General features: G+C 45.5%; 6 protein-coding genes across 15 annotated transcripts; 1 reads left to right on the top strand and 5 right to left on the bottom strand.

Moving 5' to 3' along the window:
- Positions 1 to 11,605: 11,605 nt before the first annotated feature.
- serpina10a (serpin peptidase inhibitor, clade A (alpha-1 antiproteinase, antitrypsin), member 10a) lies at positions 11,606 to 19,798 on the bottom strand. Of its 6 annotated transcripts, none has more exons than XM_070548839.1 (7): positions 19,305 to 19,798; positions 14,305 to 14,468; positions 13,906 to 14,209; positions 13,562 to 13,837; positions 13,198 to 13,471; positions 12,887 to 13,034; positions 11,606 to 12,239 (listed from the first exon to the last, which is right to left on the bottom strand). In XM_070548839.1, the coding sequence occupies exons 3-7, from the start codon at positions 14,198 to 14,200 to the stop codon at positions 12,048 to 12,050; spliced, it is 1,185 nt and encodes a 394-aa protein (XP_070404940.1). In that variant the 5' UTR covers positions 14,201 to 14,209; positions 14,305 to 14,468; positions 19,305 to 19,798; the 3' UTR covers positions 11,606 to 12,047. The 6 variants fall into 6 exon arrangements, with proteins under 6 accessions (XP_070404940.1, XP_070404941.1, XP_070404943.1 ...); XM_070548840.1 differs by having other exon boundaries at positions 14,305 to 14,447; XM_070548842.1 differs by having other exon boundaries at positions 13,906 to 14,206; positions 14,305 to 14,357.
- A 1,045-nt stretch (positions 19,799 to 20,843) lies between these two features.
- xrcc3 (X-ray repair complementing defective repair in Chinese hamster cells 3) lies at positions 20,844 to 34,532 on the bottom strand. Of its 3 annotated transcripts, XM_070548846.1 has the most exons (9): positions 34,394 to 34,524; positions 25,060 to 26,151; positions 23,823 to 23,973; positions 23,269 to 23,406; positions 22,980 to 23,192; positions 22,733 to 22,887; positions 22,445 to 22,657; positions 21,755 to 21,792; positions 20,844 to 21,683 (listed from the first exon to the last, which is right to left on the bottom strand). In XM_070548846.1, exons 3-9 carry the CDS (start codon positions 23,860 to 23,862, stop codon positions 21,464 to 21,466), a joined length of 1,017 nt encoding a protein of 338 aa, XP_070404947.1. In that variant the 5' UTR covers positions 23,863 to 23,973; positions 25,060 to 26,151; positions 34,394 to 34,524; the 3' UTR covers positions 20,844 to 21,463. The 3 variants fall into 3 exon arrangements, with proteins under 3 accessions (XP_070404947.1, XP_070404948.1, XP_070404946.1); XM_070548847.1 differs by lacking the exon at positions 25,060 to 26,151 and having other exon boundaries at positions 34,394 to 34,409; XM_070548845.1 differs by lacking the exons at positions 23,823 to 23,973; positions 25,060 to 26,151 and having other exon boundaries at positions 34,394 to 34,532.
- Positions 34,533 to 34,722: 190 nt separating this feature from the next.
- On the top strand, positions 34,723 to 59,449 carry brf1b (BRF1 general transcription factor IIIB subunit b). The gene is made up of 19 exons (XM_070548835.1): positions 34,723 to 34,861; positions 35,227 to 35,432; positions 44,073 to 44,153; positions 44,226 to 44,399; positions 44,723 to 44,754; positions 44,821 to 44,893; positions 53,690 to 53,839; positions 53,981 to 54,074; positions 54,308 to 54,434; positions 54,702 to 54,741; positions 54,821 to 54,931; positions 56,434 to 56,736; positions 57,650 to 57,711; positions 57,859 to 57,940; positions 58,021 to 58,073; positions 58,149 to 58,411; positions 58,486 to 58,534; positions 58,901 to 59,069; positions 59,159 to 59,449. Exons 2-19 carry the CDS (start codon positions 35,249 to 35,251, stop codon positions 59,188 to 59,190), a joined length of 2,079 nt encoding a protein of 692 aa, XP_070404936.1. The 5' UTR covers positions 34,723 to 34,861; positions 35,227 to 35,248; the 3' UTR covers positions 59,191 to 59,449.
- LOC139066347 (uncharacterized) lies at positions 35,516 to 44,013 on the bottom strand. Of its 2 annotated transcripts, none has more exons than XM_070548833.1 (21): positions 43,752 to 44,013; positions 43,606 to 43,664; positions 42,708 to 42,791; positions 42,505 to 42,632; positions 42,281 to 42,418; positions 41,948 to 42,025; positions 41,581 to 41,751; positions 40,876 to 40,972; positions 40,574 to 40,797; positions 40,321 to 40,486; positions 40,036 to 40,244; positions 39,416 to 39,533; positions 39,141 to 39,343; positions 38,497 to 38,614; positions 38,239 to 38,408; positions 38,059 to 38,156; positions 37,719 to 37,834; positions 37,488 to 37,638; positions 36,598 to 37,274; positions 36,308 to 36,532; positions 35,516 to 35,575 (listed from the first exon to the last, which is right to left on the bottom strand). In XM_070548833.1, the coding sequence occupies exons 1-21, from the start codon at positions 43,775 to 43,777 to the stop codon at positions 35,559 to 35,561; spliced, it is 3,273 nt and encodes a 1,090-aa protein (XP_070404934.1). In that variant the 5' UTR covers positions 43,778 to 44,013; the 3' UTR covers positions 35,516 to 35,558. The 2 variants fall into 2 exon arrangements, with proteins under 2 accessions (XP_070404934.1, XP_070404935.1); XM_070548834.1 differs by having other exon boundaries at positions 42,708 to 42,788.
- LOC139066349 (BTB/POZ domain-containing protein 6-B-like) lies at positions 45,915 to 53,510 on the bottom strand. 2 transcript variants are annotated; one of them, XM_070548836.1, is made up of 5 exons: positions 52,957 to 53,510; positions 52,071 to 52,329; positions 47,720 to 47,810; positions 47,484 to 47,602; positions 45,915 to 47,316 (listed from the first exon to the last, which is right to left on the bottom strand). In XM_070548836.1, the coding sequence occupies exons 2-5, from the start codon at positions 52,274 to 52,276 to the stop codon at positions 46,284 to 46,286; spliced, it is 1,449 nt and encodes a 482-aa protein (XP_070404937.1). In that variant the 5' UTR covers positions 52,277 to 52,329; positions 52,957 to 53,510; the 3' UTR covers positions 45,915 to 46,283. The 2 variants fall into 2 exon arrangements, with proteins under 2 accessions (XP_070404937.1, XP_070404938.1); XM_070548837.1 differs by having other exon boundaries at positions 52,071 to 52,344; positions 52,958 to 53,510.
- Positions 59,450 to 59,883: 434 nt separating the features above from the next.
- LOC139066350 (transcription factor E2F3-like) lies at positions 59,884 to 64,192 on the bottom strand. Its single transcript, XM_070548844.1, has 9 exons — positions 64,006 to 64,192; positions 63,068 to 63,445; positions 62,943 to 62,983; positions 62,822 to 62,868; positions 62,403 to 62,589; positions 62,035 to 62,184; positions 61,777 to 61,891; positions 61,550 to 61,685; positions 59,884 to 60,125 (listed from the first exon to the last, which is right to left on the bottom strand). Exons 1-9 carry the CDS (start codon positions 64,117 to 64,119, stop codon positions 60,109 to 60,111), a joined length of 1,185 nt encoding a protein of 394 aa, XP_070404945.1. The 5' UTR covers positions 64,120 to 64,192; the 3' UTR covers positions 59,884 to 60,108.
- Between the last annotated feature and the right edge of the window lie 3,659 nt (positions 64,193 to 67,851).

The following is a 67,851-nucleotide window of genomic DNA, read 5'->3' as shown; positions in this document are numbered from 1 at the left end:
CTTCCCTGTGCTCTTTTTGTTCTCTTTTATAATAAAGACTTTAATTCAACCGGTTCTACGAGTCAGATTTCTGCATGTCTTGGGCTAAACACATACCTCGAGCCGTGACACACTGAGGGTCTCCGCCCACCCGGCCAATCATCATCGAGTTTGTAAGTGCGTTACCGACACCTCTCTCTCCCTGGCTGCAGTTGAAGTGTGGCGGTCAGAAAGCCTCACACTGTTGCTCCACGTTCGACAAGTACATAGTAACGCACAACCTTCCGTCCCCAGTAACGGTAACGGTGTTGCAACAGTGGGAAAAGTAATTAATTAGATTATTCTGTTAGCCAAAAAAAGAACGCTGTTAGTAACGCGTTATTCCCATCACTGGTAGAGAGGTCATGTTATCCAGTCAGTGTGTGTGTTTGCTAGATCTGGATTGTGTTCATTTTGATAAACTATAGTTTGTGAAGGCTGTACCAACTCCAGCCTGTCTGGACATCAAGTCCACGGGTTTCCAGATAAGAGAAACAACGCCTCTATATCCGTGCCTGAGGGCGTTTTGCGCAGCTGAAAAGACGGACTTCTGTAGCTCACATCGGTCGGTACCGGGAAGGTTAGGGTAACCCTAACCTTAACCCACCTTCAGAACCAGGTTAGAACCGACCACCAGAAGAGACGCGCAGGTCAGCAGGTCAACTGGTTTCTGGGCCGAAACCACATCAGAACCCCCCCCCCCCCCCCCCCCCCCCCCTGGACCGCCAGGAGAGGAGGCGCGGCTTTTAAAAATACCAAGATGAATGGCTCGCTGGTGGCTGGGTCAGATCCAACTAACAGAAGCCCGCATGATCCCCAGAACCGGATCACAGGCGTCTCTCTCTAAGCACTAAACTACGTTACGTGACCGGATATTAACGAGTATGGGACAGCTAGCAGACGCTCATTATTATTAATATTATAACTGAACAATGCTATTTTTAATTGTCTGGTACACAATAGTAATCTGTACACTATTGTGATGTTAGCACACGAGTTTAAGCTAGCATTATTAACTCACAAGACACCTGCTGATTGAAATCAGGTGTGATGATGCAGGGTTGAAACTAAAATATGCTGGATAGCGGCCCTCGATGGACCAGGGTTCCCCACCCCTGATTTAAAGTTTCCTCTGTGTCAGAGCCGGCATTAGTCCATTATTTTCTCTGGATTAAGCTAACAGGACTCCCTCAGCTGACGTCACTTTGTTTGGCCCAAAATAAAAAAAAAACTTGCTCACAAAAATGACTCTAAAAGCCTAAATAATTGATGTATGTGTTCAAAAAATGTTTAAAACCAGTTTCTATTACGTTTCTCTAAACATAGGTTCATGGGAGTCTCTATGTCATGTCTCGTGGAATGTGTTTAACCCAAGACATGCAGTAATCTGACTTGACGAGCAGGTAGGAAGAAATTAAAGTCTTTATTTATATAACTGGAACAAAAGGTGCACAGGGAAGTCCTGTGGAGAAGGTGAGCAGTAGCTCGAGTCCATAAACGTTCGGGGAGAACGAGGTGAGGAAGCCGAGGTGAGCTCAAGTCAGTCCAGGGGTGTTGAGGAAACAGGTTAGACAGCGGAAGGAATCCAACCAGGCACAGCGGAGGAGGATGGGACGTGGTGAGAATGTCCAGTCAGTAAAACAGCAAGTTGAGGCAGGTTGAATGAGATTCTGGAGAGAACAAACAACATCCAGGTTTCAGGGTAATCCAAAGAGTAATCAGAGCGGTCCAAGTTCAATAATCCAAAATATCCTATATTCGAGTAACGAGTTCACAAAACAAGGGCGAGTGGCTGGTACTACCTCTACAGGAGCAATCATCCGGCGTAATGAGGTGTCACCATCCTCCTTTTATACCCGCGTCCCTGATTGGAGATGTTCTGCAGCTGCGGCCCCCCTCCGCTGTAACCTGTGGAAAATCAGTCAGAGTGAGATGAGGGTGATGTCACTCACCTCGGCTCAGGAACATCACACTCTAACCTGCAAGTGGCTCTTTAAAGAGCCAAAACAATTATCATTTGCACAGTTTCTCTGCTTTAAATCATGAATTAGTAATGGCTTTGTTCTTTTATTATTTCATTAATAAATATTTTACCTATCAATTTAACACGGATATTCAATTCAATGCCAGTCCTGGAAGGCCGGTACACATTCCGTTCTTGTGGTTTCTCTGCTCCAACACACTTCAGCGGTTGAATCACCTGTGCAGACGCTCATCAGGCTCTGCAGAAACGCTTGGTCACCTTGGTGAGAATGTGTTGTGAAATCAGGTGTGCTGAGGCAGGGTTAAAACTAAACGTGCTGGATACCGGCCCTCCAGACCTGGAATTGAATACCCCTGAATCTATAATCTAAAAGTTTAATCTTACTCAAGAGTTCATATCAAAACTGAATCTACATTCACACACTCCTGCTTCTCGTCTCCACAGCTGTCACCTCTGTATTCAGAGTTAAGACTTTCTGTCTGGTTAGAGATCTCTTGCAGCATAGAGCCTGAACGCCCTGAGAGAGAGGTGGAGAGTTTGGCGTCACCTCTCAGCGGTTTGGAGAAACAAATTCCTGAAAATGATACAAACACTTATCCTGTAGCGAGCGTGTCCTATTTGTTGGTTCTTTCAGAACCCGGTTTTCCGTTAGAACCTCAGAATACGCTGCTTTCTCAGGGAAGTTGGGGTCGCAGGTGAGTATCATTGTACTAGACCCTGGTTTGGACCACGCACCTTTAATTAGGACTCGCTTTCTAGTTTAAGGTGAAATGAAATTTGCGCTACTTGTTCTTCCGTAGTAACACCACTTTCCTTTTAGTTTCTCCCGTTATTTAGTGGTTTTAAATACTAAGGCAAAAGTTCACAAAGAGGCCATCTTTGTGATTATTATTTGGGTCCTATCAGGATTAATTTGCGCCTCTGTCAGCATTTGTGGGCGGTGGTAACTAGAAAACGATTCTTGTTAGTTGATCAGGCTAACATAGATTTATCAATTAATCTAATTAATCCACCCTTCTCACGCTAAACATATACTTTTTTAGTGCAAAAAAAGCCTGTTTGAACCAACGAACCATCATGAACTATGACCCTTAGGATGTCCCGCTACCAAGAAAGGGGGGGGGGGGGGGGGATTTCTCCCTCACCCAAGCTTTCTTTTCTTAATCTGTCACAACCTGTAAACAAGTCCTGCAGTACAGGAACAAGCTATTCAAGGCAGCTTACCTCCTTTCAGGCGATCTGGTCAGGGCCCCCACTCAAACCTTTAAAAAGGACCTTTAAGAATCAAGAATGAGGTTTCTTTTTCCAAAAATTTATTTCAAAATTGCAAAATACAAAAAATAGGTAAATATGAAACTAACCTATCCCCTGTGGAGGATGCTAATGCTAAAATCTTCCTGAGAATAACTGGTTGACTTGTGTCAACCCTAACCTGTCACACTCTAACTCTAGGTACGATTCTCTCCAGCTGTCCCCAACTACTGACCTCTTCTATCCCACCTCTGCTCTGTCTCTCCACTGTCGACTCTCTGTCACCGTGTCAGCCCTACTTCTAGCTGCTCTTTTTATACTATTCTAAACAACTGCCAAGCAATATCTCAAACAGTCATGAGACAGCCTAAACAATGTGATCATTTGTCAGTTTCTTTTTCTTTAGTTTAGTTTATTTCAAACAAAGAAAACATACATAATTTTTTTTAAATACCACAAACAGAAAAAATACATATCATCATCCCTTCTTCTCTGTTTGAAAAGGAGTAGGCTGAAGTGGAAACTTTTATGTCCCTACCCCTTTATACAAGTAATTTTTACTTGTTTACTGAATCTAACACAAAACCTACATTAAAACAAACAAAATGGTACAAGTCACCAAAAAACCAAAAACCACCAAACCACATGGAAAAAAACAAAAAAAAAGGAAAAAAAACACATCTTTTTACAATTGATACAATTTACTTTTCCTTAGAATAAAGGACATCCACATAAATAATCTATTTTCCACTATATACTTGTTCAAAATGTTTTTTTATAAATCATTTTAAACACAATAATATTTGTACTTACTTTGATTTCTTCTTCTAAATTGTTCCATAATTTAACCCCTATTATTGTGATTCACATCTGTTTTAATGTTGTTCTAAACTTATGTATCTTTAAGTTTAGTGTCCCTCTCAGGTTATATCCTCCTTCTCTCTCTGTGAACAGTTTCTGTATTTTATCAGGCATTAATTTATTTCTTACTTTATACATTATTTGTGCTGTTTTGTATTTAACCAAGTCCTGGAACTTCATTGTCCGCGTTTTAATAAAAAGTTCATTTGTGTTATCCAAATATCCTGTATTTGTTATTAATCTGATACCTCTTTTCTGCATTGTTGTTATTGTCTGTAAATTACTTTTGTACGTGTTTCCCCAGACCTCTACACAATAGCTCAAATATGGCAGTAGTATGGCGTTTAAAGCGTGCCACAACCCGTGCACGCGCATTGGGTCCACAGCGCGCGTGTGAACGGGACTCGCGAGCGAAAATATACATGGCAGCGCGCGTGTGAACGGGACTCGCGAGCAAAAATATACATGGCGAGAGGTCATTTGTGCACTGAGAGGGAGCAAACTGTGTCTGTGAGCGCACAAGGATGTGCACAAGTGACAAACCTGCGTGCGCGCGTTGCCAACGAGCACACGGCAGAGGAAAACGTGCGCGCGCGGCAGCCTCTCTGCGCGCTCGGCAGCCTCTGCGCGCTCGGTTTCTAATTCCGCTCGCTCGGCTGTGAGGAGTTTTGGCACTCTGGAGGCGTGGCCTGTGGCAGATCTTCCCTGTCCTCTGATTGGTTAGTTTACCCCGCACTTTACTCTCTACCTATCTATATAAAAAAATCTGAGATTCAGCAGTTGCTGTCATAGCTCAGCTGGGAGAGCGAGTGACTCTCACTCTGGTGGATCCAGGTTCGAGTCCAGCCAAGGAACATAGAGTTGATGTCATTATATTCTTTCCCAATTCCTGTGATATTATTTTACAGTTGTGACCGTTCAACTGTCATTAAACGTCCGAATGTTTGCTGGGCAGTGTTTTAAAAAGTGCACATAAGCTAGATGGTTTTAACCAGGTAAAAATAGACATGTGGGTGTAGGTATGTTCAAGTTTAAAAAGTTCTTCCCTCATTAATGTATTGTTTATTTTTTTCAGCATTTAATTGACAAATTATCCTTTCAAATAATTAATTGATGAGTTACATAATTGTCCATTTAGAATTGTTGAATGGACTGAGTCAAGTTTGGTGCACTTTATATATTTCAAAACATGTTTTTTTAAATTATGCATATAAATAATTTTAATGTTAATTTATTGAAATATTTCTATTTTTTCATTACCTCACCCTTGTTTTGACAAAAACAAGACCTTGCTGGATAATATCACGGAGAAACTATTTGTTCACAATACTTGGCTCAGTGAGGATCTGTGTACCAAATGAGGAGATACTCAGAAATCTGTCTGCAGATTGTTACAACCCAGACTGGAAGTGGTGGGCTGTAATAAGAAAGGAGACCAAACAGAGGAGTGGGGGGTTCAACAACTGATTTATTTAACCAAAGTAAGGATTTACTAAACTTTGGTTAAATAAATCAGATGTTGAACCCCCCACTCCTCTGTTTGGTCTCCTTTCTTATTACAGCCCACCACTTCCAGTCTGGGTTGTAACAATCTGCAGACAGATTTCTGAGTATCTCCTCATTTGGTACACAGATCCTCACTGAGCCAAGTATTGTGAACAAATAGTTTCTCCGTGATATTATCCAGCAAGGTCTTACTTTTGTCAAAACAAGGGTGAGGTAATGAAAAAATAGAAATATTTCAATAAATTAACATTAAAAATTTTTATATGCATAATTTAAAAAAACATGTTTTGAAATATATAAAGTGCACCAAACTTGACTCAGTCCAATCAACAATTCTAAATGGACAATTATGTAACTCATCAATTAATTATTTGAAAGGATAATTTGTCAATTAAATGCTGAAAAAAATAAACAATACATTAATGAGGCAAGAACTTTTTAAACTTGAACATACCTACACCCACAAGTCTATTTTTACCTGGTTAAAACCATCTAGCTTATGTGCACTTTTTAAAACACTGCCCAGCAAACATTCGGACATTTAATGACAGTTGAACGGTCACAACTGTAAAATAATATCACAGAAATTGGGAAAGAATATTATGACATCAACTCTATGTTCCTTGGCTGGACTCGAACCTGGATCCTCCAGAGTGAGAGTCACTCGCTCTCCCAGCTGAGCTATGACAGCAACTGCTGAATCTCAGATTTTTTTATATAGATAGGTAGAGAGTAAAGTGCGGGGTGAACTAACCAATCAGAGGACAGGGAAGATCTGCCACAGGCCACGCCTTCAGAGTGCCAAAACTCCTCACAGCCGAGCGAGCGGAATTAGAAACCGAGCGCGCAGAGGCTGCCAAGCGCGCAGAGAGGCTGCCGCGCGCGCACGTTTTCCTCTGTATGCCGTGTGCTCGTTGGCAACGCGCGCACGCAGGTTTGTCACTTGTGCACATCCTTGTGCGCTCACAGACACAGTTTGCTCCCTCTCAGTGCACAAATGACCTCTCGCCATGTATATTTTCGCTCGCGAGTCCCGTTCACACGCGCGCTGTGGACCCAATGCGCGTGCACGGGTTGTGTCACGGGTCTGACGCGATACGGACCCGACTTTAATACGTCATCCCAAAATAGAAGCTAATATCTTAATTTGACCTGGAATGAAAAATGTTATAAAACCTCCTAAAAGTTTTTATCACAGAGGAGGCAGCACTCATTTCTGGGGTGGTGGAGTTTGCGCAGCGTGCGCTCTTATTGAATCTGCGTGTGTGTGTGTGTGTGTGTGTGTGTGTGTGTGTGTGTGTGTGTGTGTGTGTGTGTGTGTGTGCGCGCGCGCGCGCGCGCGGCACAGCTCCATGAGCCGCTCCAGTCACCGCGCCTCGTTATTGGCGCTATTTAAACCAATGTTGTAAAATGACTTCTGCCCAGCCCAGATGTGCTCACTTGTGCACCCGTGAGCCGTGGTTCCGCTGGCACGCGTCCGACCTCTGACAGACGCACTCTGAACTTCAGATCTTCAGCGCGCTGTTAATAGCCTGAATGGGAATCATTTCTTGATTAATTTTGTTACATCCACAATGTTCTGTGTGTGAGGTTTACAATGTCAGAACACCTGCATGAGACAGGGTGTTAATTACAATCTGCCAGAATGACTCACCTTCAGATTTCTCCAACATCGTTAAAAATGATCAAATACGGAACATATCGGCGTGCGCAGGCCAGAGTGCTGAAGCTCGGCGCATTGTTATTATGAAACTATGGCACATGTGGAGGACACACACGTGCGTGCAAAAATATACTTGTTTTCAATTATATTTATTGTGCCCACTTACGTTTTCTTTGGCCCACCCACAAACGAGTTTCTGGCTACGCTAATGGTGACATATGACAGACTTCTCTGAGCTCCGCAGCCATTACACTTTTCACCTCGCGGCAGCTCGCGCACCCCCGGGGATGCGCGCACCACACTTTGGGAATCCCTGCTCTAGTCCATCCACTCGTTTTTGCAAAATATAGAACACAAGACAGCCAAACCCATATGATGTCACATTTGTAAACTGGTCTTCAGCTCCCCCCAAAGTCCAAAACTCTCCATGGAGGGTTTGTCCTCTCCTGAGAAGCTTTCCTTCAGTTGGTCTTCTTTTGTTCCAGCTCCGGTGCTTGTTGTTCAGTTGGACCCCTCCTTCTTATCTTCTGGCTGATTTTACTCGCATGAGCAAGTTCAGTGTACTTCAGTGTGGGTCCAATCTTATCTCTGTGGCCTACCTGTTGACTCCGTTTCTTGCCACTATTTTTGGCATGTAGGAACTTGCAACAATCCTACAAAGGTGTTTTACTGCTCTTTGACCTGCCGTTTCTCCAAAAATCTACAGTAAAATGATGAAATTTGTTTTCTGGTTATAGTTTACCTGAACCTCAACTAAAATCTGAAGATAACCGCTTTAGGATGTGGGATTTTAGACGGGGCTAAACTGGAGCTCCCAGAGAAAACCCCCAGGCACCTGTCTGTAGCCTTACAGTTTAACAGCTAAATGAAATTTAAAGTTTTATTTATTCAAAGTAAAATGTCATTAAAAGCACGACTATCAGTCACTTCACACGTTTGTTTATATGAGCATAGCAGTCGTGTGGTCACGTCATTATAGTTTTTCTGTCATACTTCACCTGTGACCCTTACCAGATCCTGTTTGACCTCTTCACTTTTGACTGTTATGGTAAAAAGTACCACCAGGTGGAGCTACTGTTTATTTACAGCACAAGGTGATTAACACAATCACAGCTACTGAATATTCTTCCTACGTTAGGATTATGTCTATTTGGATTTCCAGAGCCATCCAAACCAACATATTGGCTGTGTCTGATTTACACTGGAAACACTGTTTATTCACTTCATTTCTAATTAATGATGAACTATTATAATACATTTCTTCTCTAACATCTGTAGTGAAAATTATTTGACTACGGGCTGCATGGTGACGCAGTGGTTAGCACTGTTGCCTCGCAGCACGAAGGTTGCAGGTTCCAAACTCGGCTGCGGCCTTTCTGCGTGGAGTTGCGTGTTCTCCCCATGCATGCGTGGGTTTCCTCCGGGTACTCCGGTTTCCCCCACAGATCACAACATGCCCTATAGGTTATAAATTGTAAGTCGCTTTGGATAAAAGCGTCTGCTAAATGAATAAACATAAACATTATTAATAATGAACAATAAGATGTGATATTCCGTATAAATATGAAATATCAAACTGATTCACCTATGAATGTGTAATCAGAAGATTTGAGTGTTCATTTACTTGTTCAGGGACCATAAACACGCTTCGTATTAATTCAGACAGTCATGTAGTTTATAAAAATGAATGGATTTCTTTTCCCTAAACTAATGCTTATACATTACAAGATATGAATGGAATGATGTGTAATGTAATGGAGATTAAGTGATTTAATGTGATGTGTGGAACGTTGTAATGGAAGCTAGATGTTGTAAAACCTTCTAGGTATCTGAGAGAATTTGTAGTCTGGGTTGTAAAATAAATTTGGCTGTTTGTTTACCTAGAGATTTATTTATAAAAAACTTCCGACGCAATCTGTGTCGAGTCTACGCACCCTTTTGTGTGCAGATTCTTGTGCAATTCAGGGGGTCAAGAGGTCGTGCTGGTCACTTCCGGTGGAGTGGACCTCTGACATCATGAACCTGTAGATTAGCTCCGATAGGACCCGTCTAGTCTGATGTCTCCACAGGTGACAGCAGGAAGCTGGAATGTTTGTTTGCATCTAAGTCTGTTTGTTTGGCTCTTAGAAGAGCCGTTTGTCTGATATCAGCTGCAGCGTTGCAGACGGGCACCTCCAGAAAATTTTGATAGCGGTGGCCAGATGGGGCCAAAGAAATTTTTGGGGTGGCACACCAAATTGGTCTTTGTGGTAACTCTGGTTGAATTTAGTCTGTGGCAGTTTTGTGCTGCACTGCGCCTTTATTCATTTTTATTAAAATAACAGTACGTATCCAAAACATTTCACTTAAACTTTACAAACACAAACATTTGATTTAAACATCTTGTTCATTCAACACATATGATTATTCCAACTTATGAGCTGTAAAGTTATTTATAATTCAGGATGACTTCCTCAGAGTGAAAATGCAGGAGTCTGCATGAGGCCTTGGGTGAGAATGTTTTGTCTTCTTGTACAAAAACAAGAGGCAAACACCACCAGGTCAAATTTGAAGCTAAATGCAAACCGATCAGCTCTTTGATAATCAGATGTCTTTTTCCACTGAAGGAATTAGCATTAGCAGGTGTTATGGCCACCAGCCTGGCGTCTTCAGGTGTTTTATCCCAGGTGTGGGTCGTCAGAGGGATTCAGGTCAGCTGTTCTCCTCAGCAGCCTGGAAGAGAGGAGGAGGGGCGGTGTCGGGCTGGTGCCCAGGGCACCAGATGGCTTCGACCGCTTCTTTTCCATTATGTTTGTGAGTGGTGATATGTCAAACAGTACCTGTATCCCTCCATCATCATTCTCTGAGATCCCTCCACCCCCACCTGATGAAGGGTGCTATTGAGCGCACTATCCCACCCTGCATCCACAGAGACGCGGCGGACACAAGGAGGCGCAATAAAATCACTATATAAACGCAAACAATGACTTTGTTGTGCTTTTATTACAGAAATATTATCATCACTCATCACTTTTATTATTATGAAGAACATGCAATTTCTATGTTTTGTTTATGTATTGGTTGATGCTAAAAAAATTTAAAAAATAAAAAAAGGAAATTAAATGCCGCCCCCTCCAGACTGCCGCCCTGTTCGGCCGCACATGTTGCACATATCAACCTCCGCCCCTGGCAAGATTTCAACATCTGGCCTGCAGAGAAGACATTTCACTGAAACATGACCTGGATGGCACCATTTGTTGTTGACAAGCACTGCCACTCCACCTCCTTTTCTTTTCCCGCTCCTCTTCAGATCTCTGTCTGCTCGTACAGTCAGGAATCCTGGCAGAGAGACGCTGGAGTCGGGGATATGGTCCTGCAGCCACGTCTCAGTGAAACACATAACACTGCACTGCCGAAACTCTGGCTGTGTCACATTGGGTGGAGCTAACCTCTCCATGAGTTTTCCTGTTTGCAGGTGGGCGCACCCGGAGAGCAGCTGCTGCAAATTCTCTCATCAGCTCGCAGGGGATTTAAGGAGCGGTGTGATAACTCACCAGTGCTTATGATTATCTGTAATATTGCAGATTATAATGAATAGTTCAGATTAAAACTACTAATATATAAAATAATTTTAACAACTGTAATAATCTAGATTATAATAACTGTAATAATTTACATTATAACTGTAATAATCTAGATTATAACTGTAATATTCCACATTATAATAGCTGCAATAATTTACATTATAATTGTAATAATCTAGGTTATAATAACTATAACAATCTACATTATAATAACTGTAATAATGCTGATTATAACTATAATAATCTACATTATAACAACTAATAATCTAGATTATAATAACTGTAATAATTTACATTATAATAACTGTAATAATGAGGATTATAATAACTTATAACCTACATTAAAATAACAGTAATAATCTACATTATAATAACTGCAATAATGCAGATTATAACTAAAAATTACATTATAACTGCAATAATGCAGATTATAAGAACTGTAAAAATTACATTATAATAACTAATAATTTACATTATAATAACTGTAATAATTTACATTATAATAACTAATAATGCAGACTATAATTATAACTGTAAAAATGTAATAAAGGCAACAGCAGACCGAAGGAAGTCATTCACCAGCTACGTCTGGGTTTGTTCTTAGTTTAAACAAAAGTTTAAAGGTGTCATTAATTGTTATTAGAGTTTGTTATCGTTAAATAACATGTAAATAAAGCTTCATCAAGGCTTACATAAACAGTCTCGTTGAACACGAGTAGAAAACAAAACAAGAGATAAGACTATAATAAAACTTTCAGAGACAGCATGAATTAAACCTTTACTTTGTTGGACGTGTAGCTAAAGGCTAACATGATACAAGCATGACGCTAATGATGTGAATACTAATGACTAACATGAACATGCTCAGCTTTGTGAATACAGTCACAAGATGCTAACATAAACAGTGCTAGTGTACTGGAGCAGGACCTCTGAGCTAACAACATGCTAACAATAATGTTAAATGGTAAATGAGCTAAACTTGACCCAGAGCACTTGGTACTACAGTGAATCTGGTGGTATCCTGAATGCACAAAGATATTAGCATGATGCTTATTAGAAAATAAATGTGGACATCAAATAGAACTTAAGAGTCATCTGCATCTCTCTGGTCTCGGGTCAACTCAAAAACACGAAGCAACACCTGATCCTGTTCAGGTGTGTGACCGTAACGGTGCTCGAGGGCAGCTCCAACATCTGGAGCTTATTTCTCTGTGGGGTTTGTGACTCTGCCCATGAAGAGCAGGCTTCCAGTGCTCTCCTGGTAGATGATGAAGATGAAGGGCCTGTTGAAGGTCAGACGTGGTGGAGGTGTGGAGAAAGCAGTGGACTCACTTCCTGCACCACTCGGGTCACTTCTGCTGTCATCCACAGAAATGACAGATTTGTGACAAACCTGAAGACCAGAAAAATGTTGCATCAGCAAAACTGTTATTAAACTACAACTCTAGAAGACCAACGTTCTGGTCCTGGTGACTCAAAGAACTCGAAACACAGCTGAACACAAATCAACAAGCAAGAAAGACACAGAAAGGAATAAAGGAGGGGAGCTGTGCTGTTGCCTAAGAAAGACCTAAACCAGAAACTGGAGGACGCCAAACCAGGATCTGAGGGTGAGGACGTCTGGGACAGTCCAGACTGGATTAAAACCTCCATGTCGTGTCCCTCTTTCCTTCACCGTGAAGAATCCATGAGGATCTGTAGTCTCTGCCTGTCTGTAGACAGACAGCCACCCCCACGTGTTCTAAATAAAGACCTGTTCAAACCAGAAAAGCAAGGTTCTGTGATAGGAACCTGGAGATTTACACTTTAGAGCTTTAAAACCTTTCACCATTTCACTTCTGCTGAGCAGCAGGTGACCTTCCAGTGCCACTTTTATTCTAATAAAATGAGTTTCATTGATCCAGGACCTGTGTTTGTTAGGGAAACCAGGCTGCTTAACCCTACAACTACTTGCAAGAGGACTGGTCTGGTTTTCTCATACTACCTGTGAAGGTAAAGCATGGATGCTCCTGATGAGCACCTCCACCTTTCTTCACTAACCTCTGTGAGCTTGACTCCATTAGCTCCGCCCATGTTGCTGAAGTCAGCATCATCCTGGAACACCTGAGTTATGTCCAGGGTCTGAAAGATGTTCTTCAGAGAATATGAACGCTCTAACAGGAAGCGAGGAAGCTGCACCTCCAATTTCCTGTTTACAAAATAAAAGTTAACATTAGCATTAAGAGTGATGACAGGAGGATGAGGAGCTGGAACCTTCATCTGCCAACTTCCTGATTGGTAGACGAACATTCCTCCTCCTCTAGAGTTGGAAAACGAAGACAAAAGAGAAACATGAAGTGATGTGTCCTCACGTCTTCTTCAGTTTCTGGACCCAGGCCTGGATCTTCTCTGATGTCACTCCCTCCTCCACAGAGGTGATATCTGTGATTTCATCAGGCAGCACCGCCAACATGGCCACTCCATCTGCCATAGGCAGCTTGAGCACGCCGGCCTTCAGCGAGCGGTCGTACGCCAGTAAGAACTTACCGGCCCGAAACATCATGGGAACCATGACGACTCGATATTTGTTGACGTAGAAGCGCTCATCTTGAGTGAACGTTTGGTTGAAGATGGGGTTGAAGCGAGCTGAAACACCACAGACCTTCAGTTAGAAGAGGAGGAGGTCTAGCTGAAACCTGGACCCAGCTTCAGTGGCACGGACTGTGTCCTTCTCACCTTGGTAGGAAGCAGCGGAGACGACCAGCAGCTGGGTTTGGGGGTCCAGGGTGGACAGAACCTGCTGGATCTGGGTCCCGGTCTGCTCCTGGGCCCAGGCGTTGATGGCATCAAGAGCTTCAGGAACGGCGGCGTAGAACAAACTCTGAACCTTCCCCCCAAACTTAGTCTGAACCAGATCCTGGTAGGAGGGAGACACGGACAGTCCCTGTGCAGGGAAGATGGCCACACCCTGCTGAATACTCGTGGAAGCATCCATCAGAGTCCTAAACTGATCTGGAGACAGAAGGAAAGCCACAGTCACACAACCCGAACACTGCTTCATCTTCTGATCTCTGACCCACCTGGAAGAACCTCAGGGTCCAGTCCGACCAGCGTGAGTCCCTGTAGCAGCTGACTCCGCGTTGAGCTACCGGTTCCACTCAGCAGTGCCACCAGAGCAGCGGACAGCACGAGCGGACACAGGAAGACGTTGTCATCGGTGCGGCTGGAAACGGCTCGATACAGTCGGACTCCGAAGTCTGCATTTCTGTTGACCAAGTCCTCCACAGCTGGGTCGAGGCGTTCTGGAACAACTGGACCCAGACGCAGGAGGAGGAGGAGGAAGAGGCGACAGACCGCATGGACAGAAGGAGTCATGGTCTCCTGCTGAAGGGCAGCCAAGAGGACACACATCAGAACCAGTTCTCTTGAACCTGGGACAACTGGATAAGAGAGAAGGTTCTGGAGGAGCACTACCACACCTCAAACAGACGTTCTGGTCCTGAGGTTGGTTCTGGTTCTGTTTGAATTTAACCTGATCACAAACGTCAAGAGATGCATCAGAACATCAGCTGATGACCAGAATCAAACGCTAATGCCAAAGGCGGCTCGTCCATAGGGGGCGCTAGGGCGCCGTCCAGCCAGTCTCACCAGAAGAGGAAGAAAATAAATCACAAAACATAAAAACATGAAAATCAAACTAAAGGATCTCTACATCATACGGAGTACAAGTGCTGTGTATAATCTGCATTAAAGTGTAGTTTAAAAACGTTATTTACACGTTTAGCACTACAGAATCGTCTTGTGACGTATTTCCTGTTATCTCTACCAATGGCTCAATCTCAATACTCACCCTGCGTCCTTCAGCAAAAACCTACAGAGCATCAACTAATCGTCCTAAAAAACTAGTTTCATTAGAAAATACATATTTTCAGAAAAGGAACTTGAGTCTTTTCTCCTGCAGCGACTCCACATTGATGCAGACTTGGCTGAAGTGTGGATCAAGGATGCAAAAGGGGCGCACTATGCACTCATATCTCTGCAGATGGCAAGAGTACAGACGGTCTTTTCTTAAGTAAAAGTACAGATACCTGTGTAAAAAACTACTCTGGTAAAAGTGAAAGTACTGAGCGAATTTATTTACTTAAGTAAAAGTAAAAGATACAGGCTCTAAAAAGTACTTAAGTACGAAAAGTAAAAAAATTAAACCTTAAATAACAGAAAAAAAGCATCTGGTTTGGATTGAGAAGTTTATTTCAGCAACACGACAATAATTCCTGGAGATATGATGCTATTAATGTTATTGCTATCACCACATACGGGAGCATTTAACTGAAATAGTTTTTTCGGCAACTTGACTTAAAACATTGTGATCATGGAATCAAGGTATTGTGGGCAGTCTAAGGTACACCTGTGCACTACTCATGATGTCAGATCAGCATCTTGATGTAGCACACCTGTGAGGTGGGATGGATCATCTCAACAAAGCACAGGTGCTCACTATCACACATTTAGACTGATTTATGAACAATGGTTGAGAGAAATGTGATATTGTGTATCTGGAATGAATTTTTGATCTTTACGCCCATCTCATGAAAAATGGGAGCAAAAACAAAAGTGTTGCATTTATATTTTTGTTCAGTGTATCTAGACCATTTTGAAAATGTAAGGAGTAGAAAGTACAGATATTTGGGCTCAAATGTAGGGAGTAAAAGTAAAAAGTTGTCAGAAAAAAGTACTTAAGTACGGATACCTAAAAAAACTACTTAAGTACAGTAACAAAGTATTTGTACTTCGTTACTTCCCACCTCTGTACCTCTGGTCGGGATCGCGCATTTGAAGGGTGTAAGTGCGAGTAGTGGGATCGGGCTATAGACCTACGCTAACTGGTAGGAGACCAGCAGGGCAGAGTCTCAGCTCAGGTGTGGACAGAAGCAGAAACTGCACAGTTCACCGTCCTTGTAGAGCAACTGAGTACACCTCATGGAGCTTTGTTGTTATGAAGAACCAGAAAATGATGGAATGTCGCGTCAGAGGCTTCTGAACACACTCCTGCAGGAAATAAGTTTTACTATAACACAGATTATTACAACCTTAATCCAGCAAAGTAAGACTGAGTGAATGCTTTTACCTTCCTGAACTCAGCTTTGTTTGTTTTATGCTGAATTTGCACATATTGGTGAGTTTTAAGCACGTTTTTGGAACAATGTTGCTGTTACCGTCTGTTGGTGTGACATAATAATGGTGATTTGGCGTTCCCTAGTGGTGATATGTGGATAATGCATCCGAAGTCAGCCCAGTCATGCAAATTTCACTTAATTATTAGAATAATGAGCGAAGAGGATATTTTAATACGTTCATAATGTCAACACTTTTCTAATCGGCCTTTCTCCTGAAAAACTTTTGTTTTTGACTAGAAATACGATGAAATAATGATTACATATTAACGTTTTAGACAACTTTTATTTAAACGCGTTAGAAACTCGTGTTTAGTGAGTATTTTTAGATTATTTTGTTCAGTTTGCTTGAATTTTGCTGTTGGTTTAAAAAACCAGGAATGTGACTCGAAATTACAAATATTTTAAAGATTTATTATTTTTGTTCAAATAAACTGTCGTTTTCATTTATCTGCCCATAAACCTATGAGGTGCCATTTGTAAAGTCAAACAGTCATATTCTAACAGCAATATTTTTGGTTATTTAGCATATCATAAGAGAAAAAATTGGGAGTTCACTTTTTTGAAGTCATAATTTTCACCATGTGATTCATTCATTTATAAATGTTAAAGTTTCCAAATAAATACTTAGTTAGAAAGCTAAATATTTAATTTATAGTTAAATATTTATTTTGCAAACTAAATATTTAGGTCTGATCTAAATATTTAGTTTGTAAAATAAATACTTAATTCACTAACTAAATATGTAATTTACTAATTAAATATTTATTTGGGAACTAAATATTTAATTTGTAAATTAAATATTTATTTACCGAAAAAAATATTTAGATCCCAGCAAAATATTTATTTTGGAGCTAAACATTTAGTTTGCAAAATCAGTATTTGGGAAATAAATATTTAAGTCTGACCCAAAAATATAAAATATAGTGTGGAGCTAAATAACATCGTGGAAAATAAATATTTAGCTGGTACTTAAACATTTAGCTAATATGCAAATTCACTTGCCAAAAAGCGGAAGTTGGTTACCAAAATAAAAGCTGGATCTCGCTAACCTCTTTATAAACTCTTGCTCCGAACCCGAACTTGTTTTATCTCCGGTCCTATTCTTCTTCAGCCAACACGTCGGACATGTTCAGAAGAATAGAACTGGAGATAAAACAAGTTCTGGTTCGGAGCAAGAGTTTATAAAGAAGTTAGCGAGATCCAGCTTTTATTTTGGTAACCAACTTCCGCTTATTGGCAAGTGAATCTGCATATTAGCTAAATGTTTAAGTACCAGCTAAATATTTATTTTCCACGATGTTATTTAGCTCCACAATATATTTTATATTTTTGGGTCAGACTTAAATATTTATTTCCCAAATGCTGATTTTGCAAACTAAATGTTTAGCTCCAAAATAAATATTTAGCTGGGATCTAAATATTTATTTCAGAAAATAAATATTTAATTTACAAATTAAATATTTTGTTCCAAAATAAATATTTAATTAGTAAATTAAATATTTTGTTAGTGAATAAAATATTTATTTTACAAACTAAATATTTAGATCAGACCTAAATATTTAGTTTGCAAAAGAAATATTTAACTACAAATGAAATATTTAGCTTGCTAACTAAATATTTATTTGGAAACTTTAACATTTATAAATGTATGAATAACATGATGAAAATATGACTTCGAAAAAGTGAACTCCCATTTTTTTCTCTTATGATATATAAATAACCAAAAATACTGCTGTTAGATTATGACTGACTTTACAATGGCACCCCATATAAACCATCGTTTTGTAGGGAAGCTAATGGATAGGAAATATGTTAATAGTACATATTTAGTAAAATAACTTTAAATAACTCGTTATTCATTCGCAACTTCCCATAACAGGTCATGCAAATCCCACCTGGCATGATCTTTTTGGCACAACACCTGTTAAAGGGATAGTGTGTATTTTTCCTGGCGATAGGGGGCAGTAGATACCTAAAGGATTTCAACCAAGCTGTATTTTTGTGTTGGAGTAAGACAAACTTCAGCTAAATAACAAGCACATCAGATTCCCTTTCATCACTGGCAACTAGTGAGGGGGTAAATGTGTAAAACATCAATGTTTATTAATGGTGAAAGTTTTGTAACCCTCCCGCAGAAGGAAACGTGACATCTAATATGGCGTCGCCCAGAGACTTAGGGTGTTTTTCAATGCCAAGGAACCTTGCCTTGATGTCTTGGCCCCACCCCGGTTGCCTAGGAAATACGTCATCAGGAACCTCTGAGACGTGTTATAATGTTCATGTTCTTCCGAGGCATGTGTTCTCTGGCGATAGGGGGCAGTAGATACTTAAAGGATTAGGTATATGCCGTTTAGCGAGCTAAGCAAGGATACACAGGAGGCCTCTTGTAGCCTAGCCTTGGTCAAAAATTACCCAGAACACACCGCGGTATTTTCAAAAGGATGGTGGATCAGAAGGCGGCAACTACTTCAGGGAAAATTTCAAGTTTGAAAGTCAACTAATTTAAAATGGGAGGGGAGGGGGGGGGGGGTTTAGATCCAAAGCAGTGGTCGCTTAGTAGTTGCAGCTTCGGTGGCTAGCAGGTAGAAACTCACATATTTAACAGATATAAACACAATTAAAAAGTAAAAGGTTCGTTATATATCTATATTGAAACTTATGCGTATAAAATATAACGTTATCTCAAGTCTGTTGCATCTAACCATTTTCTTTGACCAAGGAAGGACAGTGTTCTTGTAGGCAAGGCACCTGGCCTCGAACACCCTTAGACCCGCTCTCATGTAATTTAGAACATTTTATGGTTGTATGTTACGAAGCCGCCAATATTTTTGGACATCATTCATTTTCAACAATATTTTGATGGATATTTCCAGAGATTAATAATAAAAACTACAGTGTCTCTTTAAATTGTGCCCTACCAAAAAAAAAAAAAAAAAAAAAAAAAAAACACCGTCACCAGCCGCGACTGGCCAATGCTAACGAACCCCAGAAAAACAAAAATCGGCTCTCAGATCTGGTATCGGTGCATCTCCAATATGTTTACTCTCATCAGCTGATGAACAACGACGTTCAGCTGAGCGGACCCACATCCGGTCAGCTGAACCACGCCCACGGTCCATCCCCGCTGCTTTAGATGGTTCTGGATGTTTGGACCAGCTGGTTCTGATTGGGTTTTGTTGCCACCATGATGTACTGATACGCAGCAATAAACCGACGAGGCCACCATGACGTAACTGATCCTTCTGACTGATGTGGCTGAACAGTAAACAAACAAACAACAAATGGACAGCAGCGTGACCCACCCGCTGTTTCTTCCGTAGGTCCTTTGATCTTCAGTCTGGAGCTTCACGCGCTGAGCATCACTGACAAGCTCGCGATCAGACGACAGCCGGAATCAACGCAAGCGCGTGGAACGTGAAGCGAACGTTTCAAAACAAAACTCCCAAGCAGCAAACAGATTGTGGGCTTCGGGTTAGCCTGACAGAACCGGAATGATCCAGCCAGTCCTAACATGTCCTCGGCTCTGAGACGTGCTGTCCCGAGGAGAGGAGCACGCAGCAGCACGCATCCTCAGGCTTTTATTTTGTTGAACAAGATCTCTGGTTGCATTAGCGACACCTGGTGGATTCCGGGTGTATAACACTCAGGTTGGCCTTTTTCAAGGTAGCAGCAGGTGTTTAATCAGATGTGTGGTCCAAGCGCTGTCACATCTGGGCCAGCACGGACCGGACCGGTGGTGTCGGCCCGGTCCGCTACCGGAAGGGTTAGTTCACACACTCCTCATGCCTGAGTGTGTGGGGCACAAGTCAGTGTGTGTGTGTACTTGTGTCTTGGTTTAAGTGGGCACATTCTTACTTGAGCCTGGACTGGGGACATTTTGCTGGTCCACAGTGTGAAACACCCTAAAACCTGGTTTTGGTGTGAATTAGCTTTTAGTTTAGGTTAGGGTTGGGAATACAACCCTATTGATTAGGGTTAGTTATGGGTTAGGCATAGAGGAGTCACTAAAATGAATGGAAGTAAATGGAGGTCCACACAAACATATAAATACAAGTGCGTGTGTGTGTGTGTGAGCAGTGAGGAGAGACACAGCTTCTGTCAGAAGTGACCGTTACTTCTCAGTAACCAGAATGGTGCATGCAGGAAGCTCCTGCTGGTTGATTCTATCCGCTCTCTAATGGTAGGCGTGTGGTTGAGCCGGCCAATCACTTGGTAGTGTGTATTGGACCTGTTCATCCCAAGTAGACTGTCCTGGTATGAGGGCTGAAAAACCAACTAGTTGAGCACGAGAGTGCATGGCCAGTGGCGCCTACAAATTAGGGGTCTGGTGGGGCTGGAACGGGTGGTGTAGAGTTCACATATAAATCTGAAAGACTTATCAGGAATGTGGAAATACGGGCGGGGTTTAATTCGCGCGGGAAAGTCAGCGGCGTCCTCCACTTTAGGGTAAACAAAGGCGGGCACGAGCTGTGCTGCTTCTGGACACTGAACCACATTATTGTATTAATATGCTGTGTGTCCTCATAATCTTGTGACATACACACAGTCAGTCCCACTGAGCAGCAGCTCGGTTCTACAGACAGATCTTTACTCAATAGCCTCCAACATGCGCCCCCCCCCCCCCCCCGGCTGTCTACCCACCAATCGGAGGCGGTAGGCGTAATTTCAGTCGGCCAATCAGTCCGTAGTGTCTCCTCAGTCCGACTGCTGGGGAGGTGGTCTGAAAAAAAGGGTCGCCTCGGAAACGGGAACACAAATCTGAGCCATGTGTGAAACCAAAATGCGGTCCCGTACCATAACGCTAACCCTGTTACCACATGCAGCTGTGAAGATATGTGGAGTTGTTGTGCAACAGCATTTTTATAGAACAAGCATTTTTCAAAAGTAGATCTTTGGATCCTATACAGATGTTAAGCGTCTAGATGCTCTTAGCCTTAGTACTCGTGTTCATTTTATTCTGTTGATGGTCCTTTATTCATCCTTTGGCAACAGTCTGCATCCTCCGTAGTTGGGCTGTTTGTTAGAAACCTGCTGAAGGTTTCAGAAAACAGGCCTGTTTACTGCAGGTGAGTTCACTGGGCTTGACGCTTCAAGCTGAGGACATTCTGGAGGGTTCTACAGTGAGCTTAAACCACACTAGACTAAACGTTACATCAATCCAGGGTCACCATGGTAACCACCTACCTCTTCCAGAAGGGGTGTGGCTGAGAAGTCTACCTGAGCTCCAGAGGTATAACTACCAGAATAACCAACTCCCAACAGAAGCACAAACAGCTCATTTGTTACTCGCGGATTTGTTCTTGTAACAAATCCTCAACGAGGAGTCCCTTCTGAAGCATCAGACTCATGATGTAACCACACGTAGCTGCTTGTCTGCAGGAACCAATCCAATGTGCACAGATATTAGAACCGATGAGAACGCCACACACACGTTCCTGTGATGATAGGTGACATCTGACAGTCACTCAGGCAACACGACTCCACGGACCCCCTCCCTCCAAACCGCTACGTGTCGACCATCACGAGCTAGATGAGGAGCAAACACCACCTCCAACCTGCGCAGGGTGCTGCTCTCGTCACCGCGGGAGACCGTTTCCTGGAGGCGTAGCATCATCAGCCGAACCATGACCTGATTGGCCCAGGCCAATCCCAGGGCCGGACACACCGAGGACGATGAAGGACTGAGACACAGAGACACGAGTCAGTCCCCTCCAAACATCAGAACTAAATCAAATGACCATAAGCCATTTACCCCAGACTGTTAGCTGATTGGCTGAAAACATCTGTGACCTGAAAAAACAAACAACATACCATCAGCAAAGAAAATGTACAGATGAGTAAACAACAGTGTTCATGGCTCTAATGTCAGAGACACAAACAGGAAGTAAATATTTTCCTCCATGTTTCTGCTGATGACTGAAAGACGGCGGTCATCCTCTTCATCAGGTTTGGCTGGATCAAGCTCATAAGCTCTGAGAGCCCATCCGACGTTGGGTTTTTAGGACACTCAGTGTTTTTTCGTAGAGATGTCGGTTTTATAATAACTTTGTGATTTTTAAAAACGCCTTCTAGTTTGGTAAAACTGTTAAAGTTTGAACCAGCTGACGATAACTGGTCCTTCAAACCTTTTAGTCTTGTTTTTGTTTGGTATTATTTTAATAATGCCCTCCATCGGTTTGCTCGCTTGTTTTTAGAACCTTTTATGACAAATCAACACATTTTTAATTCCACTGTCATATTTCTTACGTTACCCCCTCCTTCACATTTTAACATCTCCAGTTGGGGTCATAACACTCGCCAAACGTGGGTTAAAATGGATGCAGGTCATTTATGGTATCAGCTAACAGAGCTCAATGTCTCCAACAGGCTTGAGGCCACAGAAATAAAGACCCTGCCCCCCCCCCCCCCCCCCCCCCCCCAGCTGAGGACAGATGTGCATTACCTGGTTAATGCAGAGAACAGATGCGTCAAACTCCTGGCTCAAGTAGTGCAACATGGAAGATAAGATGAGCAGCTGTTTATTCCTCTCCAACCAATCATCCGCCTGAAACTCACACCTGAACAGAGATGCCACCGAGTCAACCACGATGAGGCGGACCAGACCCTGACCCAGCAGCAGGGGGGCACGGCGAGACAGGCACACCTTTAGAGATTCCTGTAAGCAAAAACACCTGGAAGCAATCAGCCATTCAGCAGCTGCAATCTGATCTCAGGTCAGAATAAAACTCACCAGGTCAGCTGTGTGCTCAATGTAGATGTGGTCACTGAAGCAGAGACAGCTGTTCAGAGACGAAGGGACATCAGAGCGCAGGACGGACTGTCCTGCAATCAGCTGCTGCAGGCGCCTGATGGGAAACTGGTCCTCTGTGCAGATGTACAAAGCTCCTAGGAAAAACAGTCCAACGCCTCGTTAATGTTCTTTCAAAAGAGACGATGCGTTCACTGACACTGTACCAACTGGTGATGCATTCACTGACCTGAGCTCAGGCCACCATGCTCGGGTGGATACTGGACTGACAGGCACAGCTGCAGTCCCAACTGGGTCTTCCCCGCTCCGCTCTCTCCGGACAGCTCTGTGATGGCCCCCACAGGGAGACCCCCCCTCAGCAGCAGGTCCAGGACAGGACAAGCAGCACTGAGCCTCAGGGAGGACTTAGACCTCTGACGCTCACTGTGGTGGAGCTGCAGGGCTGAAGCCACAAACACTCAGCTTCACAACATGGCACCACATGACAGGGGTTCCGTGACATCATCAAATTGTCTGACCTGTGGTTGGACGATGTCTCCTGCACGCAGCAGCAGCAGCAGTGAGCAGCTCCTGGACCTCAGAGCAGGACAGAGCCGTGCGCCTCTGGAGGTCTGGACCAGAGAGATACAGGACATCTCTGACAGACTTGAGCTGGGCTGCAGAAATGCAGTGAGACGTCACAAACAGCTGTTTCCCGTACAGCGCTACCCAACAACAACACGACTAACACCAAGCTGCAGTTGGCTTCCGGTTCGAGAAATGGCTAAAGGACCATTACACTCAACTTTTCTCTACTCTTACCATTTTTTATCTACTCAAGCTCAAATACTACAACATCTGCACCCTTCACACTAGATTTGGGTGATTTATTCGAGTCTTTTCTAAAAAGGCAATAAAAAAATAAATGAGAAAACTTCAAAAAGCCAGATTTTAGCATGTTTTCTGCATCTAGATCACACTAATGAAACAGCTAGACTGTTCAAACCTGGACTAGATCATTCTGCACTACTAGCAAAACAATTCAAAATAACTCGGAGATTTGTGAAAGCTTTACACAAAGGTAACTTATTACCTTTAATGTGTGTCGACCATTGTGACCTGTTTTTGCACATTTAAACTTTTTTGTTTTCGTCAGTTGTTCTCTCTCCATAGAAGATACCAAACATCTGACCCAGCATTCTGTATGGCTGTGATAGAGCGGACATCTACTGAGAACAGGGTTTCTGCAGAAATCAGCAAAACAAATTTAATGCTTTTTAATGCCATTTTAATGCCATTTTTAACCTTTTTAATGCCATAAACAAACACACGTGAGAATCCACGGATATATATGTACATAAAAAAATCCTCTGAGAACTCAATGTATTATAATGTACCCTGAGATAAACAACAAAAAAATGTATGCCTGGAACATAGCAAATACATAGTTGCATGGAATGTTACATGTTATTGAACATGCTACAGCATTTTTTTCACACACAACAGGATTAATGCATGTGCCTTAGCTCACTAGTTTTTGATTCCAGCTCTGACTCAACATCTGTCAGTTCGCTGCATTTGTCCCTGTATCTCTTCCTTAGAGTATTAGATTTTGTTATCATTTGAGCCATGAGCGTGCTCGGTTTGTTTTCTACCTGTTCAGCTAGTTGATCAGCATCTTTCTGAAGGCTGACACACACCACCCTTAATATCTCCTTTTTCTTTTTCAGCTGTTCTAGCTCATCTTCCAATGCTTTTCTCTTAGGTCCACGCCTGGCACCCTCTCTCTTTAACATACTCTCTTTAAGTTTTGGCCATACTTCAATAGCTCTCTCTCCAACAGGAAGATTTTCCACCCATTTGTGTCCACAGAATGGGAGTGGAAAAAGAGATGAGCCTGTAAGTTTTGTAAAATCTTCTCTTCTTGCAGGGACATTGTGAAAAAGAAAGTGCATTGCTCTTAACAGTTTCTCAATATTCCATTTACAGTGGGGCAAAAAGTATTTAGTCAGCCACCGATTGTGCAAGTTCTCCCACTTAAAATGATGACAGAGGTCAGTAATTTTCATCATAGGTACACTTCAACTGTGAGAGACAGAATGTGAAAAAAAAATCCATGAATTCACATGGCAGGATTTTTAAAGAATTTATTTGTAAATCTATATATGTAATTATGTAATATAAATATGTAATTTAATGTAAATATAGTAATTTCAAAATAAGCTTATTAAAACTATCTAAAAGCAAAAAACCTCAACAAAATGAACACATCTTGTCTCTTTAATTCATTGGAATACCACTTCATAAACAAAAAGGACAAATATACTCACTTTGAAATGGTGCAGCAAATCTTTAGCCTTTGAATGTCCCATAAACTGAGATCCAAGATAACGTGACTGGACAGCACCAGCCTCCCAAAATCGAATATGGACGTCTAGTTGTTTATTTTTTGTGGACTGGATGAAGCTTTCATCAAACATCAGCACAAATGGTCCAGCGTTGGTAGCTGCAGAAATCAGTTCTTTTTTTATATGTGGGGTGAGTCCAAACTTTAAAACGTAGCTTGTCTTGTCCTTTCCACAGGTGAAAGATTTAGCCATTTCAGAATCCGAAAACATTGCCTGGAACAACTCCGAAACACCTTCATTGGATGCATAGGAGTGGTGCTGCACGGCAGTGTACAGACACCAGAGCACCTCTGCCTGAAGCACCGCAGGCGATCCAAACAATTTTTGAAGCGTGCTTGATGTTCCGACGGCAGGGTTCGCTGCTGCAGTTGTGCTGCTTGTTGTGGTCGTGGTAGTTGCAGAAGATGTCGCGTTGCTAGTTACAGAAAAGTAACTAGTCACGGTTAGCTGCTGTCTGCCTTTTACGGCTGCTTTGTGGTTGTCCGACTGCATGTGCGATTTCACAGCGTTCACACCCATTGTACCAAGTTTAATACAACCAGCTCAGTGACCTAGTGGTAGAGTGTTCGTCCTGAGACTGGGAGATTAGGGTTCGATTCCTGGTCGGGTCATACCAAAGACTTTGAAAAAATGGGACCCAATGCCTCCCTGCTTGACACTCAGCATTAAGGGGTTGGATTGGGGGGTTAAACTACCAAATGGTTCCAGAGTGCGGCTGTGTCTGCAGCTCACCGCTCCCCCAGGGGATGGGTCAAATGCAGAGAACAAATTTCGCACACACATCAGTGTGTGTGACAACTTATGGAACTTTAACTTTAATTTTTTTTTTTTTTTTTTACAAACAGTACAAAATCCTTCTCCATCTTGACCATTAACGGGCTGCAGCCATACCTTGAATTTATCGTTTTCCAACCACTTTTGCTGGAATTTGCATTTCCCCATTTTCCAAACGTTTACTCCTCATGATCCAGCTTCTTGTCGAACATCCGGTTTTACGACAATTCAACAAGAAACCTGTCAGAACAGAAGTAATAATCGAAATGGTTCTGCCAGCGTGTTGACTCAAACATACGTTTCATACAATTTCACAACAAATCACAATAAAGACAAAAAAATTAAAATTATTTAAGAATATTTCTCGAAAAAATTTAATGCCACTGACAATCTAATTTAATGCTTTTTAATGCCATTTAAGGCCTTAATTTTAGAAAATTTCATTTAATGACTTTTAATGCTTTTTAATGCCCCGCAGAAACCCTGTGAGAAACTACGACCAACGCCATGATGTTCTCATTCTCCTCCTTTCAACTTTTTAGTTGTTTCTAACGCAGAAAGTTATCCAGTTATTGAACTTATCCTTAAAAAACAAGTTTGGACTAAAAACTACAGACCCATTTCTAAATGATCCTTTATCTCTAAAATATTGGAAAAGGTTGTGGCAGATCAGCTGATTACTTCTCTGGAACTACACACCAGGTTTGATAAATTCCAGTCTGGTTTTGGTAAAAAGCATTCAACAGAAACAGCTTTGCTTTAAGTTTCCAGTGACATCATGATGGCTGCAGACAACGGGACGTTTACAGTGTTAGTATTATTAGATCTTTCTGCAGCTTCTGATGCTGTTGATCACAGCACCTTCATTAACAGACTTGGTGACTCGGTGGGGATCTCTGGAACTGTTCTAGACTGGTTTAGATCGTACCTTTCTAACAGAAGTTAGTGTCTGTAGAAACCAGATCATGTCAGATTCTACTGATCTGTTCTGTGGGGTACCCCAAGGCTCCGTTTTGGGTCCACTGTTGTTTCTACTGTACATACACCCTCTCGGACAGATAACTGATTATTTTCATAATGTCTCTTATCACCTATATGCAGATGGCATCCAGCTGTACTGCTCCTTTAAAGATTCTGAGTTCTATAAACTGTCTGAATTACTAGAGTCTATCAGCTATCACCAGCTGGCTAGAAGATCCTTCAGTTAAACTCTGAAAAGACTGAATGTCTGACCATTGCCCCTGAGAGCATGGTTCTCCTGATAAGTCTAAAACTTGGTCATTTATCCTCTGCTGTCAAGACAAACTTAAGAAATTTAGGTGTTTTTGACCAATCAATGTCTCTTGAAGGTCACTCAAAAACATTGGTCCTAAACTGTTATCATTTAAGAAATACCTCCAAACTGCGAAGGTTGGTGTTCAAACGTGAACCTGAAACGGTTCTCCATGCCTTTATCTCCTCCCGTCTAGATTACTGTAACACACTCCTCACATGTTTTAACAAAAAAGCCCTTGACCGCTGTAACGTCACGTAATGGCCTGGTTTTAAGACACACAGGTCAGATACACAGCCTGGGTCACCTTGCCCTGGCTGCGACTCCAATCTGCGTCAAGTCAGTTCACACAGGTCACAGTAACTAAGTTAAAGGTAACTGCTCTCACATGATCTTTTCCCATAACACCAGAACTTTCTATCTTAAGGGAGGCGTGTTTCTGAGGATTTGTTAAATCTTCCTTCTACATCAAAACCTGATTCATTAGAAATGATAATAGCCATCTTTTAAAACAGAACTCTCGTCAGATGCGAGGGAGTTCTAGAGAAGTTGGGACGGCCGCTCAACACTCTTTAACCAAACAAACGATTTCTGTCACGCTGGCAGAATTGCTCCGACACAACAAAACGACACCTGCAGAACAAGCCGATGATACGAGATTTCTTAAGAATCTGCAGACGCAAACCAATTCCACCTGTGTGCCTGCGGCATCTCTAGGACCAGAGAAGTCGGTACCATCAGTCTTCCCTACCGGACCCAGTACCCCGAGACTGTTCAACATCCTCCTCTGACCTTCGGATCCACGGTGAGGGTCGCCTGACGGTGAGGTAGAACACAGATTGGGTCTGAATGCTCTTTAATAAGAACAACTTAGCTTATTGACAAAACCAAATTCTTTCTCCACCCAGAACGCGTCCTCTCTTTAAGATACACGTTCTGAGACATTGCTTCAACCGCAAACAAAACGCACTTCACCTTAGATTCATCCAAACACAGGGTTGTTTTAGTACCAAAGCTTTTATAAATTGTCTTTTAAATTGTCATGTTTAAATTGTTTAGTAATAAATTTCTTAACCCTTTTAAACTTGACTCTTTCTTGAAATAAACACAGAGTGGGTGTATATTGATCACTGAACAAGCAAAGGTCTTTAGATCTTCTGAATTAACAAATAACTTTTGCTATTAAATTAAATCTTTAAAAATAAATATTATAATCTTTTGATTAACATAGACCAAGCAAGTTGATGTATGAATTTATATCATCCATATATATATATATATATATATATATATATATATATATATATATAATGGCCGGTTTTTTATTGTGGCCGGAAGGAATGTGGATACAAGCAAGTACCACGGGGGGCGGTTGTGTCATCCGTCTCACTTTTGATTTGCCAGTGATAGAACGCGAGGGTAACTTTAACCGTGCAGAGACGAAGAGGAGGCGAAAATTTGATATCAAGTTCAAAGAGAACATGCTGATTATGCTGCAGAACACTGGGAAGCAATAGGGGTTGCATGAACTAGTCGACTTCACTATAGTGACTTTTTATGCCTGTCATCGACTAGTCGCTGTCACGTGATAATGACCGGCAAGATGCAGTCCTCGGAAAAGACAGCAGCCTGCTGTCAGCAGGTGACAAGCTCCTGAGTGTCGGGAGGCAACGCGCTGTGCCAGAGCGTCGGTACCAACACCCGCCGTAAAACGGACATTTAACCAAATTGTGACGTTTACCCTCTTGCAATTTAACATTCCCCTCACCCCCATCCTAACCTTAACCAGCTTGCGCATGCAAAGTTCTGATTGTTGACGCGCTCCAGACATCTGCGTCCTGAGCACGGCCACAGTAACATTATCAAATCAGGTGTCGCCACCTCAAAAACTAATTTAACACGCGATCGTTCATGTCGGTTCATTTCCTTTTGTTTTCTGTCTTTTATTTGTGCCTGATGCTTTTCGCTGCTGTGGAGCGGGGCGCATCACCTTGTCCTCCGGTGATGCACGAGCAGCGCACACTCCGCTGTTTTTGCAGTCGGTAGATCTTTTAGAACTGCAGTTCAAAGGTGACTCATAAGGTGAATATATATGAACCCAGGTAGCAGTTTTTCTTTAGGATGGAGAGGAGATGCAGGAAGATAATAAACAGGCAGGACAGAAAAATAGTCAAATAAAAACAAGTTAGTTTTTGTAGCTGCTGGTTGCAACAAACAGACACCATTGAAGGTAATCAGAAGTGAGGAACAGAAAATGAAATAATTATTTTCATGTTTAGAGCAGCAGAAACTCGAGAGGCTGCAGGCGCATCAGTGAGTTTGCAGCCACTGCGCAGGGGGAGGGGGAGAGGGCTGAAGCAGAAACTACCGTTGTTAAAAGAAATGTGTTTAACTTTGAAAATGTGGGCGCAATTTTAATTGTCATAAACTCCAGCGAACCATTAGTTCATTTTGCTCAAATAGAAATTGAGGCCTGCCTCTAATTCTGGCCCTTCTTCCAATAAAGGCCTGGAGCTTGATGAGCTTGAGTCAAATACAGGCCCAGGCCTGTATTAGAGGATTTACAGTATCTGTATATAAATATATGCAAGTAAATTTCATTCGTCAATATGTTTGATCTTCTTAGGAATTAAAACATAAGCTGATAGCAACAGCCTTTAATTCCTAGATATGTAGTTCATTAACCCTACACCGCCTTCAGTTGGACCAGAACTCTGCAGCGAGGCTCCTAACTGGAGCAAACAGAAGAGCACACATCACTCCTATTCTGAGGTCTCTGCACTGGTTACCCGTTAACTTTAGAGTTCATTTTAGAGTCCTGACTAGAACTTTCAGGGCTCTACATGGTCAAGCTCCTCCCTATATTACTGACCTGTTAAAGCCTTGTGCTCCAACCCAGCCCTCAGGTCCACCCACCAGAACCTTCTAGAAGTTCCAAAGACAGAAACAAAAGTCGAGGTGATTGCTCCTTCCAGACTGTTGCACCCTGACTCTGGAATGATCTTCCTTTATCCATACGTATCGTTGACAGTCTGGACACTTTTAAAAAAAGCTGAAGACCCTTTTATTTAAAGCTACTTTCTGGAGTTTTCCTCTTTCAGTGATTGTGTATGATTTGTCAGAAATCCGTTAAAGTGATTATCTCATCATGTACTGTGATATAATATAAGCAATACGTCTTTTTTTTTTTGCTAAGCACGCCCCTTGCCCGACAGAGCTCCGTGCAATAGGAAACTGAGCGCCGACCAGAACTAACCAATAGCGTTAGACTGCCGCTTAGACGCTTCAAATTTAAGGAATACCTTGTCTGACGCAGAGTTGATGAACTTTTCATGGACAAGAAAGTCTCTAAAATGTAAATATATGAAAACACAATATGACATGACAATAATACTCATAAAACAGCGTGTTTTAGCTCTGTTTGTCAGCTACAGAAGCACATTTCTAAAACAGAAACGTGAAGTCGCCATCTTAAAAAACAGAGGAACAGCGTTTTTGTGTGATACGCTTGTCAGCCACTAGATGGTGCCATCGGATAAGAGACATACTCCGGAAGGAAGCTTCAACTAAACCTTTTATTTTCTTATTTTAACTCAAATTTGTATCTTTCATTTGTTTTATGGTATTTTATGACTTTATTTTTTCTAATTTTAATCTATTGCTGTTTGGAGATCATTATGTTTTGTTTTGATCTAAGTGAAGCACTTAGTGACTATGTCTGTGATAAGTGCTGTATAAATAACATTTACTTACTTCCTTACTACTTGTAGTTCTTCCATGTCTTGTGGCAACCTGGCAGCAGCCAGCCCTGCCCCGTGTCGAGTCTACACAATTCGATGTGGAATTTCTGCAGCAGAAACCATCTGAAAGAGGGGAGGCTACATCGATGCAGACTAGGGTGAATTGCAGATCATGGGCAGAAAAGGGGCGTGATCAACTTCCAGAACTTCCTAACTTCCAGACCAATGAGGACGGCTCATGAGCATGCAACCCCTGAATTTGGACACAGCCCTTGTTAATCCAAAGGTTTCAGATGAAGGCAACTGGACTTCTTTGGTTTCTTGAAGATGTTTCTCTTCTCATCTGAGGAGCTTTGTCAATCCTAACTGGAATATGGGAGAGTCAAGATTATAAACTGTAGCTGTCTGTTGTTGTTTAACAAGCAGAAACTACTCTGGGTACCCCTCCTCTCCATCCCCTGATGAGTCGTTGGCCTCTATTGAGAGGGAGTGGTTGTGTTGACTTGTTGTGCTCTTTCTACCAATTCCGCCTTAACAGGTGTTATGTCGATATGTGTTCCCCCCTTGAGATGGGTTTCTTTTGCACCCAGATGCGAGTGGAAACGACCCACTCACAAAAAGTAACCCTCACCCTAACCACAGCCACCCTGTCACCAAAAATGTATGTTTTGCATAATCTAAATTTTTGAAATTATTACGTGTAGCACAATATTTATGTTTTTTTTCAGGGTCATGTTCAGGGTTAGGACACACATTTTTTGCGAGTGGATGGTATAAACGCAGCTGGGTGCAAAAGAAACAGATCTTGAGGGGGGAACAGTTATCGATGTAACATCTGGATCCTCAGGTTTTCCTCTTTCCTATTTGTTTTCTCATATTAATTTTTTTCCTTCTATTTTTAACCATATATTTAAACTTTCTCCCAGGGCTGCCACCTCACCGTGGTGGTGGTGGTGGTGGTGGGGGGGGTGAGTCTAGTTTGATCCTAGGAGCTAAGTTGTCTGAGGCTTTATGCCTCTGGTAGGGTCACCCATGGCAAACCCTCCAATAGAGCCAGGCCTGTAGTTGGGACACGATGGCGAGCGCCTGGTGGCCGGGCTTTTACTCATGGAGCCTGGCCGGGCACAGCCCGAAGTTGGTCCCCCTTTTATGAGCTCACCACTCGTGGGAGGGGCCAAAGGGGTCGTTATGTGGATGTCACCTCTCTGGTGGGGAAAGAGCCGGAGTTAGTGGTTGAGAGGTTCTGGCTAGATTTAGTGGACCCACCTCAATGCACGGCCCTGGCTCCAGAACCAGTTTCCCTCCTCGAAAAAGGTTGGACTTTCTACCAGTCTGGAGTTGCCCCCACAGAGAGGCGCCGAGCAGGGGCGGGCATAGTAGTTGCCCCCCATCTGAGTGCCTGTACATTGGGGTTTACCCCGGTGAACGAGAGGGTAGTCTATCAATCAATCAATCAATCAATCAATCAATCAATCAAAGCTTTATTCATAAAGCGCCTTCCGCAACCCTGTCAGGAAGCCCAAAGCGCTGAAAATGGTATAGTTGTAGGTAAATATATTGAATAAATCAACAATAAAAGCAATTCAAATTACAAAATACAAATTAAAAGATAGATGAAACATTCTGGTACAGGACAAATGTGTGAAACACATTTGGATTGAGTGGATGGAATGAGTGAACCAATGAAAACTGTGAAATAAATTCAACATAAAAGAGGGCCAAAATCAAACATGTTCTGGAAACACCAAGCGGAGGAGGTGTGTTTTTAGGTGATTCTTAAAGACTGGCAGAGATGGGGACAGCCTAACTGAGGGTGGCAACTGGTTCCAGAGTAACGGTGCTAGGACTGAGAAAGCCCGGTCCCCACGGGTACGACACCTAGAACGAGGGACAGCGAGCAGGCCTTGGTCAGATGAGCGCAGAGCGCGTGATGGGGAATGTTTGTTCAGGAGAGTGGCCAGATAGGGGGGACCACCACCATGGAAGAAATGATAAACAAAGACGAGGATTTTGAATTGTGAGCGATAGCAAATCGGAAGCCAGTGCAGGGAGGCCAGAACCGGACTGATGTGGTCCCGTTTCCTGGTCCCAGTCAGGAACCTGGCGGTGCTGTTCTGCACAACCTGTAGGCAACGCAGTGATGACTGACACAACCCTGCATAGAGTGAGTTGCAGTAGTCAAGCCTAGAAATTACAAAGGCATGCAGTACCCGCTCCAGGTGGGCTCTCGACAGCATGGGCTTGATTTTTGCAAGGCGTCTAAGGTGAAAGAAACTGGACCGGATCACAGAATTGATGTGAGCATCAAATTTAAGTCCTGCATCAAGTTTCACCCCCAAACTGGTAACAACTGGTTTTGAGTATGGAGAAAGAGGGCCAAGATCAGCATAACGATCCACATTCCTGCTGTTGGGGTGAAAAACAATGAGCTCTGTCTTTCCCTCATTCAGATGCAGATAGTTGGCCATTAGCCAAGACTTCACCTCATTAACGCAGGAGACAAAGAACTGGATAGAGTGACCTTTCTCCTGACACAATGGAGAGTAAATCTGGCAATCGTCAGCATAGAGATGGAATGATAGGCCATGTTTACGAAAGATTGACCCCAGAGGTAGCAGATGAATGGCAAACAAAAGAGGACCAAGGATCGACCCCTGCGGGACCCCCCCAGCGGAGCCCCTCCCAAGAAGAAAAAACATCACCCAGTTTAACACAGAATGTCCTATTGTGGAGATACGATCTAAACCAATCCAGAGCTGACCCTTTAATCCCAACCCATCGTTCCAAGCGATCGAGTAGAATCCCGTGGTCAACTGTGTCGAAGGCTGCGGTCAGGTCTAACAGTCCCTCCACCTACGTGTGGGTGGATGAGTCCTGCCTGTGATTTATGCTCATGCACCAAACTACAGCTCAGAATACCCACCCTCTCTGGAGACCTTGGAGAGACCAGCTGGAGAGCTCTCCTTTTGGTGACCCCCTTTGAAGCGCCTCATGATTTCTAATCTTGAGAGGCGCTATAGAATATCTTCTTCCCTCATTCTGCTGGGGAACTTTAACACTCATGTGGGCAACAACAGTGAGACCTGGAGAGGTGTGGTGTTTAGTTACTGGACTTCTGTGCTCATCATGGGTTGTCCATAAAAAACACAATGTTCAAGCATAAAAGTGTCCAGCTGTTTTAGTGTGGTCCAGACGTACAAAACAGGCTCAAACCTGGCTTTCTTTAAGTTTCACGAATTACAAACTATGTTTTACATAATCTGCTATTAGTCTAGAATAATCTAGTACCGGTTTGAAGGGTGTAGGTGATGTAGTTTTCGTGCTTGAGCAGATAAAAGATGGTTGAGTACAGAAATTGGGTGTAATTGCCCTTTAGCCATTTGCAGAACCGGAAGCCAACTTCAGCCACTACCGAAACCTGATAGACTCTCCTGAGCTTCACCGTTAATCACGGTGGACGGGCTCTTACCTCTCCGAACCGCAGCGCTGATGTTCGGCTTAAGTTGCAGCTGATCCCAGATCATCTCTCTCCCGGTACCCGGTTCGAGCTAACAGGGGTCTGGTTTAGCTTTCCACTACGATAAACACCCGCCTGAACACAAGGCGTCATCACCGGGCGGGGCGACAGCGTGCGTACATAGTACGTAACAAGTGCGCGACGCCAGTGGAAAACAATAATCAGTTAGAATGATCGATTCGTTGTTACTCGGAGAACTCCAGATGCCCAACAGATAAGAGAAACAGAACCGCATTTAGTGGTAATGAAGACTTTGGGCCAGCACTTAGCAGCCGTTCTGGTAGTCAAGTGGTTATAATGGCGTCTGCGGAGTGAAAGGATTGCGGTTCGAGTACAGGTTGAGTCAAATTTGCTCTTTGTTTTCCTTTCGTAAAGGGACTGACAGAAGGGTTGGTTCCGTGAAACTGGACCTTTACTCAGGTTGGTGTTTATGATTGGGTCTTCAGTAGCGTAGGCTTGTGCATGTGTGTTGATGTTGTGCATGGATGTTATGACCGGGTAACACTGGTAACAGCAGGGCAACCAGACAGCAGCCATATCAGATAGCATCGTCCATGATAGTCACCATGGCCACGCTCTTTTCTTTAGGATAAGTTTCTTAACAGTAGCAATTAATAATGTTTAGAGTTTTATTGCCAAGAGTCACAGGTGGGTCAAACCGAATCTGGCCCGGTTCTGGTTGTGTCTCAAGATGTGATTCCAGCTCTGGATCAACATCCAAGTAAAGAATAGAGCACTGAGATTCCAGTGGTTTCTGTTCCTGTTAAACTCCTTCTATTCTTCAGGTGCTGAACTCTAACCTTCACCATGAGCTCCCGGGTGTGTCAGACCTGTGGGGGGTCTGACATCGATGTGGACCAGGCTCGGGGCAGCGCCGTGTGCACGGGCTGTGGTTCGGTTCTGGAGGACAACATCATAGTGTCTGAGGTCCAGTTTGTGGAGGGAAGCGGGGGCGTGTCCTCGACAGTGGGCCAGTTCGTCTCTGCTGATGGTGAGCCTCGTCTGGCAGGATGTGCCTTGGGTTTGAGCCCAGCCACAGAAACAGATGGTTGATGCAATGATCGACACATGCAGTGGATTCAAAAACCTTTATTAACACAAGTGTGGCGCTTCATCTTCAGCCGAGCGGTTTGCCTGCAGGACAGAAACAAACGTCAGCTCTTGGTTTTCACGGGTTACAGCTTTAATATTAAGTTTATAGTCCAACAAAGTAGCTAAAAGAGGCGGCACAGAACCAAAGATGCAAACAGAAAACTTACAAGCACGACAATAAAAACCAATAAAACTAAAAGTGGGTCCTTATCTTCGCTTTAAAACCTCTACAGAGCTCACCTGCCCCACATCATTCCACACTGATGGGCAGAAAGAAACGAGCACGAGCTCTGCTGAGATCTGAGAGCGTGTGGTGGAACACTAAAGTTCAGAAGGTCTGAAACATAACTGATGAATGACCCACACCTTTCAGAGTCAGGACTCTGAAGTGCTTTACAGTGCATTCATCCATTCACACGCTGATGGTTAAGCTACAGGGAGCCACAGCTGCCCCGGGGCACACCCACAGTGGCGTATGAAGGCCGTTTCAAGCCTTGCAGGCGAGCAGCAGAACCTTAAATATGTTCCAACCCGACATTGTCCCGTTCCCGTAGGGAAAACGAGTCCGAGCTCCTGCTCAGTCAGGAACAACCACTCTATCCAGGGATTTCTGAGCCATCAGTGTCTGTTGGTTCTGATTCACTCAGCTGTTCCATTTTAAAGGCTGGTTCTGCATCGATGGCTCAGAAACCTTGGCTCTAACAAAAGGGGTCTGAAGAACCTGGTCTGGTTCCTACAAGCCGGGTGCATGATGTGGATGCCGAGTGGCAGTACCTCTGACCAATCCTTCATGAACGCTGGCTTCATATGGATCAGGTCCAGCTCCACAGGCCAGCCTCTGCATCTTCGGCTGCGAGTCCGAACCTTCAGCGTACGTTACGAGAGGAGTGGACCCTGCTCCTGCCGGCAGGTGTTGGACGTGGCTCTGGTGGAACATCCTGTTGCCGCTCTCGCTCAGAGCCGGGAGACCAGCTGGGGGAAGTCTGACGTGAGATGCTCCTGATGGTAAACAGTTACAGTTGAAAACAAGACCCTTATCAGCTGACATGATGGTTGGGTGTTACCTGGAGTATGAAACGAAACATGTTCCCGTCGTCCATTTTTAATTTCAGCCAACAACTGGACCCAGCTGGACTGATGCACGGCTTTGTTTGGAGACGGATAAGTAAAGTTTATTAATGAAGGCGGCTCTGGTCTGGTCTGCTCCAGCGTTCCTAGTCTCTCTAGAACACGCTCTTCCCCTGTGCTCGAACCTCCATGTTTAGTCTTTTGGGAGGTCCACTGGTTCTGATCACCCCTGGTACCAATCAGGCCACTGCTATACTGGGAGGGTCCAGAGTTCTGGGAATGTGCTGGTTGAACAACAGACTTCTGGTTCAAATGTGGGCCAGAAGACACAAACCTGCTGGGAGGTTTCACCCTAATGTTCTGCACTCTGGTCTGAGCATTCCACCCGTCCACAGATCTCAGCCATTCCAGGCCTGGGACGTCTCCGCTCGCTGCAGGAGGTAGTTCATGGTGGAAGGACTCCTGCAGGAGTCTAGACCAGTCGGAGAGGGAAGTTTGGGAATTGGCAGAAGCCAGAGTCTCATGCTTTCTGGAGTGTGGCAGCTCATTTCTGATGTGGTCCCATTGGTGGATTGGGTGGAGCTGATGGGTTTGAGGAGACTTGTGCTGGAACGGGGAAACATGGACCATCTGCTCTACCGGGTTGGCTGCCTCTGCCTCACCATCTGAAGACCTGTGAAGGTTCACAGGACACTTAGTTTGAGGAAGACTTTCTGCTTCTCTGAATGAGACCTCCGTTCTCTGCAGGGATGGGTTCTGCTGATCAGAACTTTGATCAAAAATTGACCAACTCTGTGGTGGGTCTAACCTAACCCCACCACCACCACCGGTGGGCCTAGCCTAACCCCACCACCACCACCACCAGTTACCAGGTTCTGAAACTTACTGGGAAAGCTGGTTGGTTTGACGTTCTGAAGAGCGGTCCTGGTTTGGGGAGGAGTGCGGTTGGCTCGGTTCTGCTGGTTCTGTGAGGAAGTGGTTCGATCCCAGGTTGGGCCCAGGCCTGGGGCCCAGCTGAGTCAGGGTTCCTCCTGTAGCTGGGTTTGGGTGGAGCAGTTAGTTAAAGGTGTTCTCCACATGTAGCAGAAGACAGTGTTCCACACTGAAGAACTCAAACCTCTGAGGCTTTCGTAGACTCTAACTGATCCAAAACCAGGCGTCTTTGAGGTGCTGGTCCGGTCCACAGACAGGCGGTTGATGGCACTCAGAGGATAGAAGCATCTTGCAGTCACCCTGTTAGAACATCACACATCAGAACCTTTAATCATCACTGCAGGTGAGCACCATAAAGCTGCCGAGTACAGCCCAACAAATACATCTAATAACCAGTCAGCTTGTAAAGACTAGTGTAAGGCACCAAGTCAGAAAGGTGCAGGTCACTCATCACCAACATTAACAGTCGTTTATCTTATTGCACCAATGAGGAGGTATTCATGTTGGGGTTTGGATGCTCCTACTTGAACTGTGGCTCCCTAGAGATGAAGTTTGGTCCATCTGCGATGAGAAGTCGATCATGAAGGATCTCATTCTCATAAACCACGTACCAGTCCCCAGCCTGTAAGACCATTAATGGATCATGTGAAATCCCTGAGCACCTGTAGGACAACCGATCCACTCAGTAAGCAGCAGAACTGTACCATGGCTTTGGTTCCACAGGAGTTTACGTTGAACTCGAACAGAACGCGGACCCCATCAGTCTGCTTGGGTTTACAGGTGCGGTCCAGCAGGCTGGTTCGTTCAGGCTGGACTGTTGGCCAGGTAGAGGCTGGGTTTGCCACCACCGTCATGGTACCATCTGCAGAACAAACTGACCCCAGAGACAACGAACATCAGTGCAGTCAGGTCTGAGCGGAGGTCTGAACCCATCACAGGGATTAACCGCTCAGCGTGGTTACCGATCATGTCTTCAGTTCTGAAGAGGCAGCGCTTGGAGGCAGATGCCTGGATCTCCAGAGTTTTAGAGTCTCGTAAAAGCAGCTTGAATGTTGCGTAGAAGTTTGCCAAGTTGATTTCCTGAAGAAATGAAAACAGGTTAGCGATGACTCTGGTGGATAAAACATTCGTAAAGTCACCTGCATGGGTCTCTGTTCATTACTCAACCTGGCAAGAAGAACAAAGTTAGATTACTTCATACTTAAGAAGCTCCTTAAGTCCTCAAATCCCACGCTCAAATACCACAGAGAAAAAGTTCTGCCAGACAAAGTAGAACACCCCCGAACCAGGAAGACACTCTGCGAGGGAACAAACATCTCTTCTGGAGGATCGCATCAGGCCTTTAGTCTGAGCCACAAGGTCTTCAATGCCTCCATCAACCCTGGTCTCCAGGAACCACCACCCTCAGCCCCACAGAAGCCCAGTGCTGTTCTGACAACAGGTTGGATCCAAGCTAACTTCCTGACTGAAGTCTAAACAGTCTAATGTGGAACAGAGGGCTCCAGTAAATGGTCGGTATAGTCCTGTTGGATCTTAGATGATCTGGAGGATCAACAGCTTTTCAGAAGCAGATCTGTAAGAAAAGCTTTGGTTCATGGACGCTCACCTCGTAAGTGTAGCCGACTGAGAACAGCGGGACGTCCAGAATGGTTCTGTGGCTGTCGTTGGTCAGGTGGTAACCTCTTTGGGACACCAGCTCTGCAGTCAGAGGCTCGTGGCCGATGCCCACCTCCCACAGGCTCAGAGACGGCCTGACCACACTGAAAGAAATTCCTCCATCCAAACATTTTGCTGTGACCTCTGGAGGAACTTCAAGAAGAACCAGAACATAAAATCATGTCGTTTTGGGTCAAAGAGCACAAGTGAAGGGTCTGTACTTACAGGCATCGAACACTCGTGCTGTGACGGATGCTTGGTGGTAGTAGACGTCCTTCTGGGGCACGGTGTTCAGAGTAAAGTTCATGTTTATGGAGTAAAGCACCACACCTCCACCCTCATTCTGTTGAGAACCAGAGTGAAAATAAACCCTCCTGATGGCAGCGTGAGCACAGCGACACGCAACGGCGACTTGTGTTGGCTCAAGGGCTCCGCCACATGTCAACATTTTTAACTGATGAGACCACAAACTTGCATCAGGACTCCACTTCCCTCAACAGCACCACCGTCGCCCTCAAACAATAACACCAAAGACGTTTAGGGGCAGAGAACGCCTCATTTATACCGGTCAGGAAATGTACGTTTGGAGGTGGTGACCTCACGAAGAGGTGGAGGAGAAAGACGGACAAGTTTGTTTGTGTCAACAAGTCTCTGAAATGCATAAACATGCCAGAGACATGACTGCAATGATGGCAGGATGCCCCAGAGAATCCTTACACCCACTGATGACCTGCTAACGGAAAGGTGTAAAGGGAAAACGTCTACGTCAACGCGTGTTGGCGACTCCACGCTCGAGCCGACGGAGGAGAATCGGCCTTTAGGCTCCAACCCTAGCCCATTCTCACCGTCCAGTCTACTGCAGCATCATTGAAGGGCAGCCTCACATCGTAGGCCCGGCTACCGTTCTCATGAACAATCGGACTGATGCTCAAGCCACCCTCTGGCTTCCCCAAAACCAACATCTGCTTCTCATTGATCCTGATGCCCTCCAACAGCACATCTGCTGGGATGTTTCCCAAGTAGATCCAGAACTGCTGGTGGTCACCAACGGTCTCTGCAGGAAGGAAGCCACAGATGAACAACGAAGCATTCAGAGAAAACCACTCACACTCGTCGGGTCTGAAACCTACTGTTGATGCAGAAGGGCAGACGACTGATCAGTGGTGTCTCGAGCACTTTCAGGATTCGGTGTCTTGTGTCGATGCTGTTGCCATCTTCATAAACCAAGGAGAAGACATGCTCATACATCAAGGGGATCACATAAACCTCCTTGTAAACATTTCCCTCCACCAAACTCTGCAGAGACCAACAGAAAACATCAGAGCTCGGTTTCTGTACCAACAGAACATTTACATCCTCAGATGTGGCCATCGTCGAACCCACCTTCCTAAATCCTCCTTCTGCTCCAAAAGGAATACCGATCTTCACCATTCCTCCTTGTTGAGCCAGCCTGAGTCCTCTGGAGGCAGCAGCATCTTTATCCAGAAGCACACCGTCCAGTCCCAGACTGAATCTTTGACTTTCAAATCTGGCTCCCTCCCCAGCCAGAGTGGGTAGAACTTGAGGGATGTCCCAGAGTAGCTGGGTGCCGTCGAACGAGCTGGAATCTTAGACGGATCAACAAACCAGCGCTGAGCTAGGCTCCAGCCAGCAGGGATCATTCTTCAGGACCGTGGAGAACTTACCGACGATGCAGGCCATGGACATGTCCATCATTACCAGCATGAGCTTCTGCTTGAAGAACAGGGACACCTGGACCACCTCAACTGGAACCCCAGCCACCTAAAAACACCTGCTGGGTTAGCTCCAGAGCACAGACTAGATCCAGTCTGCCAAGTTGTACAGCCCACACCCGACCAGGATCAGAAGGCTAGTGTCAACCCTAGTCTGAACCGTGGACTACACAGACCTGTTCCACAGGTCAGGGGCCCTGAACGCGTTAGGAGTAATGTTACTTTAGACAAAGGAGTAATCCAATTACTTTTCCCATCTTTGCAACACTGGCCATGTGAAGCAGTGCTTTACTCCCTTACTAGAGCATGGCTACAAACCCCAGGTATTCCAGGATTCGTTGTTCCCTGTAGGAATGATGGTTCCAGATCTCCGACTTGTTTATTCCAGATGGTAAAAATCGTTCATGTTGTAGACGTTAGCAAACATTAAAGTAACAACACAGTCACTTTGTTAGGTAACTGAATACTTTTACAATCAGGTAACAGAGTTACTAACTCAATTAGTTTTTGGAAAATGTAATATGTAACTATAACTAGTTCCTTTAACGTAAGACGCCCAGCACTGCGTTTAGCCTGCGTCAGGCCTGTAGGAGCACCTGCTGACATTAGAACATCTACCGTCACACCAACAGAACGGAAGTCTTGGTGGTGACTCACCATTGTGACATCAGCATGGGGCTGTTTGTACGGTGACCGGAGCACCACCCTCTGAGTGGTGGAGACCAGGGTGTAGCCCCAGGTCTGGGCCTCTGGGACAGACATGGCGATGGTCTGCCCGTTGCTCTGCAGGAACATCAGCTGCCAGGCCAAGCTTGCAGTCCTCTGAGCCTGAAACGCACAAACCAAAGGTCACCATTGTGTAGGTGTTTTTTGGATGAGCCAGTGAAGATAGGAGATCCAGGTGTTCTCCCAGTAGATGTTTGATCTGAAGACTGCAGGGGCACTGGTTGTGTTTGTAGAAGCAGATGGATTATTTACTGGATCACAGATGAAACCAGGATGATGAACCTGACCTCTTGTTTACCTGAAAGAGGGCCTTCTGCCACACCTGTCCCCCCTCAGTGCCCTGGCCTCCACATGAAGACCCTCTGTTCAAATTCACCTGCAATGACATCACAGCAGAAGGTTACACCTGTGTAGAGCCAGAGGACTCCAGAGTGCTCTACCCAACACACATTCACCCACTGATGGTGACGAGCTACCGCTACCGGGACTTGACTCCCACGGGTCGTCCCCTCTTCCAAAAACATGAATATTAAGATCTGACAGGAGTTTAGCACCCTTGGCTGATCTAGACGGTGCAGAACCACCCGCGGTCTGTTCTAATGCTGTCAGGTCAGTAGAAAGGGGGTCTGACCTCCATGAAATTCTCCTCACAGGTGATCTCCCTATGGGTCCAGCTGGGACCAGGACAGAGCGCTGAAACGGGCCAACTGCTCCACCTTCCACCTCCGTCACTCACCATCACATTAAACCGGAATGTGAACTCGTTGTTCTGAAAAACAAGAAGACTCAGCACCTGGACGGGTCATTGTCCCTGGACTAGACCAGACTGAACCGGACCGGGTCTTAAACTGGTACCTGGTGGCGGGTGAAGCAGGAGAAAAAGGAGGCTCTGAAGATGGTGAAGCCCTCCTTCCTGATGGTGCTGATGGTGTAACCGCAGCGCGAAGCGAGCTGCTGGTCGATGAGGTGGACCCTGTCTTCATCTGCACGAGGACGGGGGACACGTGAGACAGGTGGACAGACTGCAACAGGTGTAAGTTTTACAATGATGAACCGACCTAGAGCCTTGAAGTGAGGGGGCAGGGCCGAGGCCACCTGGATCCACAGGTACCGATCCCGACACTGGGACCTGACCGGGTCTGCTGACAGAACCAAGACTGTGTTAGCGCAGGCTGAAGGTTAAAGGTCAAACAGGTTCTGAAGTAAGTAGATTGGACAGTTCAGATGAGTTTGATGGGCTGAAGGAAACGGGTTCAGAACTTCCTGGTGAGTACCAGAACCAGGAGTCTGAACGACGGACAGGAAGTGGCTCCATCAGCGCCAACCCGGCGCTCTGACCCAATACCCCTGCCAACCCAACCTTCTGCATCTCAGACTGAAACATTTCAGACACAACGGCTTTCCTACATGAACTGCAGACGAGTGTGACCCAAACGTTCTGCAGTGTGAGAAGACTCAGTGCAACAGGGCAGCGATACTCCCTAACAGTGATTAATACTGCGATGACTAGATTACTTCCGATAAATAACTTCACTCAGGAACAAAAATAATCAAAAACAAAGAAATAAAAAAAAAAATCATAAAAATTTAAGAAGCATAAGATGTGAGGAAAGGGAAAAGAAAGCGATCAGTAGATCCCGGGAAAAGCAGAACCAGCAGAACTAAAACTCAAGATGTTTGCTAACCAGCTAAATTAAGTGCCGTCCACCTTGGGGGCGCGACTCTAACCTATGAGAACCCACCCGATTGGCCAAATGGATGAAGAGCTCTACTTGATTCGTTTAAAAAAGCATCATGCTTCCGTTTGACTGACAGCATGCATCATGTGTAGCAAACATCTGAGCTGACGATTATTACGATATTTATCTGTTCTTAGCGATATGCATACCGTGTTTGCTGATATCACGATAACGATATATTTACGATATATTGTGCAGCCCTAGAGCAGCAGGTTACCTTCCAGGTGGTCTCCAGCTTTGGTTGCTTTAGTGATGCAGCAGGAGAGCAAAAGCAGCCTAGAAGACAAAGCAGAAGTTTTGTGTCTCACCTGAGCAGGTACGGCTGGCTTGCACCTGCTCAGGTGAGACATGGAGAAAACTCACTGGGAGATGAACACGGTAATTCTCATGCTGAAGCTGGAGACACACTAACGGCTGGAAGCTCCAGTTCTGTGGAGGAAAACCTGAGCTGCTGCCACCAGGTGAACTAATCAACTGGTTGTCAAGGTAACCACAAAACCTCCTCAGGTGAGGCTAGTTGGGCCTGATTACAGGCTGAAGCTCAGGGGTTAGGCACACACACACTGCATGACTCATCGCTATGGAAACGAGAGTAAAAACAGTGACCAACTAAACAGTTTTCATGCTTTCCAGCCCCGTAGAGGTCCAGAGTCCTGCAGCATTCTGCTTTGTGTGCATCTGTAGGTCCGGCTAAAGCGCCTCTCCTTGGTTCTGGTTTCCACGTCAGCGTTGGGAAGGAGTCCAGAGCTCAGACCCTGCAGAGTGGTGAGTTTGGACTGGAGGCACCTGTTGTTGGTGGGGTGTGATCCAGGTGTGATGAGCCATCTGTGTGTGCAGGTAAGCGTCAGATTCAGCAGCTGGGCAGCCAGCTGCAGCTCAACCAGCACTGTCTGGACACGGCCTTCAACTTTTTCAAGCTGGTTGTCAGTAAACACCTGACCCGAGGACGGAAGATGGAGCACGTCATCGCCGCCTGCCTCTATCTGGTGTGTCGCACTGAGGGCACGCCTCGTATCCTAGCAACTGGCCTTAGGAGTTCTGAGCATGTGCAGTGGAAGCTGCGAGTCTGAGCTAAGGGACAGCTGCAGCCGAGCCTTCCTCACTGGTACCTGAAACACCCACCTGAGGCAGTGGATGCTTCAGGTGAACCAGTGAGGGGAACTGGGAACTGACTGGGTTGTTTGGGCCTTAACTGGTCATAAATCAAAACCTGATGGTTTGAATCCAGTTCTGATGGGCTGCTAGGGCTAAGCTTTGGGTTCTGATATGTGAGCCACGATGAGGCTGCAGCTGGACTCTCCCAGAACCCTCTGGTTTCCTGAACCAACCATCAGACATGCTGCTGGACCTGAGTGACCTACTGCAGGTAAGACTGGTCCCAGACCAGCTGTCTCACTGAGCTTCAGACGAGTCATGTCCACATCCTGTCCAGGTGAACGTTTACATCCTGGGGAAGACCTTCCTGCTGCTGGCCCGGGAGCTCTGCATCAACGCCCCCGCCATAGGTGAGACTAGATCAACATGTCTCCCACCACAGGACAGGTTAAACATGTGACCAGGAGTAGCTGCAGCGGGATTGGCCGACAGCACCAAGTCATGCAAACACATTTTCCACAATGGTGGTGTAATCAGCTATCCCTGAAGGAAACATGGAGGCTTTTGTTTCAGTTGCACAAACTTTTTTATTTGTTTTTCAACAAACCAGTAACCAATCAGGAGGGCTCCAGACAGCCAGTTTAGAACATCGCTGCTTGACCTAGCGCTCCCCTCCCCTCCCGGGTTTGCCATAAACGATCTTCAGATGGATTCGCTCCCCCCTAATCCAAGCGAGGGTCAGGAATCACGGATCACGCGCGTCCATAGAAAGACACTGGTAATCGATCCCAGATAAATGATGATGGAAGGAAAGGACAGAGCCTCGTTCTTCATCCAGACGGAGCGATAATTATTCATCCACGCCTACGAGGACTACAGATATCTGAACTAAAACAGAGAGCATCAGCTGTTTGATTAAAGCTGTGAAGCTGGAGCTGCTTAGTCACAACGCTCAGTTTACACGTTTCCACGGCAACGCCAGATGTCCGCTTCAGCTCCTGTTTCTCCACTTATTTTATTTAATTTTCATCATTTATGTGGTTTTCGTGTTCTGCTCCAGAGTCTGGATGTTTAGAGACTGGAGGACTTTGTTCCTGCTGAGCAGCTGTGAGTTTTAACGGTCACATGACCCTACCGTTAACGCTGTAAACCGTTTAGCTCTCATGTTACTCACCGTTACGTCACGTATGTCATTCAGAACAAACGTCAGCGTGTTTGCCTCGTGTGACCAGAGTACATAACTAGCTTACGTGTGCTGTTAGCAGCTGTAAGCTAGTTTAAAGCTATTTAACATAAAGAGGACAGCGTGTTAATGATACGGGTCCGTCCCAGACTAAAGCTGATGTATAATTATACTTATTAATGATGCTGACATCAGGGGATCAGACGCTCCTGGCTGCAAATGAAGATTAAACACAACAAAGGCGTATGTCCATTCAGAGCTCATGTTTAAACTCCACTTTTATTCATAATTTAGCTGTCAAGAATAAAGCTGCAGCTACCGCTGAGGGCCAGCGGTGGCGCTAATTCACCACCTGGTAGCTGCCAGCCACCCACAAGAAAAAGGTGATGTCACTTTCCTCGTCCAACCATATTCACAAAGCTTCAGCTAGCCTAGCTGCTAGCCTGCCACGGAGCAGGTTTGTTCTCCAGCATGTGTTACCATGGTGACTGGGAGGGGCTTCACGCTAGCCACGTTCGTAGAACCGATTTAGGGACGGTTACACCGGGAATCTCACAAGGAGGACTGGTTTTGGGAATAGCTCGCTTTCTGAAACACCCCCTGGTCCAGGTCCAGGCTCAGCAGTAGAAGATCAGCTCTGGGATCTGACCCCCCTGCACACCTGTCCCGTTGGTACTGTCCGATGAGCACTGGAACTGGAACGTCACCTTTCCACACTGAACCTCTGTCATCCCCTCCTGTCCAAAGTAACTCAGCTCGAGCCCATCCAGAACAGCGCTGACCGTGTAGAAGGTGTCCTGTTCCACCTGGACCGGGTGTTCGAACCACACCGGGAAGGTACTGCTTGATCCGTCTGAAAGGAACTTGGTGAGTTTCTGGGCCAGAGTCGTCCCCTGTCTCTTCAGTTCGATCTTGACGCTGTACTCAGCCTTGGCCCCGCTGGACCCGTACAGGCCCAGTCCAGCAATGAAGATCCGGCGGTCCACAGCAAACTGGATGCTGTCACAGCGCCCCCTGTAGCGCCACTGGTTGCTGCGGTATGCAGAGGACTGGAAGCGGTGGCACCTCTGCGGCAGCAGGCCAGACCGTTTTGCCACGGGGAAGTCCATGTGGGGTTTGTTGGTGGCGGTGAACCACAGGAAAATGTTATGAGTCTCGCTCATCGTCAGCAGCTCTGACTGCGCCGGCCCGTTTGCAAACTCCTGCAGTGACATGGAGGGAATCCGAACCAGGTACAACGCCTTTCCCAGCACCGACCGCTGGTTCTGAGGGCTCACTGGGAGGTTCTGCCGCCGGCACTCGGCCGCGGCCCAGTTCACCACCGCCTGGAACACCACCAGCTCAAGGACGTGGAGTGTTTCTCTCTGTAGGATTATCTCTAGTGTTGGCCGGTCAATCTCACAGAATCCTTCGGAGCGCAGCGCCAGTTCCGCCTGTGCATCAATCACCTCCCAGCAGCGCTGTGTTAGTTCCGCCTCCTCAAACAGCCGGCTCTGAGACAGCAGCACGCAGGCGTTCTTGGCCTCCAGGCTCGTCTCCAGGAAGCTAACGCACGCCTTGGCCACAGCTGGAACGATGTATTTTTTCGCAGCATAAAGCGTGGTGAGGACGTTGTCCTCCTCCAGCTCCACCTCATCGCTGTACATGTACCTGAGACAAGGAGATGATGGGGACATTAGCTCAGTGGAAATGCTTTTGCTAGCTAGTTAGTAAGCAGGAAGTGCATGTTCTGTTGCCGTTGGCTACAACTAACAGCAGCTGGACGGACATGTGAAGACATGGACCATGTGTGGACTTGTTCTGGAGCTGGAACTCACTTCAGCAGGGTGAGGAAAGCCGCCGGCTCCACATCAGGAATATGGATCTCGGATTGTTCCTCTGCCAGGTCTCCATAAAACATGGCTCCAAACACAGAGCTGCCAACTGCAAGAACATACTGCAACATGAATAGAACCGGGTCAGAACAAGTCTGAACAAAAGACACAAGAACAGGACCGAGCTCACAATCAGCGATCACTTCAACCTGCTGGAATACCAAAACCACATTCTGTACCTTGTGAGCCGGCACCGTCTGGGTCTCTCCCCGAGGGCCCACGATGAAGTGAACGTCAGCCATGTGCTCGTTGTTGAACATCAGAGCGTTCCTGCAGCGATAAACAGGCTCAGATCACAACAGCGCCCCCTGCTGGCAGACCCGTAACTACGCCACTGCTCGCTGGTTGTTTAGCTGTTGTTTACGTCTCTGGAGATTATTGTTTAGCTGTTGTTTACGTCTCTGGCGGTTACAGTTTAGCTGTTGTTTACGTCTCTGGCGGTCATCGTTTAGCTGTTGTTTACGTCTCTGGCGGTTACAGTTTAGCTGTTGTTTACGTCTCTGGCGGTCATTGTTTAGCTGTTGTTTACGTCTCTGGCGGTCATTGTTTAGCTGTTGTTTACGGCTCTGGCGGTCATTGTTTAGCTGTTGTTTACATCTCTGGCGGTCATTGTTTAGCTATTGTTTACGTCTCTGGCGGTTACAGTTTAGCTGTTGTTTACGTCTCAGACGGTCATTGTTTAGCTATTGTTTACGTCTCTGGCGGTTACTGTTTAGCTGTTGTTTACGTCTCAGACGGTCATTGTTTAGCTATTGTTTACGTCTCTGGCGGTTACAGTTTAGCTGTTGTTTGCGTATCTGGCGGTCATCGTTTAGCTGTTGTTTACCTCTCTGGCGGTTACAGTTTAGCTGTTGTTTACCTCTCTGGCGGTCATTGTTTAGCTGTTGTTTACGTCTCTGTCGGTTACAGTTTAGCTGTCATTTGCATATCTGGCGGTCATCGTTTAGCTGTTGTTTACCTCTCTGGCGGTCATCGTTTAGCTGTTGTTTACCTCTCTGGCGGTCATTGTTTAGCTGTTGTTTACGTCTCTGGCGGTCATTGTTTAGCTGTCGTTTGCATATCTGGCGGTCATCGTTTAGCTGTTGTTTACGTCTCTGGCGGTTACAGTTTAGCTGTTGTTTACCTCTCTGGCGGTCATTGTTTAGCTATTGTTTACGTCTCTGGCGGTTACAGTTTAGCTGTTGTTTGCATATCTGGCGGTTACAGTGTAGTTGTCGTTTGCATATCTGGCGGTCATCGTTTAGCTGTTTACGTCTCTGGCGGTTACAGTTTAGCTGTTGTTTATGTCTCTGGCGGTTACAGTTTAGCTGTCGTTTGCATATCTGGCGGTCATCGTTTAGCTGTTTACGTCTCTGGCGGTCATCGTTTAGCTGTTGTTTACCTCTCTGGCGGTCATCGTTTAGCTGTTTTTTACCTCTCTGGCGGTTACAGTTTAGCTGTTGTTTACGTCTCTGGCGGTCATCGTTTAGCTGTTTACGTCTCTGGTGGTCATCGTTTAGCTGTTGTTTATGTCTCTGGCGGTTACAGTTTAGCTGTCGTTTGCATATCTGGCGGTCATCGTTTAGCTGTTTACGTCTCTGGCGGTCATCGTTTAGCTGTTGTTTACGTCTCTGGCGGTTACAGTTTAGCTGTTTTTTACCTCTCTGGCGGTTACAGTTTAGCTGTTGTTTACCTCTCTGGCGGTCATCGTTTAGCTGTTTACGTCTCTGGCGGTCATCATTTAGCTGTTGTTTACCTCTCTGGCGGTCATTGTTTAGCTGTTGTTTACGTCTCTGGCGGTTACAGTTTCGCTGTTGTTTACGTCTCTGGCGGTTACAGTTTAGCTGTTGTTTACGTCTCTGGCGGTCATTGTTTAGCTGTTGTTTACGTCTCTGGCGGTTACAGTTTAGCTGTTGTTTACGTCTCTGACGGTCATTGTTTAGCTGTTGTTTACGTCTCTGGCGGTCATTGTTTAGCTGTTGTTTACGTCTCTGGCGGTCATCGTTTAGCTGTTGTTTACGTCTCTGGCGGTCATCGTTTAGCTGTTGTTTACCTCTCTGGCGGTCATTGTTTAGCTGTTGTTTACGTCTCTGGCGGTTACAGTTTAGCTGTTGTTTACGTCTCTGGCGGTTACAGTTTAGCTGTTGTTTACGTCTCTGACGGTCATTGTTTAGCTGTTGTTTACGTCTCTGGCGGTCATCGTTTAGCTGTTGTTTACCTCTCTGGCGGTCATTGTTTAGCTGTTTTTTACCTCTCTGGCGGTTACAGTTTAGCTGTTTTTTACCTCTCTGGCGGTTACAGTTTAGCTGTTGTTTACCTCTCTGGCGGTCATCGTTTAGCTGTTTACGTCTCTGGCGGTCATCGTTTAGCTGTTGTTTACCTCTCTGGCGGTCATTGTTTAGCTGTTTTTTACCTCTCTGGCGGTTACAGTTTAGCTGTTTTTTACCTCTCTGGCGGTTACAGTTTAGCTGTTGTTTACCTCTCTGGCGGTCATCGTTTAGCTGTTGTTTACCTCTCTGGCGGTCATTGTTTAGCTGTTGTTTACGTCTCTGGCGGTTACAGTTTAGCTGTTGTTTACGTCTCTGGCGGTTACAGTTTAGCTGTTGTTTACGTCTCTGGCGGTCATTGTTTAGCTGTTGTTTACGTCTCTGGCGGTTACAGTTTAGCTGTTGTTTACGTCTCTGGCGGTTACAGTTTAGCTGTTGTTTACGTCTCTGGCGGTCATTGTTTAGCTGTTGTTTACGTCTCTGGCGGTCATTGCTTAGCTGTTGTTTACGTCTCTGGCGGTCATCGTTTAGCTGTTGTTTACCTCTCTGGCGGTCATTGTTTAGCTGTTGTTTACGTCTCTGGCGGTTACAGTTTAGCTGTTGTTTACGTCTCTGGCGGTTACAGTTTAGCTGTTGTTTACGTCTCTGGCGGTCATCGTTTAGCTGTTGTTTACCTCTCTGGCGGTCATTGTTTAGCTGTTGTTTACGTCTCTGGCGGTTACAGTTTAGCTGTTGTTTACGTCTCTGACGGTCATTGTTTACCTGTTGTTTACGTCTCTGGCGGTCATTGTTTAGCTGTTGTTTACGTCTCTGGCGGTTACAGTGTAGCTGTCGTTTGCATATCTGGCGGTCATCGTTTAGCTGTTGTTTACCTCTCTGGCGGTCATTGTTTAGCTGTTGTTTACCTCTCTGGCAGTCATTGTTTAGCTGTTGTTTACGTCTCTGGCGGTTACAGTTTAGCTGTCGTTTGCATATCTGGCGGTCATCGTTTAGCTGTTGTTTACCTCTCTGGCGGTCATCGTTTAGCTGTTGTTTACCTCTCTGGCGGTCATCGTTTAGCTGTTGTTTACCTCTCTGGCGGTCATTGTTTAGCTGTTGTTTACCTCTCTGGCGGTCATTGTTTAGCTGTCGTTTGCATATCTGGCGGTCATCGTTTAGCTGTTGTTTACGTCTCTGGCGGTCATTGTTTAGCTATTGTTCACCTCTCTGGCGGTTACAGTTTAGCTGTTGTTTACCTCTCTGGCGGTCATTGTTTAGCTGTTGTTTACGTCTCTGGCGGTTACAGTTTAGCTGTCGTTTGCATATCTGGCGGTCATCGTTTAGCTGTTGTTTACCTCTCTGGCGGTCATCGTTTAGCTGTTGTTTACCTCTCTGGCGGTCATTGTTTAGCTGTTGTTTACGTCTCTGGCGGTCATTGTTTAGCTGTCGTTTGCATATCTGGCGGTCATCGTTTAGCTGTTGTTTACCTCTCTGGCGGTCATCGTTTAGCTGTTGTTTACCTCTCTGGCGGTCATTGTTTAGCTGTTGTTTACGTCTCTGGCGGTTACAGTTTAGCTGTCGTTTGCATATCTGGTGGTCATCGTTTAGCTGTTGTTTACGTCTCTGGCGGTCATTGTTTAGCTGTTGTTTACGTCTCTGGCGGTCATCGTTTAGCTGTTGTTTACCTCTCTGGCGGTCATCGTTTAGCTGTTGTTTACCTCTCTGGCGGTCATCGTTTAGCTGTTGTTTACCTCTCTGGCGGTCATTGTTTATCTGTTGTTTACGTCTCTGGCGGTTACAGTTTAGCTGTCGTTTGCATATCTGGTGGTCATCGTTTAGCTGTTGTTTACGTCTCTGGCGGTCATCGTTTAGCTGTTGTTTACCTCTCTGGCGGTCATCGTTTAACTGTTGTTTACGTCTCTGGCAGTTACAGTGTAGCTGTCTTTTGCATATCTGGCGGTCATTGTTTAGCTGTTTACGCCTCTGGCGGTCATCGTTTAGCTGTTGTTTACGTCTTTGGCGGTCATTGTTTAGCTGTTGTTTACGTCTCTGGCGGTCATTGTTTAGCTGTTTACGTCTCTGGCGGTCATCGTTTAGCTGTTGTTTACATCTCTGGCGGTTACAGTTTAGCTGTCGTTTGCATATCTGGCGGTCATCGTTTACCTGTTTACGTCTCTGGCGGTCATCGTTTAGCTGTTGTTTACGTCTCTGGCGGTCATTGTTTAGCTGTTGTTTACGTCTCTGGCGGTTACAGTTTAGCTGTTGTTTACGTCTCTGGCGGTCATTGTTAGCTGTTGTTGTTTACCTCTCTCTCAGAGTGGGGTGGGCTGCCTGCCAGCTGCATCTCTCCTCTCTGTCGTCGTCATCATCACCTGGCTGACCCAGGTGGTGCTGGTTGCACCGGTCAGCAGATGGGTCCGGCCCACTCAGCTGGATGAAACTCTTCTTCCCCTCCAGCACCTCCTCGTCATCACTCTGAGGAATGCTGGTGGAGAACAGTTCTGCTGCCATGGCCTCCTCCTCACACAGTGGGTGGAGCCACCCTCTCACAGTGTGACCTCATCCTGATACAGAGGATCAGTAAAAACAAACAAACAACAGGAAGTAAATAACGTGTTCTGGTTGTGTTGTTACACCTCTAACTGGGCTGCATGGTGCGTGGAGTTGCGTGATCGCCCCATGCATGCGTGGGTTTCCTCCGGTTACCCCCACAGATGACAACATGCCCTATGGGTTATAAATAGTAAGCCGCTTTGGATAAAAGCATCTGCCAAATAAATAAATAAACATAAACTAAAGGGAAGAGCCTGGACCTTTAGTCTGTCTGGTGTCAGCTAGCCTGAGCAGCCCCATGCTTCCTTAAACAGGATCTGGACCCGGTCCTATACAGAACCGTTTGGGCTTTTCGTCATTAGTTCGGTCTGAGACAACAGGTGTTGTGTCCATATGCGTCCCCCTTTCAGATCGGATTCTTCACCTGCTGCGAGAAGGAACCATGGACTCCAAAAATGTGTGTTTAGCATGATTATAATTTATGGAAAGTGTGTGCAGCACGGTTATGTGTTCGGGTCAGCCTCTGCTGAACTAAAACGCGGTTCTGGCTGCAGCTTCAATCAAACCAGAATGTGACTACAGCGGCTCCGGAACCGATCCGGTCGCGCGCCCAGTACCGGCTCCGGAACGTTTATTACCTATTGGGCCTGCTCCGAATCGGTCCTATTCAAAGCAGGTGTTCCGGTTCGGTTCGGGCCTGCTGTCCACGTCCAGCCGCCATCTTGGTTCTTTAAACCTCTTTTCTTCCTCTACTGATTTTCAGTTCTGAAAGTGTGTCAGCGGCGCCCCCTGCTGGCCGAAACTCCGACTGGAGGTCTGGATCAGGTCAGATTGTTTACAGGTTACGTTCCCTGGTCACCTGGCTGTCTGAACACCTGTAGGGTCCTCCTGGAAACAACTTCCGAACCCTGAGGAAGGATCAGGTTCCTCCACCAACATCAGATCAGAACCCGTCATTGTTCTGTTTGTCCCTCAGTGGAGACGTGACAGTGTAACAGCAAAGTAGGTTCTCAGCCAGGATTAAAGATGCACAGTGAATAATTTAATCCTGTGTGTCAGATATCAGATTATTGTGGGTATCAGATTTTTATAGGTATATGATGATTGTAGAGATCAGGTAAGGATGCAAGAACATGGAAGGAGAATTGTTCATACAACATAATCAGAGTTAGTAGTTTTGTTACCTTTGCCTCCCACTTTCTGATCGAGGGGGCATCCGAGGACAGAGATGGCCTTCTGGATCAGCTCAGTGTTGTCCCTAGTAGGCCCAGCCCCCCCCCCCCCCCCCCCCCCCCGCTCTAATGCAAGATGCACAGAGATGAGTGACATAATTCGGTGACCACTGCAGCTACACCTTCCTGTCCTCCTCAGACCCCTGCCTGTACATCCCTCGCTTTGCTCACATGCTGGAGTTTGGGGTCAAGACCCACGAGGTCTCCATGACAGCTCTCCGTCTGGTTCAGAGGATGAAGAGGGACTGGATGCACATGGGCCGAAGACCCTCTGGACTCTGTGGGGCAGGTATAACACAGTTACCGTGGCAACAGTGTTCACCAGAACACAGTGTACACTTCATAAATGCTAACCTGGTGATTGTTATCTTGAGAGGCTCCATGTAAATGATGACTTCTCCCCCCCCCCCCCCCCCCCCCCACCACCAAGCTCTCCTGGTTGCAGCTCGGATGCACAAATTTCGTCGTTCTGTGAAAGACGTGATCGGAGTGGTGAAGGTGTGTCAGACCACTCTGAGGAAGAGGTGAGGAACACAGATCTCAGTGACCCCAGTAAACATGACCAGATTGCAGTCAGAAGGTCTGAGCCGGGACTCGGTCTGTCCAGAGGGACTGAAACGGATCCCTGTAGAGAAGTTTAACACTGATCAAACACCTAGATGCAAATCTGTGTGAGCACTTCTCATTAAACTAGATGATCCTCCACTCTGTTACGGTCTAGCCAGCGCATCACCGAGCTCTCCATCGCTCTCTGCAGGTTGACGGAGTTTGAGGACACGCCCACTAGTCAGCTGACCATTGATGAGTTTATGCGAGTTGACCTGGAGCAGGAGTGTGACCCCCCCTCCTTCACTGCTGGACAGCACAAAGCCAAGATGCAGCAGGTAGATCTCTTTGTGTCTGATTGGCTGTAGAAGATGAGGTGTGATCTATCAGCCAATCAGCTGCAGCTCTATTTGGGTGGAACGCTGTTTAGATCTGGAGGTCTCCCTCTGGCCCAGTCTAGTTAACTGATCATCAGAACACAGGAAGGAACTTTTATCGCCAGAGCCAGAAATCCTGAAACCGTATTTCACCCGTGAGTGAGTTCAGGACCAGAGCGTCTAGGTACCTCAGAACCACTTCTCACTCTGCTTTGTTCTCTCCTGCAGCTAGAGCAGGAGCTGGCCAGGAAGCTGGACGAGGTGGAAGGTCAGTCTGTCAGGAGAACATCTGCAGGAGCTGTGAGGAACATCTGAGGCACTCATCTGGTTTGTTCTGGTTCCATCAGGAGAAATCAGCTGCTACAAAGACGAGATCGAGAGCGAGCTAGAGAAGAGCCGACCCAAGCTCAGTGGCATCTACGCCGCCTACAGCAAGGAAATCAGTCAGTCCACACCAGGTAACAAACAGAACCACCGGACAGTTCCTCCTTAAGGAACCAGGTGCATTTGAGTCCTGGGTGGAAGCTGGGAAATCTGAATTTCCTTTGGAATTAATGTAAATGTGACAAATATGTCTTTCTGTGGAAAACTACAGTCTCTCAGGATCCTGTAGCTATAAAAGATAGACCTACATTTAATTTTTAATGATCTAAAATAGTTTATTTAGACATATGTGTGTTTATGAGCCATGAAAACGTAGTGAAGGGTTATAAGAAATGACCACTAGATGGCAGAGTGGTGCTCACTCCTCACCCCTGCCTTCAACCTTCAACCCTGCTCAATGGTCAACTTTCCTCGCGAGGTCACACCCATTAGGACAGTGGGAGGGTTAAAAGAGCCTATATAGTTGTCATCATCAACGTTACATGATCTACAGAATACACGTGACCAACTAACATTTCATGTTCTACCACCGGATGTTTGGATCAAAATATGAACCAATCAGATCTTAGATCAGGTGAGAGCCAGGCGTTTCCCGTCACGCCCTAGGTTTTGCAGCCGAGGGAGAGCAACTGCAGCGCCTTGCTCCAAAATCTGCGGCCGCCTTGATCTCACGAGGTTATCGTTGCCTACGTAGGCATGACGGCAGAGCAAGTCGGCGTCAAGTCGGACACAAATCTAACCGGCATGCACTGCTCGCCGATCACCGGTGATCCAATCTGCTCAGAACTGACTTATGTCGAACACGGCCGTTGTCTGTAATCCCTCGCAGCGACGCAGAGAGGCTTTGACCTTGAGGTCAGAAGAGAAGATGGTTTCAAATTGCTTTTTCCACCAATTTGGCTGAATCAGAAGTTGGCTGGAAACTGAATTAATCGGGAAGTAATTCCTGTTTATTTATTATTATTATTTTTTTTACAAATTTGGCAAATCCGGATTTGACACGTTTGAGGGCTTTACCAAACACCTCAGAAGCCACGCCTTCTTCAGACACAAAGATGGTTAACGCTTTGTGTGAATGAGCATGTTTTAAACACGTGTGTGACGTGGACGTTATCATTCATATATTATAATGTGTGTGAGCACTGATAGATTAGCTCGTTAAATCAACACCTACTGATCTGGTGTAGGTAAGATCTGAACTGGATCAGTGCAGGAACAATATTCATTAAAGCACAGATTATTCAAACATGTGCTTTAAACATCTTGTTTATTCAGCACATCTGATTATACAACATATAAGCTGTAAAGTCACGTAGGAACTTTGAGGAGGTTGGACTTGGTTCAGAGTGAGGATGCAGCAGTCTGGCTTCTGCACGATACCTTGGTGGAGAACGTTAGGTCTTCTACTGGAGCAGAGGTCTGTGCTCTGGGCCACACACATGAACGTTACTTTCTGATCAATTTGTTGGAGAAAATTCTGATCGCTGGTACGTTACATAACAATAGATCCTGTTTCCGCTTTGTGTCGGGGAATGGTCCAGATGGAGACTGTAGGTCCTGTACTTCTGGGTTTCAGCTCCTGAGGATGAGGATGTTCTGTCCACCACATCCGAACCAGAAGAGATGGACAGTGAAGACGCTGATCTCCAGGCTGCCACCCAACACCTGACCCAGGACTTCCTGTGTCAGGTGATCCAGGAGGAGGAGGGGCATGGCAAGAAAACAGACGAAGGCTTTTGTGAGCAGGAGGCGGAGCCTGAAACGGAGGGTCCGCGAGCTTTCCTCCCTCCTCTCTCTGTAATCCTGGGAAAGTTGCCGAGTGCCGCCAGCCTGGGCCTCCAGACCTTCAGCGAGTCAGAGGCCTCAACAAAACCAAGTGGTACGTTAACACATCACATTACATCATCAAACTTCTGTAGGACATCATTGTCAAGTCTTGGTGACGTCTGTGTGATCGACTTTGTTTTTAAAATTTTATTGAACCTTTATTTAACCAGATGAGCGGACTGAGAACTCGTCCTCATCTCCAGCGAGGATCTGGCCCAGAGGCAGCAGCAGCTAGCTTTACACCAAAGAACAGACCAGATTAGCAGATAAACAGACATAAAGACAACGTTCTCATATATAACATGTACGAGCAGTCAGACCAGACTAAACAGTCTTTAATACTCAGAAGCAGGAACACTGATCAGAAACTATTGATCACCATGAATTATTGAAGGTAGATGATGGGATGTAGGTAGTGAGCTTCAGTGGTTTCTGCAGCTCATTCCAGTCGTTGGAAGCAGCAAACTGGAATGAGGAGCGGCCAAAGGAGGTGCGAGTTCTGGGAATAACCATAGAGATGAAGTTACTGGAACGTAAATGGTGCTGGTTGATGGAAGTGATGAGTAATGAGAGAAGATATGACGGGCTAGGGTTAGGGTAACCTTAACCAATGCAGCATCCTGCAGGAATGGAGGGATGGCCAGTTAACGAGTGATCACAATGGTGAGTAGTGAAAGGGGCACCAGTGACCAAACAGGGTGCTGAGTGATGAATGACATCGAGTTCATGAAGACGTTTTTTTGGAAGCGGTCCTATAAATGATGTCACCGTAATCTAAGACGGAAGGGTTGTCATTTTGACCAAGGGTTGCTTTACAGAATGAGTAAAGGATGACCTGTTGCTATAGAAACCCAATTCTAGACTGACTTTAGAAAGTAATCAATTCATGTGAACATCAGATGAACACTAGGGTGGAAAGTTACGGTTGAAGATCATGAACTTAGTTTTACTTGTGTTTGTTCCAGATGAGCCACCAGAGAGCGGAGAACTGAACCTGGAAGGCATCGATGACCAGGAGATTGAAAAGGTGAGCTCAACCCGAGACCTCACCTGAGCAGCATCACACCTTTATCAAACATCTTAGTCCCCCAGGTGTGTTTGTTTGCGAGACTTTTATTGTGAAAAAGTAGCATTTAAGTGTCGTTCCCTAACTGGCCGCTTCTACCTGCTGCAGTACATCCTGAATGATAAGGAGGTTCGGGTGAAAACGGAGCTGTGGATGAAACAGAACGAGGAGTACCTTAAAGAGCAGAAAGGTGGGACAGTCATGTGACACACCACCTGATCAGATTCTTGACTCTTTACAAACTGATCCAAGTTCAATTGATGTTTCCAGAAAAGGAGGACAGGATCAATAAGGAGAAAGAAGAGGGCACCTACAAGGAGAAGGTAGGAGAAACAGGTCTCCTGGTTTTCTGGCACGGGGACCTCAGTGCCATCTTGACCTCTGACCTCTGCCTGCAGAAGAAGAAGTACAAGAAACGTGAGCAGATTGAGGCGTCAACAGTGGGGGAGGCCATCGAGAAGATGCTAGAGAGGAAAAAGATCTCCAGTAAGATCAACTATGACGTCCTCAAAGACCTGAATGGGTCAACAGGAGGTTCCAGCCCACTGACCCCTGACCTGCCCAGTGGCACCCCCACACAGAAAAGACTCAGCCGCCGCCGCAGGAAGACCAGCGAGACCAAACCAGACTTCTCCACCAGCACCATCATCATGAGGAAAAGGTAGTTGTTGAATGATCAATCACCCAGGCTGTCATCAAAGACATCATCTAAAGTTTCCCCCTCGACCATCTCAGGTTCCGTTGTCTCATTTCTGCCACACCGAAGAAGAAAGCACTTCCTCAGGTAAGCAGCAAGTCCCATCAAAGTTAATAAGTCCCTAACAAGTCCCGTGTTAACGATTTCTCACCTCAAGTGAACAAGTCATTGTTGTTCCTCCCCTAAAGGGATATTCGATCAGTGAATTATCTTCAGTAAGTGCACTTAGCATAACCCCCACCATCACCACCTGTTGCTGGAGGAGCAGTAGCTCTAGTCTGGGCGTGGCCAGGTCCGACTTGTTTTTTAACATGTCAGAACACTGAAAGACTCATTTTGGATGGTTCTGAAACGGTCAAGAATAAAGACACAGAGATGGTTCCACGAGAAACCAGATTTATTAGAACCTTTGAGTCCGACTTAAGTCATAATCCTTTGATGGGAATCATTTAGGCCGAGCACGCCACCCTCCCTGCTGCAGAGGCTAAAGAACCTGAAGCTGAGCTGAGTCCAGACGCCATCCCAGACCTAGGCTCCGCCTCCACAGTTGCTCCACCCCCTATAGAAGAGGAGGAAGATGAGGTGGAGGAAGAGTGTGTGAGTGCTCTGCAGCTCGTTGGAGGTCAGTCTGTGTCTGATGATAGAGATGCATTCAGTTATTGGCTGATTGATGCCTGACAGCTGATTGGTTGATTGATTTGTGTCTTTTAGATTACGGCTGTGAGGAAGAGGAAGTATTTTAGCTCCGCCCCTGACCTTTGATGGCAATGATTTAACCATCTTAAGATTCAGTCGGATGAACATGTGATCAAAGCCTTTAAACTATTCTGATCAGCTGTTATTGATCATTTTACACCTGAAACTGATGGAGCAGCATTTCGATCCTGTTGGCTTTCCACAGATGTTTGGGCATGCCACAGATCGATGTTACAGCTGAGCCCAAGGGTGTGTGTGTGTGTGTGTTAACAAACATTCCATTTTAATAAAGACTCTGAAGTAGAATGGTTATTATTCTGTTCTCTCGACAACTTACTGAGCAGGATCAGAACCGGAGTCACAATCCCAGACCGGGGCCACGATCAGATGGTAAATGACCCGTATCTGATATAGCGCTTTCATAGAACCCCCCAAGGCGCTTTACAAGTCAAGTCATTCAGAAACAGATCTGTTACCATGGTAACTGACGCTGGATCCATGCCTTCAGTCAGCATCAGGTAACCCTACAGCTCATTGCTCCTGTAACCTGGTTCTCCTGAGACCCAGTAAAGCAGGCCCGGTTGGGTCCAGGGTACTGGGGACCCGAACCCAGCTACAGAGGTCAGAGGTCAGGAAGACAGCCAAAGGTTTTGTCTCAAAGAGAAAATTGAGAAAATCTTTTTATAACTAAACACAAATATTCTCTTTTTTTTTAGATTTGATTTAAAATAACTCAAAAGTTCAAATAATAACAAAAACTTTATTCTACAAAAAAACATGAACACATCAAATATTTACAGCTTAGTCCATTATGCCATCAATATCATCATCCTTCGTCTCCGTGACAACTGTGTGATCTCGCTGTGACCTACAGGGTCAGAAGATGATGCAGGAGTTCTTCAGCTTCTCTCTGTGCTTAAGCAGCATGACGGCCCAGACGCCGCCCCCTGGTGGTCTGGTGAAGGTTATGCGTTCTGAGAATCTGAAACAAGATTCAACCGTGTTAATGAGAGTGGCTGGTGTGAATCCTAAACTGAGCGTTTCGTGCAGGCTGAACACCATTTTAACCCCAGATTCTAATTCGTATAGCTCCGCCCTTTAAGCAATCACTTATTGGATTAGTCCCCTCCCCCAAAGGGAGCCTGGGACAGCCCGCACAGAACCACTGCCCATTGTGGAGTCAGATGCTGGAGCAGGTCTGAAGACAGATCTACACCCAAAGCCCTGTAGTGGGAGGGAACCGCCGCAGCATCACTCGGCAGCGCTGAACCGTTGTCTGTCAGCATCTGCAGGAAAGAGAACACCAGCTAAAGGGCAGGAGGGGGGATCAAAGTTATGCTCCTCACATCGGCGCTGGAACGCGGCCCATTTCGCAGAATGAGGCCACTGTGGTGAAGCGCGAGCGTTCTGCGTGGTCTGGATCACATTGGGTGATGGACCAAGAGACATTTCAAACCCACAAATGTTGCTCCAGGATTGGTGGGGGTCTGATGGCTCCGCCTGCTTGCAGGAGCGCATCCTCCCTCCAAGGCAGGCGCCATGGGCGTGCGGTCACCAGCAGCTGCACTTCCAGAAACCAAGGAGCCGCGCTGCGATGAGGGGCAACCAGAATAACTGTTCCTGCCCGATTCCTACCAAGAGGCTGGGAATCAGCGGGAGGAGCTCCAGCCTTGACTTGTGAGGTAAAGCGTCCACGCCGAATAGCACCACAGTCTGCAGAGTGTGTTCTCGCGAGGCACAAGCAGATCCACGGCCACATCCCCGACACTGTCTCAGTCTGAGACACGAGCTCAGGGTGGTGACGCCACTCCAAGTGACGTGGGCCACCTCTAGACATGCCGTCCGCTCCGACATTCAAAATGCCCGGGATGCAAACCGGTGTCTGAGCCCAGCACAGGAGCGTTCTGGCTGTCCTCAGAGTGCAGCTGAGCAAACCCCGCCTTGGCGGTCCAAAGATGCAGCTGCGATTTGGAGCACAGACACAAAGTGGAGAATCACCTTGTGGATCGTCAGGACATTCATGTGCATTATTCGTGGAGGCCGACTGCCGGCCACTAAAGGGGACAAACATGTAGGCCTGCTCTGTGCCCTGAGTTCTGCCTGCAAGGCATTCCTTCTGTCTAGATACTGCTGTAGACATACTGATTACACCAGCAACCCACTCCTTTAAAACAGGGTTATGGATCCAAACCTGGACCAGGAACCGGACCTGGAGCTTCCAGCTGGTTGCGACTCGTTGGCCCTGCTGGTCGATCTAAACATTCTGAAATATTTTTTATAAACAATTATCTACCAGACCCTTCACGTGCACCAGCACGAGCGTGCACGACAGCTGGAGCAGTACACTTGTATCCAAACTCTCCACTGGATCTCTAAAATGTTCAGTAGAACCTCTGGGTCCCTCACCTGAGTGAAGCAGACCGGTCTTGATCCGACTCTCCTCCAGAGTCACAAAGCCTCTGGTTCTGTCTTCTGTCTGGATGTCGCAGGTCTTCACCGTGATGGGACCCGATCCGCCCTTCAGGTGGGCCTGGATCCTGGTCTGCAGAGTCCATAAACGGGGTCAGAACATAGACCTGATAGTTCTGCTGCAGGACCAACTTAACTCTGGATCCGACCCACATCTTGCTTACCTGTGTAGGAGCAGGAACCTCTAGGCTGGCTTCCTCTGGAGCCTTCACAGCGATCACCGTCTGCTCCAGAAACACCTCCATCTGGCTCAGGTCCTCCAGGGTCACGTAAGCCAACGTGCACAACCCGTTAAGGACCAAGAACCTCAGACTTCCTGTTCCTGGAAAGAACAACTGGAGATCTTCTGAAACCTTTCAGTGGAACATCCAGTCTGATGCTCTCCTCAGAGCCTGCAGGACAGACGGTTCACTAAAGGATATGCAGAGTTCTTCGGGTCGTCGGTTAAATCAAACAGCTGCTGAGAGCAGGTTCTGATCAGAGAGTCCAGAGTGTCCTCCACCAGCTTCAGGCTGTCCATCTCCTCCTGGAGGTGGTTCTGGTTCAGAAAGCTAGAGACTGGACACGTTCCTCTGGGAAGAAAAGCCAGAACATGTGTTGAATTGGGCCCAAAAGTTCTGCTGGGTTCAGGTGCAGCTTCAGAACTCTGGAACTAATGAGGAGAACCTCTCCAGCACCAGAACTACACCCAGCTACTGAACATCCTGGTACCACAGAACTCAGCAGATCTGATAGCACCACACTGGTGCTGGTTCTGTGGTACCAGTCAGAACCAGCGGGTCGGACTCACATCCACTTGAAGCGGTTGACCGACTGCTTCTTGATGAGCTCGATGCCCTGCAGCACGTTGGTGATGTCATAGACTCGCCGGCGGCGGGTCTTGAGGCGAACAATGGCGTGACGGAGGTCCACCAGGCCGTTCGGAGCCTTCAGCAGCATATCCAGGAAGCTGCGGGTCAGGACTCCCAGAGACACATCTGGGTTGAGACCAGGTTCACGAGAGGCAGAAGTATGTCGGGTTAGTTTACGTTGTTGTGAACTCTTTATCGTTAATCCAGAGGCCGGCGGTCGCAGTTCTGCTCGAGTCATTGAGTAGATGTTTGTCTACATGAAGTTAGTAACTAGGAAGATTCCCGTGGTTCGGGTTCCTACTGCTGCCTGTGGGCCAAGTGCAGGCCACGCTTACTTCTGTATGGAAGCAGCACTCACCTTCTCTGGAGGCCACCTTGACCTTCTGCTCCTCAAGCTCCGCCCCTCTGAGACCAACAGATCAGATGAAACTCGTCAGTTGACTAAGGAGCTCCAGAAAGAACACCTGATCATTGTTTACCTGACCGCCTGGCGTCCAGGGGACCGGTGAACAGCTGAGTCCTAAGGGTCAGAAGGTCAAAACACAAAGATGAGAGCGACACCCCATCACACACAGGGATCCCAGCTGAAGGAATGTTCACTGACCAGTTGACAGGGTGTGATGGCTTTACTGGGACCGTTGGAGCTACCAGTACAGATTCTGGAGGAACGTCTGACCTGTGCTGGGGGATCCGGGCGGGGAAGTTCTGGCTCAGAAAGCTTGGCATTAAAAGGAACGCCACCTCCACCTTCATCCTCGATGTCATCCCCCCCAGCAGCCCACTGATCCTCCTCCTCTTCTGGCTCCGCCCCCCAGGGGTCCATCATGCCCAGGGGCCCGTCTAGGCAGGGGGGCATGATGGGAATGGCGTCACTGCTGACCCCAGTGTTGGAGATGTCCTCAGGCAGGAAGTGATCTTCGCAGATCAAATGCTGCTCAATGGAGTTGAGTTTATCGGTCTCTCGGAGTGCCGCCAGCCACACCTGCACAGAACCAACAGGTTACAGGTGCGGGCCACCACCCAGTCACCCATACATCATTGGTTTCTATGGAAGCCCTTAGCTGAGGTCGGATGCTTTCAGAGGTCATGTGATCGGGTGTGAGTGTGGTTCTGCCCACAGGGCCACACAGGTGGGTGGTTAAAGTTCACCCTGCTAAAACCCTAACCCAAAGAAAACACGACACACCTGAAGCCAGAGAAGGAATTCTGGAGAGAACCTGGAGGATTCTGAATCCTGGCTCTGGGAAAGTCCTGGAAAACGTTCCAGCCAGGGAGGAGCAACTATGAATGTAAAACCGAACCGGCGTGGCTGTTGCTATGGAAACAGCTGCTAGTTTACGCTTCACGGGGAAACCCTGCTTGTGGCGGGAAAGGGCTTCAGGTGAGTTTTAGGGATCTGGTGCACAACACCTGAAGGAGGTTCTGTCCAGGGTTGGACCTGATCTCCTGAGCACGGAACGGTTCTGGAGCTGGACTCGTCAGAATCAGAGGGACCGGCTGAATAAAGACTGAAGCCAAAGGAAGACAGGTATCTGGTCCTACCTGGACCCTGGCCGGGTCTTTGGGAAACCTGAAGAACCGTTTCTGGGTTCTGCTGAAGAACCCGCTGTGGTTCTCCACGCGGTTCGGACAGCCAGAGACGACACATTTCACCATGCTGACCCAAACGGTACCGACTGTTCAGAGAGCTACAACCGCCCGGAAGTGCTTCTGTTTTCACCCGGAAGTACAACACAGGAGGTAAATTATGCTTCTCGCGCCCTCTGCTGACCGCTTTTCGTCCCTCCTGAAATGATAAGTTCCATTCATCGACATAATAAATTGGCCAACACCTCCAAACACCGGCAGGTAACCGGTCCACCGTGCAGGACAGCTCAGTGTTAGAAAAACACCCACACTACCTTCATGGTTTTCTGTAGCACACGTGGTCACGTGGGTGTGCTACAGCAGGTAACGATGACAGAAACAACCTGGTTCAACAGTAAACACGAGAAGAAGATGCAGGAGTGTTGGTGAACATGAAGGTAACCAGCTACACTTATCTTCACCTGTCGTCTCAGTCTGCTGTCAGCGGTTTCTGCTCCTAGACAACGTTGTTTAGGATCAATTGTGGCAAGCCAGTGTAACATTTAATCACACTTCAATAATTATTTTTAAATATAGCAATAAAACAATGTATTATATTATCACTAGTCACTGAAAATAATACTATCAGTAGCTATCCTGACCCTAGTAGAAATTATACTTTAGGTTAAATAACAACGGCACTAGTTGGAAATTAATATTGACAAACTTATTTTATATGTTTGAACTATAGCTGTCATCCATCTATCTATCTATCTATCTATCTATCTATCTATCTATCTATCTATCTATCTATCTATCTATCTATCTATCTATCTATCTATCTATCATCTATCTATCTATCTATCATCTATCTATCTATCTATCTATCTATCTATCTATCTATCTATCTATCTATCTATCTATCTATCTATCTATCTATCTATCTATCTATCTATTTCTCTCTCTCTCTCTCTCTATCTATCTATCTATCTATCTATCTATCTATCTATCTATCTATCTATCTATCTATCTATCTATCTATCTATCTATCTATCTATCTATCTATCTATCTATCTATCTATCTATCTATCTATCTATCTATCTCTCTCTATCTATCTATCTATCTATCTCTCTCTATCTATCTATCTATCTCTATCTATCTATCTATATCTATCTATCTATCTATCTATCTATCTATCTATCATCTATCTATCTATCTATCTATCTATCTATCTCTATCTATCTATCTATCTATCTATCTATCTATCTATCTATCATCTATCTATCATCTATCTATCTATCTATCTATCTATCTATCTATCTATCTATCTATCTATCTATCTATCTATCTATCTATCTATCTATCTATCTATCTATCTATCTATCTATCTATCTATCTATCTATCTATCTATCGGAGCTGTCACATGTACCACCTTGTTACAGCTTCATAAAGGGACAGTAATGTACCCAACCTACACACATATTTTAATTTGTATCAAATGTATTTACATAGGAAAATGATCACACACACACACACACACACACACACACACACACACACACACACACACACACACACACACACACACACACACACACACACACACACACACACACACACACACACACACACACACAGAAGTAAATGTCATACTAATACAAGTCACTTTGGTTTAAAATAAATTGTTGAATTTGAAATCAGCTTTGGTCTTCAATTTGTTCTTAATGTGCATGGGTCATGTCAGTGACTCGATGCAACCTGCTGGGTTCCTTATAAAGGAAACTTTCTACTGATTGGCTTAATGACCTGATGAAGGTCCTTGAGACGACTCTGGTCCAGATTTGGCGCTCTATAAATAAACTTGAATTGAATTGAATTGAATGGGATAACGGGTGGTGAACCTGGGTCATTTTGACACTTTGGAAGCAGCCTTGCAGGTCTGTTACCTGCAAACAGATAAGCCTCTAAATCAAACATCACAGATCAAATAGCAAACTTAAATAAAATTCCAGAGGCAATAGAGAAAAGCAAAATAACAGCATGAATAGAAAAGACAAAATGCAGAAGAACATAAAAGTGGGTCTTGTTTTCCAAAATCTACATTTTATATGAAAAAAGTACCAGTGGTAATGAGCGCGTTAGTCATCGAACAATGTAAGGAATTTTTCAGGGGTGCTCCGATTATCACAATTCCTTCTGTTAAGGGGGAGATGAAGAGATTTTGAATACAGCTAGTGATATAAATCATCCCAGAAGACACTACCAAAGATACAATCAAAAATAAATGTTCTGCTGTTTCCACACGGTCATCACTAAAACAGCAGCACATTCAAAACGGCTACTTAGGAAGTCTGCAGAAGGAGAGATGTCACTGATGAGTTTGAAGTAATTCGTCTTCGATCTTGGTGATTTAGGAAATGAGAAAAATACATTTAAAAATGTTTACTTATTCGTTGGAATAAAGTTGATGAATTGAGTTTCCATTGCGTGATAAAAAGGGTGTTATTCAAGTTCCGTGTCATCTCCCGTGTCCCTTCATGGTTCCCCTCCTTTGATTAGGTATTTTATTATCCGTGGCGTTTCAGTGTGTTTAGTTCTGTAACTCTTCAGGTCATTAGTTTATTTATCTGTAGTTTCTCCTGTCTCTTTATTTCTCCAGTGGCTAGTCGTGTTCAGTAGCTTTTGTTTACAGGTTTCTAGGTAGGGCTGCAGGATAACCCTAACCATAACAGTGATCAATACTGCGATGACGATATCACTTGCGATAAATAATAATTTCACTCAGGAACAAAAATAATCAAAGACAAAGAAATAAAAAGATCATAAAAATGAAGAAAGCAAAAGATGTGAAGAAAGGGAAAAAGAACAAGAAGAAAAGGCGATCAGAGGATCCTGAGCAGAACTAAGCTAACTCAGGTGTGTGTGTGTGTGTGTGTGTGTGTGTGTGTGTGTGTGTGTGTGTGTGTGTGTGTGTGTGTGTGTGTGTGTGTGTGTGTGTGTGTGTGTGTGTGTGTGTGTGTGTGTGTGCAGTCTGAACTCTGAGTAAATGAGTTATTTCTAAATGTGACGACTACAAAGGACATATGAAGGTCTTAAAGTCGTGTTGTCAGTGAACGCATCACGAGTAACACTAAAACCAGGTGAGAAGTTTCCGGACAAAACAAATGTGTTTATGTAACCAGATGTGTGCAGCTGGACTCTTCATTCAGCACCAGGACCGTCTGTAGAACCTGAGAGATCCTGAAGTGGCTCTGGTGATGCCACAAACTGACCAGATGGGGGCAGCAGAGAGCCACCAGGATGCTGCAGATAAACACCTGGTGACATCATCAGCTCCAACGTGATGGAGTGTCTTTCTGTCTCTGAAGGGAAGGAATGCTGAACCCTTTTTATTTATTCAGGAATAAAAACCTCTCAGGAGCAAAAAAAAGTGTTTATATTTAAAAAATAAAATAAAATTCCCATCCATCCTCCGTGGGTGTTCTCATCCTTCCAAGCTCGGGTCCTCTACCAGAGGCCTGGGAGCTTGAGGGTTCTGCGATATCTTAGCTGTTCCTAGAACTGCTCTTTTCTGGACTGAGATGTCTGATGTTTCTCCTGGGATCTGCTTTAGCCACTCTCCAGTCTGGGGGTCACTGTCCCTATGACCACGGGCACCACCGATGTCTTCACTCTCCAGAGTTCTTCTCTGAGGCCCTGGTACTTCTCTAGTTTCTCCTGTTCCTGTTCCCTGATGTTACATCACTTGGTATTGACACATCAACCACAACAGCTGTCCTCTGTTGGTTGTCCACCACCACAATGTCCGGTAGGTTGTCCA

This window comes from Nothobranchius furzeri, chromosome 2 (assembly GCF_043380555.1).
Source record: "Nothobranchius furzeri strain GRZ-AD chromosome 2, NfurGRZ-RIMD1, whole genome shotgun sequence".
In the NCBI taxonomy this organism is placed as follows: Eukaryota; Metazoa; Chordata; class Actinopteri; order Cyprinodontiformes; family Nothobranchiidae; genus Nothobranchius; species Nothobranchius furzeri.
This window is presented reverse-complemented; position numbering and strand designations above follow the sequence as displayed.

Excerpts from the sequence above, each read along its gene's own strand:
- serpina10a (XM_070548839.1), bottom strand. The coding sequence starts at position 14,200 with ATGACTCCTTCTGTCCATGCGGTCTGTCGCCTCTTCCTCCTCCTCCTC. Across the intron at positions 13,035-13,197 it reads GTCCAGAAACTGAAGAAGAC|GAAATTGGAGGTGCAGCTTC; the intron begins GTGAGGACACAT and ends TTTTGTAAACAG. Across the intron at positions 12,240-12,886 it reads ATGGAGTCAAGCTCACAGAG|GTTTGTCACAAATCTGTCAT; the intron begins GTTAGTGAAGAA and ends TCTGGTCTTCAG.
- xrcc3 (XM_070548845.1), bottom strand. The coding sequence starts at position 34,448 with ATGATCTGGGATCAGCTGCAACTTAAGCCGAACATCAGCGCTGCGGTT. Across the intron at positions 23,193-23,268 it reads GAGACATCGTCCAACCACAG|CCCTGCAGCTCCACCACAGT; the intron begins GTCAGACAATTT and ends TTGTGGCTTCAG. Across the intron at positions 22,658-22,732 it reads TTGAGCACACAGCTGACCTG|GAATCTCTAAAGGTGTGCCT; the intron begins GTGAGTTTTATT and ends TTTTGCTTACAG.
- brf1b (XM_070548835.1), top strand. The coding sequence starts at position 35,249 with ATGAGCTCCCGGGTGTGTCAGACCTGTGGGGGGTCTGACATCGATGTG. Across the intron at positions 54,742-54,820 it reads GAAGCTGGACGAGGTGGAAG|GAGAAATCAGCTGCTACAAA; the intron begins GTCAGTCTGTCA and ends TGGTTCCATCAG. Across the intron at positions 57,712-57,858 it reads ATGACCAGGAGATTGAAAAG|TACATCCTGAATGATAAGGA; the intron begins GTGAGCTCAACC and ends TACCTGCTGCAG.
- LOC139066347 (XM_070548833.1), bottom strand. The coding sequence starts at position 43,777 with ATGAGAATTACCGTGTTCATCTCCCA. Across the intron at positions 42,633-42,707 it reads CCCTCACTTCAAGGCTCTAG|ATGAAGACAGGGTCCACCTC; the intron begins GTCGGTTCATCA and ends GTCCTCGTGCAG. Across the intron at positions 40,487-40,573 it reads CAGAAGGAGGATTTAGGAAG|AGTTTGGTGGAGGGAAATGT; the intron begins GTGGGTTCGACG and ends TGGTCTCTGCAG.
- LOC139066349 (XM_070548836.1), bottom strand. The coding sequence starts at position 52,276 with ATGGCAGCAGAACTGTTCTCCACCAGCATTCCTCAGAGTGATGACGAG. Across the intron at positions 47,811-52,070 it reads CACCCCACTCTGAGAGAGAG|GAACGCTCTGATGTTCAACA; the intron begins GTAAACAACAAC and ends TTATCGCTGCAG. Across the intron at positions 47,603-47,719 it reads AGACGGTGCCGGCTCACAAG|TATGTTCTTGCAGTTGGCAG; the intron begins GTACAGAATGTG and ends TTCATGTTGCAG.
- LOC139066350 (XM_070548844.1), bottom strand. The coding sequence starts at position 64,119 with ATGGTGAAATGTGTCGTCTCTGGCTGTCCGAACCGCGTGGAGAACCAC. Across the intron at positions 63,446-64,005 it reads AAGACCCGGCCAGGGTCCAG|GTGTGGCTGGCGGCACTCCG; the intron begins GTAGGACCAGAT and ends GGTTCTGTGCAG. Across the intron at positions 61,686-61,776 it reads AGGTTCCTGCTCCTACACAG|ACCAGGATCCAGGCCCACCT; the intron begins GTAAGCAAGATG and ends TGGACTCTGCAG.